The sequence below is a fragment of the Ctenopharyngodon idella genome, chromosome 10 (genome assembly GCF_019924925.1).
Source record: "Ctenopharyngodon idella isolate HZGC_01 chromosome 10, HZGC01, whole genome shotgun sequence".
In the NCBI taxonomy this organism is placed as follows: domain Eukaryota; kingdom Metazoa; phylum Chordata; class Actinopteri; order Cypriniformes; family Xenocyprididae; genus Ctenopharyngodon; species Ctenopharyngodon idella.
The window spans coordinates 10,877,292-10,944,851 of record NC_067229.1 but is presented as its reverse complement, the minus strand read 5'-3'; the positions used below and the strand labels follow the sequence as shown (position 1 = coordinate 10,944,851).

The 67,560-nt window shown below is 38.9% G+C and overlaps 4 protein-coding genes across 9 annotated transcripts; 1 reads left to right on the top strand and 3 right to left on the bottom strand.

Annotated features, from left to right (window-relative positions):
• Positions 1–11,280: 11,280 nt before the first annotated feature.
• On the bottom strand, positions 11,281–30,508 carry zbtb7a (zinc finger and BTB domain containing 7a). 6 transcript variants are annotated; one of them, XM_051907672.1, is made up of 4 exons: positions 30,353–30,508; positions 21,192–21,728; positions 20,258–21,111; positions 11,281–18,121 (listed from the first exon to the last, which is right to left on the bottom strand). In XM_051907672.1, exons 1-4 carry the CDS (start codon positions 30,359–30,361, stop codon positions 17,674–17,676), a joined length of 1,848 nt encoding a protein of 615 aa, XP_051763632.1. In that variant the 5' UTR covers positions 30,362–30,508; the 3' UTR covers positions 11,281–17,673. The 6 variants fall into 6 exon arrangements, with proteins under 6 accessions (XP_051763632.1, XP_051763633.1, XP_051763635.1 ...); XM_051907673.1 differs by lacking the exon at positions 30,353–30,508 and adding an exon at positions 29,565–29,728; XM_051907675.1 differs by lacking the exon at positions 30,353–30,508 and adding an exon at positions 28,204–29,482.
• Positions 30,509–30,735: 227 nt separating this feature from the next.
• map2k2a (mitogen-activated protein kinase kinase 2a) lies at positions 30,736–40,451 on the bottom strand. The gene is made up of 11 exons (XM_051907678.1): positions 39,877–40,451; positions 39,573–39,783; positions 39,328–39,474; positions 39,166–39,243; positions 37,621–37,672; positions 36,534–36,658; positions 36,125–36,338; positions 34,766–34,830; positions 34,574–34,635; positions 33,637–33,682; positions 30,736–32,398 (listed from the first exon to the last, which is right to left on the bottom strand). The coding sequence occupies exons 1-11, from the start codon at positions 39,957–39,959 to the stop codon at positions 32,288–32,290; spliced, it is 1,194 nt and encodes a 397-aa protein (XP_051763638.1). The 5' UTR covers positions 39,960–40,451; the 3' UTR covers positions 30,736–32,287.
• A 497-nt stretch (positions 40,452–40,948) lies between these two features.
• Positions 40,949–53,104, bottom strand: pias4a (protein inhibitor of activated STAT, 4a). The gene is made up of 11 exons (XM_051907677.1): positions 52,980–53,104; positions 51,059–51,440; positions 50,861–50,945; positions 49,956–49,997; positions 49,779–49,869; positions 49,496–49,624; positions 49,272–49,377; positions 46,244–46,317; positions 45,975–46,135; positions 45,749–45,900; positions 40,949–44,087 (listed from the first exon to the last, which is right to left on the bottom strand). Exons 1-11 carry the CDS (start codon positions 53,004–53,006, stop codon positions 43,819–43,821), a joined length of 1,518 nt encoding a protein of 505 aa, XP_051763637.1. The 5' UTR covers positions 53,007–53,104; the 3' UTR covers positions 40,949–43,818.
• A 4,303-nt stretch (positions 53,105–57,407) lies between these two features.
• Positions 57,408–58,858, top strand: foxq2 (forkhead box Q2). Its single transcript, XM_051907669.1, has 2 exons — positions 57,408–57,810; positions 58,502–58,858. Exons 1-2 carry the CDS (start codon positions 57,415–57,417, stop codon positions 58,856–58,858), a joined length of 753 nt encoding a protein of 250 aa, XP_051763629.1. The 5' UTR covers positions 57,408–57,414.
• Positions 58,859–67,560: the final 8,702 nt, after the last annotated feature.

Here is a 67,560-nt window from a genome sequence, read left to right as displayed (position 1 = left end):
ACGTTATAACATTACTTTCAACACACTCAATTGTATTTTTAGTATGATTGATTTGAACAAGTAAAACAGCGCTGTGTTACCCCACAATTTTAATTTGTCAAATAAAATGACATGTTCGAGTAGTAATTCAGCACTTGAGGCTACTTCATTAGAATGAAATAAAATAATGTGAATTTAAGTGATCAAACATAATTGTAACAAAGTTCAAGTTCAGAGAAGGAGGTGGACGTTAAACGTAATTTTAATCGTAAAGTAAACACACACAACAAAACGAAAGGAGTGGCCGACTGCGGCATATAAGCATAATAAAAACAGCAATGTAAAATGTACCAGGTTTTCGTCCCCGCCTGCTTCACACCACAGTAACTTTAATACATTAGCTCATCCATGAACACGATTTCTGCCTGAGTCCCGTCAGATTGCTTCCCATCGGCTGTGGAGGTGAAGACGACAACTCCCATGATTCCAAGCTCATTCATGGTGTTATCAAGCTACGCCATTGTTATTGTTTTGAACAAGCAACCTCTAGAGGCAAAATTTACATACTGTGCCTTTAAGTCAAGCATTATATGTCATCTACCTTTATTGATCCAATAAGAAGCCTTCAAACATGAGTTGACAAGCTTTGCATTTCAGAAAATGGCTGATATTTGAATGTTTTTTTTTTTTTTTTTTGCCTCCCGTAACTGTCAACAGTAATAAAATTACATTTCTGTTCACTATAGAATACAAAATAACCATTAAATACATTAATCATTCTTGAAATACCTACAATTATTCAGAGTCAATAAATAAATATTAATATACAAATAATATAATTTACACTACAACTTGGCAAAGTTGCTTATATTCTTAACCATTACTCTACAACCACCCCATGCAAAGTGTAATTCCACAAAAAGCATTTTATTTTAAATTGCATATTTTACAGAACTACGCTGGCATGTGGAACCAAAGAAACAAAACCAACATCTACATTGACCATCACACCAAATACTTTGCCCTACTGAGCATGTACTTCTAGCCACACATCTTACCACAACCACAGAATCGTTTCCGTCTCTCCCTGTGGCTGATTCATAGAGCTGGTCTAGTGAGGGGGGGGGGAGAGGAGCATGGGATCACAGAATACAGGGATCATAACAGTGTATAGTGGGGGGATGGGACGAGAGGCCATGCAGCATGGCCAGAAGAAGAGAGAGGGATGATGGCAGGAATGAACAGATAAAGGGGTACAAGTCAAAGATCCACTTAAAGTCTCAGTTCGTTGTAGATTTCACACCACTCCAATATATTAGCTACATAAACGAACAACCAAAAAGAAAACAAAATCTTAGAAATTAGGTCAACCAAAGCAAAGACTAAAGTCTAAAAATTGATGAAAATCATGAAAAAAAAAAAAAAAGCAATGAAGGGGTTTAAACTCCAGTAGTCAATAGTATACGTAAAGCCAATTATTTAGCTAAATGTTACAGAAATTGAAAAACTGAGAAGGGTGTGGTTTGAGAAATATTATTATTAATAATAACAATGACTATAAATACATACAAAGTTTTATATTTTCTTTTTTGGAAGAAACTATATTATTGAGTGAAGATAAAAACAGCACAATTAGGGCAGAAAAATGAACCATTTCAGATCTCCACAGCAGGGAGGGAGTAAAATTAGTAAATAATATCATGGATCTCCCTTGAATAACAAAAGGCACAGTAAATTGTAATAATTAGCCCCAAGGGTCCTATATGGTGGACAATGGAGCTGTAAGGCAAAGGAATACAGCTGGGTTACACATACCTTTACTATCACAGATAGAGCACCACATACAATAACTACTGTTATGCTTGATCATGCATGCATTTATATACATATATAGACCATATATCATATAGTTTATAAGTTATTTAAGCAAAGACAAATGAGCCGATTGCTATGGGTCAGAGTGTGGTTCACAGCGAACAGTGGGATTTCAAGAGAAAAATTAGCGAGCTTGTAAGATCTCCAAGTAGTTTGTAGTAACAGCTGGGCCTGACATGGAGAGCATGCAGTGGGTCATGTAGAAAGGAGGGTTAAAACAGACAAAAGAAAAAAAAAAAACTCAAGGAAAGAAGCATTGTGGCTTTGAAAGACGTCCAGGGATTTTAAGACAAAAAGATATGTACATTTTTTGATTGAGATTTCACTTTTGATGGACAATGGATTCGTCATCACAAGGCAGTCGTAATATAGCAAACAGGAAATTGGCGAGGACAAATCAGAGAGTGGCCGTGAAATGTGACAGATTTACACAAAAAAATCCATGATGGTTTAGTATAATATCTTGTTTCCATGCATGGTAGGATTCATTATCTAAGAGACTCTGTTGAATCCTCCTTCCAGCCATCCTCCGCCCTCTGTCTGTAATTAACGCCAGATGTAGACGTAAAATTAGCATATGTTTCACACGTTTCTGCTAATCATTCATACATTTGTGTGAGCGTATAAAATATTTATCTATGTAAAAAGTCTGAATAAAGACTATTGTTTTGCTATTGTAACGTTTCCTTGGCATAATATTATAGTACTCAATTTGAAGCATACAATGAAATTACCATGCAATTAACATTAAATTGGTATATGGAAATTATTCATGACAGCGTGTATTTATTTGGTTTAACAGAGCGTAAGTATTATTTTCGTGTGTTTTCCATATGCATTCATGAATCACTTTTCCAATGGTTCAAAAACACTTGTTTGGGGGAGTTTATTTGTGGCTTAGATATTATGTGCAGTTTTCTCAAAAAACTCACCATCTAAATATTTAAGCAACTCTCCCATGTTTGTCAAGAGTTAGCATAAACATAGGGCGAATCTCACAAAACCTGGCTGGGTCACCAGTTTCACTCTAAAAAATCAAAAGAACAAGACAAGAAATTATGTAAAAATGAAACAAACAATTGTTTAAAAAAAAAAAAAAAAGGAAAAAAAAAAATGTTTTAAAAATTAAGAGAGTAAAAATTCATATTAATTATAATATTTTTCCAGTTGTGACATTATTTGCAAATTCCTACCCAATTCTCATTACCGTAATGCAAAAAAAAAAAAAAATAAATCTCATAACCGTAAAATTAATGAGAAAGAAAATTCTATTATTATTTGAATAGTAAAGTATTTATACATTACGCTATTTATTTTTGTGCTGTTCTACTGTTAATTTATTAATTTATTTTCAAAATACGAACAGAATGAATGTATTGCGGTAATGAAGATCTAATGAGAATCATTATGAGAATAATGACAAAAGCTCAGAAGTAAAACATCCGGGTTAATTATGCTGATGAGAATGGCGGAACGTGTTTCTCATTATGTTTTCACCCAATAACATAAAAATACTGAAAATGTTATCAAAATGAAATAAGTGCAAAAGAAAACTGTTCTATGGAACGGAGCACCTGCAGTCAGTTGGTTTGAACCCAAAGCTTCTCGTCATGTGCATCTCCAGAGTTTTCCATTTCCAGGTCATCTGTGCACAGAACCCACCTTTTATCTCTGTTTGCTCTACAGCACTGCACAGTGTGAACCCCTAACCTTTTCATGCATTCATCCTCTGCACCGAACTCTCTAATCTCTGATTTACTTCTCTCTTTTCACATCACTAAAAGCCATCTGAGCTCTTCAAAGAAACTCCTCCATGGCTTCTGTATCACACAGATGTTTGGGGTGCACTGTGCTGCACTCGTTGACTACCTGCAGCGGAGGGCGAGATCTTTGGTGCATACGGTAGTGATCAGACATGAAACTAGGCCAAGCTCCGCAACCCCAAAGCCTCATCCACCCCCAATGCTTTCCTATCAATTGAAACAGTGACATATCTATGACAATCACAAGCTGAATTCTTTTATTCTCAAACAGGAATCTTAATTTATTTTTAAGTCTTTGAAATACGGCAGCGTTTATGCTGATTCCAAAAATGATTCTGTAGATTTACAAGCGTAATGGAAACATTTTTCTGAAACTCTACTTCACAGATTGATGACTTTGGCCCTTTGCCCATGTTCTAAGTCTATCTGAGTAGAAGGGGAGGAGAGAGGCAAAGCACAAAGTATCTATCCGTTTTGCTTGCCCTGCACATGGTAAACTGACCCCAGCTGACTTCACCAGCTTGGAGGCCAGTCAACGGACACTAAAACGAAGGCACCCACCTTACCAGCACCCTGGGAAAAGGACCATCAACCCACCATGTTGATTAGCAGCGATACAAGTGCTTACCAAATGCCTTGGGTAGATAAGACAAGACCAGACACCTGAGCATGCCTGAGACTGTTTCATTGCACAAAAACTTGCTGGTTACATTTCACCCCAAAAAAAAAAAAAAAAAAAAAAAATGTATACAGATTTTATAAAATTATTTTATATAGTAATTAATTTAGCCTATTTTTCAGTATTTCTTTTTGTGACATCATTTTTATGACATTGAAGGTTTAGTTCACCCAAAAATGAAAATTATGTCATTAATTACTCACCAAAAACCTGTTCCAAACCCGTAAGACCTTCATTCATCTTCAGAACACAAATTAAGATATTTTTGATGAAATCCGATGGCTCAGTGAGGCCTGCATTGCCAGCAAGATAATTAACACTTTCAATGCCCAGAAAGCTACTAAAGACATATTTAAAACAGTTCATGTGACTACAGTGGTTCAACCTTAATGTTACGAAGCGACGAGAATACTTTTTGTGTGCCAAAAAAACAAAATAACGACTTTATTCAACAATATCTAGTAATGGGCAATTTCAAAACACTGCTTCATGAAGCTTCGAAGCTTTACAAATCTTTTGTTTCGAATGGCTCGGAGTGTGTATCAAACTGCCAAAGTCAAATAATTTCAGTAAACGAGGCTTCGTTACATAAGCATTTCGAAATTTAAATACACGCTCTGAACCACTGATTCGAAACAAAAGATTCGTAAAGCTTCGAAGCTTCATGAAGCAGTGTTTAGAAATCGCCCATCAATTGTTGAATAAAGTCGTTATTTTTTTTTTTTTTGGCACATAAAAAGTATTCTCGTCGCTTCATAACATTAAGGTTGAACCACTGTAGTCACATGAACTGTTTTAAATATGTCTTTAGTAGCTTTCTGGGCATTTGAAAGTGTTAATTAACTTGCTGTCAATGGAGGCCTCACTGAGCCATCGGATTTCATCAAAAATATCTTAATTTGTCTTCCGAAGATGAAACAAGGTCTTACAGGTGTGGAATGACATTTAATGACAGAATTTTCATTTTTGGGTGAACTAAACATTTAATGCGTAGGCTAAGTTTTACTGTTGAGGGGTTTTTTTTTTTTTTTTTTTTTAATTATTTCCATTATTGTCAATAATAATTACATTTTCATTATTGTAATATAGTAAGTTTTGCATTATAATGAATGCAATGCGGGTGGAGATAATTAAAAAAAATGTCACAATGATATTACAAAATCTTAATAGTCCTAAAATATGTAAATTTGTATGCAAAATAATTGATTTTATTTATTGTCATTTTATATTATTAATTTATTCATGTTAAATATGACCCAGGTATGTGCTTGACAGGTTTTCACGAGATTCATTCACACATCAAAATCCTTTTGAGAACTCAAAAATGGGGCAATGCGGTTGCCTTGGTATTTGTACGTTTTTCCAACCATTTCACACTCAACCTCTCAAGAGTCTCGTAAGATTATATCATGTGTTCCCCTACCTCTGACACACCTGCCATTTTTGGATCCCAACGTTGCACATTTTGCTCGGGCAGCCCCTGCTCTATCACCCACGCATCAGGTACAGTGAGTGTAGCGTAGACTTCCTGTTTACAAACCCCAAGACCTCCAGCTTCCCGCCACACAGACCTGCGGTCGCTCAAGCGCTAACTTAACGTGACACAGAGCGAGATGCTGTATAAGTTCATTAACCCTTTCACAAAGCATTGTAAGTGCCCGTCTACATTTGTTAAACGCTCTTTCGGAATTTCTAAATAGAAATCAACTGTAAGTAAAAGAATAGCTACGCATTTGTGTGTATGTGGGTGATACAATTACGTTAAAGGGGTAGTTCAGGCTAAAATGACATTTCTGTAAATATTTACTCACTTCCATGTCGTTCTGAAACCGCATGAACGTCTTCTTACGTGGCACATAAAATGAGAAATTCTAAATAACTCTGCAAGTCGTTGTTTACCATAAAATTACAATGGAGAGTTTTTAAAGTCACCATAAAACCAAAATGGACAATTCCTGTTTTTTTATGCAATTGCAGTATTTATTACAAATTAATTGTCCGTGCACATCATATAGCCTAATTCATGTGCCCTCATAATCTTTAAGCAAAATAACTTCCTGTCCCACTTGAAATGACATCTCTTGACGTCTGATGACGTGTTTTTCGGCTTGAAGGTGGGACAACCTGTCACTCACATGAGATCACAGCTATAGACCTTATGTAGCCCCGCCCCTTTTCGGCGCTGTCTTTTGACTTCCGGTTTGTATTTCCACAGCGATATTACGTATTTATGAATGAACTGTTCGTTTTAAAATCTTCCTGGTCTACTGACTTTTGTTAAGACATCTGCTTTAAACATTACAATTCTCATGATAACTTTTGTTAACTCTACAGTAAGTAAATCCATTTCACCAACTAATTATTCTTTGACAGCGATGCCATAGAAATATACAGAGCTACCGCAAAAACCAAAGTTCAAAGACAAAATTCTAAAGATGGCGGTGTGCACGTTTCTCTGGCACATAACCACAATGAGCCAATCAGTCCTCGAAGGACAAAATCATCAAAAGTCTCATTCGAGAAATCATTTTACTCTGCATAGGGAAGAAAAGACAATCACAACTTTCACCATAAAAGTAGTTCACAAGAATTGTGCTCTATATTCAAAGTCTTCCGAAATCATATGATAGATTTGTGTGCGAAACAGACCAAAATTTCAGCGATCATTCACTGATAATCTTCCCTTCCAGTGAGCTGTTAACTGCTGCGAATGGATCATAGAGTGGTGCAAGGATGGTTTTTCAATTTATGAGTAAAATAAGGTCTGTGGTAAACATAACTTGACGATACTTGGGCGTTTTGCTCTACAACATACATTACACACACCCATATCGAAAACACACATTTTGAAGCTCTTATGTTTATTTATTTATTTAAAAAAAAAAAAAAAAAAGTTTCTAATAAGTTACTAATTAAGAATGTTTGGGGTGTGAGTAGAGTTTACGTAGAACAAAACGTCCAATCATCTTCAAGTTATGTTTTCCACAGACTTTATTTTACTCATAAATTGAAAATCCCCATTAAAAAACCCCATAGGAACATCTTGAGGGAACCAGTGGCGAATTAGTCTTCCGGGTTTTGGCGTTATACCTGCATCACTCTATTGAGTCGTGAGAACCGAATCAGCCTGATTCATTGACGAATCATTCAGACAGGTTTTGTGAACTGAATCATCTCAAAAGAATAGACTCAAAAGAACGATTTCTTTAAAATTCTCTTTCCTTTTATGTTCATTGTCACGCGTATTTGAGGGTAAGTAAATAATGAGAGAATATTCTCTATTCCTTTAAACAAAAAAAAAAAAAATTATAAAGGTGCAGAATGCAAAGAGCGAAAGAAAGAAGGAGAGATGGATGAGGAGGGTGGAGGGGTGAAGTGAGAGATTGTGGGTATCGTGGGACTACTTCAGTAACAATAACAGCATGTTTGTGTGTGCCTGTGTGCGAGAGAGAGAGAGAGTGAGCGAGGGAGTGTGAGTGGGGGGTGTTTTCGCTTGCAAAAGTGATGAAATAACATCTCCTCTCTACAACACAGCTGGTGCTGCCATGCAGACAGTCATGCTACCTGACCTCTCCGACATTCTCTCTGTCACTGTCTTTCTCAGGAACTCACCTTCACCACGATTTACTGTAAAACAAGATATATGTTACGAGGATGTACAGCAGCACAGCTTTGCAGTATCCTGTTTATTGTTTAGAAAGTCTTTCAAAGGGCCTTTGGAATGTCAGGGTTTTGGATACGCTCCTATCACTTCACCCGGGGCCAATTGTTAGCATTTCTAGCGAATGTTTCTCTCTGGTCATCGGACGACCCGTACACATTAAAGTGTTTTGTACATGGCTGCAGATAGTAAATGAGATCTTTGTAGCTTCCATAAGGGATTATATGATTACATATAGGAGTGACTTTTTAATATTTTCCTCGTTTTGTCTGATTCTTTCATCCTTTTCTCCTCGTTCCCCTCCCCCCTTTTTTGCAGATTAGAATTCATTAGCAATCAAAGAGCCTCCAGAGAGCTCCAGCTCTTAATTACCCACTCATTTGCATTTTTGCATATTAATGACTGCAGAGTTTTGGTGGGGATTTTTGCCGCAGTGGTTTAAAGGTACCTCGCTTCTCAGTCTCCAGGGACCGAGAGATGTCCAGAGGCGAGGCTTCGGGGCTACGGTGCGCCCCTGAAAGCATTTTGTGTGTGGAACAGGGTTGGGGGGCACTGGCGTTACGGGGATGTGAGGTTCAGGGGTTAAAGGTCAAGGTCCCTAATCAACATATGAAAGGGGGGGTTGTCTTGAGTGGCACCAAATTATTGACATATGGAATAGTTACCGACAAATCCGTACTTGAAAAGAGACTAGTGTGATACAATTACCTTTTTTCATCATTTAAATAAGCAGTGTGGTGGAGTTATTTAAGTGTACCTGACAATTGATTTCAACCAATCCAAGTGTGATTTTAATGTCATTTGACTCTCAGTAATAATAGACTGTCAATGAGACCGATTAAGACATATTTTTCTCTTTGAAATATACCTCCTGGAGTTCATTGTTGGGAAATCTGCAGGGGTTTTATCTAGTCCTGTCATAGCGTGAAATCTCTCTCTCACTGACTTGCTCACACACACACTGCAAGAAAAAAGAGAGAGAATACAGAGAGTGGGCCTGCAGATATCTAAAAAAAAGAAAAACTCAACTGGCTGCTTCAGGGTTTTCTTTGATCCCTGTGACCCTGTTTCCAACTCAATCTGTTCGGACAGAAAAAACACCCCTGAGTGAGAAAAACAATGTAACCCCTTCGCCTGCTCTGTTCTGCTTAATTATTAATCACCCCTCAATTCTCTGTTTTCATCCAGTTTCTGTTGTGTCTGGGACATTCAGAGGAGGAGGACACTGGTACCCATAGGCTCAAATAAGCGCTTTACCTGAAAAGGCAAAAATGTATTCACATATTTTACATACAAAAGCCCTAATAATGTCTGGGACAAATATTTTAAAACTCGTGATTCATTCCCCCAATACTGGTCTTCAGTCATATTTGTCATCCTGAAGTCAGTTTTTATTAACTGTTTTTAAGCCTCTTTTGAAATTGTTACCTCACATTGGTTTCTCTCATTTTATCGAAGAGGACGTTTTAAAGTGAGACAAACCAAGTAATACCACAAAACATCACATAAATTACTGCTAATACTTACTGATGTTTGTGTTGTTTTCCTGCCACAAATTCACATTTCCACTCTTTGTTGAAGATGAAGTCTTTATGGAACTGGCTTTTGTTAAATGTGATATTACAAAGGACAGAATGATAGTGAATCTGAAATTGTAAGTGACAAAAGAAAAACATAAATTGATTACCATTTTAAAAGTAATGTTTGAATCATTTTAGTTAGGCAAAAGAAATTATAGGAAACACCTGAAATATTTCTTAATAAATATTTATTAAGGGAGTTTAATAAGGGGGGGGGGGGAGTTTAGATTGAAAATGTAACTAATTTTTAATTGTGAATATTGTAATAAAATAAAATTAATATCATTTCAAAATATTAAGACATATGATGGGACATGGAAATGTGCTGTATAACAGGAATCACCCTTAGCCCGTGAGAAAAGCTACAGTTCATAATTAGGTTAATTTATGGTTAATTATTTATAATAACTAAATAATTAACTATAGATTAAAATAAATAATTATTTGAGACATATTGTAAAGGACACTCACTATAGGCTACACAAAGACCAATGCAGATCGTTTGGATATAAACCCATCACATGTGAAATCTTAAGAGTTATAGAGTTTGTAGCGGAAGAACAGTTAAGGTATAGCGACATCTTGTGGTGATAAAATGAACTACATTAACATGCTTTTTTTTTTTTTTTTTTAGCGCCTTCACTGTGTGCGCCGCCCGTTGACCTGAATGTAAACAAGAAATAAATGTAATGGCGAAAATGTATGTTTTGTTGGATATAAGCTACTTGATGTCACATGTAAGTGTTTATTTTCAAATGAAATCCCACATTACAAGTATTACTTATAATCTAAAAGTCTCAGCACCAAATGATCGATCTTTTCACGAATTTATGTAGTCATAACTATGCCTATTTTCATAATTGGCGCGAACTGACCGTTAATTAGCCTACAGTAGGTATACCTACTGTAGGTATTATAGTTGGTCTGAGCTGATAAATAAGTGGGTATTAGCTGGTTGACCAGCTACCATCTTCTAAAAACTAGCCTGACATCTTAAGCTAGTTGGATTAGCTTGTACATTACTGGACCAAGATGGTCTATCAGATAATTCCAACTTTAAACCAGCTACCAGTTTACATGGCTATCATTTGGCCGTAACCACACTGTATTCAGTACAACATGTTTGCAAGTGTGATAGATTTCTAGTTTCATACAAGAGTTTCATAAACAAGTTACCCTGTACCTTGTGCATCACATAGCCTATATTCTGGTTAGAAACACTGCTGTGTGGAAAAATATATCTGGAAAATATATTTCAAATGATGGAGGCTCATGTGAGAAGAAAGCTTTTTACTCTGCATAAACGGAAATCTTCAGTTTTTGTGTAATGTTGCATCCACGCTGATAGGTGTCAACATTAATGTCAGGACTGTTGCATCTGTAAACAAATTCTATATAAAAGTAAAAAGTTAAGTACAATTTTGTTTACACTGAAAGTGCAAACATCTTACATTCCCTGGTGGGGAAAAACACACATCTTCACATCTTCCTAAACTGGTCTTCCAGCCTGGTACGGCTTGTCTTTTGGCTGGTTTTAGAGGGGTTTTGGACACTTTTCAGCTGGCCTCCTTGCTAAACTCCAGCTTAGCCAGGCTGGGAGACCATCTTAAACCAGCTAAGTTTTTTTTTTTTTTTTTTTCATAGCAGGATTAAAACAGCTTCCTTTCATTCATATACATATAGATATAGGCATAACTGTATTACACACTTGTCATTTTTGAAATTATAGCATACAAAAGGAGGTCGTAAACATTCTGTTTTTAATAGAAATGTCTTATTTCTTAAACGTCAGACATTTTTGGATATATTTTGTAAAAACAAAACAAAAGAAAAAAATAGAATAAAATGAAAAAGGAAAACAACATGGAATTGTTTGATTTAGACGATGTAGATTTAGTGGTCTCATATACAATACAAATTCTTTTCATCGCCAAAAGTGCAAATTCTCCCAAAATTCTCCTGTACATCTCAATAGCTTCAACACACACTGACAGACAATGGAAAGGAACAGGACTTGAATTAACAAAACAAAAAAAAGGGTTTCTGCTGTCCAAGCCTGAGACACTGGGAATTTTCTGCCGCCCCAAAGTCAACAAGTGTTAAAAAGTGCCCCCAAAGCCTGAAAATGAATTATTGTTTTCTGTGCAGAGCTTGCGTCCGTTCAGCTGATTACCAATATGATGAATTGCGTGTACAGATTTGATACAAGAAATGTGAAACGTACAAGAGATGTTAGCATGGAATATAGTATATGAGTCCCTTATAAACTCTATGCAAAAACATTGTGGAAAATATATTTTACCATCTAACAACATAGAAGGAATGTAATTAGAAATATCACATATCCATATGAAGGAAGGTTTATGTATAATGTATAAGTATAATGGTCCAAACCTGTCTGCCTTGGACAGGGTGGATTGCAAGTAGAGTATTTGCAGCCTTTTAGTGGACATTGTCGGGGATAGTTACGCCCCAACAATACCAATAATCTACATCTATTATCTTATAAATTCTGTAATTGTCTATGAAGCATCTTGCAGAACAATGGAAACCCAGGAAGAAATGTCTTTTAAGCAAATGTAAAGTCCTTTGTGATGAGAATTGAGTTTATAGGTGCAAAACTGTTAAAAGAAAACATGTACAACAACTTGAACATATGCCATTTTTTGTTTTGTGTGTTTCTCCAGAGATGTGTGTGGTACGGGGCGGCAGTTCAAATGGACTTCAACCCAAATATATCGCATGTTCAAGTTTCTTTTCTTTTCATGTAGTTTTTGCATTTAAATAAATCATTACATCCACAATGAGATTAAAAAAAAAAAAAAAAAAACGCATCAACAAGATGGAAAAAAAACAACAATAATAACAACAGTAATAATCAAAGGAGACAGCACACAATATTCTGGATGGCCTTTCGCAAAGTGCTTTTTTGTTACAATCACAGAACTGCTATCAGCTTGATGGCTTTGTGAAGCCCAACTCTCTCCTTTCCCTGCACATTCTGGGTAGAGGAACAGAGAAACTCTTAAGAAAGTCATTTAAGACTTAAGAAACCACCTCTTTTTCATCTACCTGCATCTGTTCATTCTAACAACTATTAAGAGAAAGTTATGGAATGCATCCTTGACTTGTTGAAGACCTCAGATTTGATGTCTCCATCCCATAATTCACTGCTGTCTTTGCCTCATTCTGAGACAATACACCGTTCTAGAATGTTTAGACGTGTCAAAAAATAATTTTGCCATTGGTTTTTCTACAATAGAAAAAAAAAAGTACAGTTATTAGGCAAAACAAATATGGTGTTGTGGTCACACGGGTAGTTGGCTTTTCGATATCATCTCAAAACTCAATATATATTCGGTTGGTGTACTCTCAGTACAATAAAGCTTTGATTACACAGAAGGCAAATTTTGAACTTAAACCAAACAAAAATGGACATGGACTGCCGTATTTATTTAACCTGAGAAGCATAGACAATGGCCCATAATCCCAAATCCCCCCGCCTCCCAACACAATCTCTGACATCTGCTCTCCAGAACATCTCCTTGATCAGTGAAACATAACCAGCTGAGGCAGTCAAAGACGTAGATGGCTATAAATTCCTTAGGTACACAGAATGGCACAGCAATACCTGACAAGGCTCTCCAAAGCCCCCTTATAAGACACAGTTCCCCTGCCCAACCTGCACAAAAATGCTACCCACCCTCCCCAATCTGTGCAAACTAGTACCCCCCACCCATGAGCCGCTCCTTGTGCAACGCGCCCTCTGGGCATCAAACAGCAGTGGATCAGGTGAGAACAACTGTGCAAACCTAGCCATACATTATGTCATCCTCAGCTAGTTGTGCTTTGACCCAGTCAGAACATCTAAAATTGTAATAAGATTATCCTCCATGATTATTACGGTTATCACTGTCATTGTAATCTTTAATGCTTTTCTGACATCCTGTCCAATAAATTAAACCAATAAAGACACAAAATAGATAAAAGTTTTGGATATTATATATACGGTGCTTCTGAAGTCATGGAAAAGGTTTTTTTTGAGACACTTTCTTACTGTAGTGTCTGTCAGTGGAGTCACGATTGGGGCAGAAGCAATAAACAGCGCTAAATGGAAGTAAAGGTGACAGAATCTGTGATCAACTTTTTTTTTTCCAGGATACCATTTTAACTAGATGAAGTGTATTAGACAATCTCTGGACAAACAACCTTTTGGTTCTCAGAAATGTCCACAATAAAACATTGATGTCAACTGACAAGTATTCAAGAATAATTTAGGAAGCTGGAATGGAAGCCATCTTTTGAAGAATTCTCCCAATCTCCTTTTAAGTTAAGGCACATTCTCTCCGCAATCATCTTCTCTCAGCTTCAAGACTCTGCCCCTGACTCCTTTTGGACCCTCTGAACAAGGCTTACGCCCCCCCTCCAGATCAAGCCAATGAGTCTGTGTGAACTCGCAAAGACCTCTAATAACTCCACCAAACTGCTACGTAGACACAGATGCTTAGGGTTTGATCCTGTTAACCATTGGAAATAAGCCATTCTATGAATACTGTGTCTTTTCTCAAGCTGCTTATTTCTGTTGGAGTTGCTTTGGACTCTTGACCTACACTTGTCTAGGAAATGGTTTTGTTTACGCATGTTTATGTAAGATTCACCTCTTTTAATGGCCAAGAATCGCCTTAAGAATTGTCATCCTAGTCTTTCCCTACTTTGGTTTTCAAAGAGTTAATTGCAGATGCAAGCATAGGGAAGTGGAGATTAAACAGACTCCGTGTTCACAGAAACTCAAAGGCCATGCCTTTTGCCGGTTCCCCAGTCCTACTCCTCCAAGGACATGGACATGAGTGACTTTTAGTGCAAAAACTCTCTCAGCTAAAGCACCATTTCCAGTGCTATCAGGCTTTGTACCTCCCTTTCCCTCCCACCCACTTAACCATCCATTTAACCCTAAACCCCACAAACACAGCTAATATTATCTTCGCTAGAAAAACAAACAAGCCGCAACACATTTTACAATAAAACAAAACAAACAAAAAAAAGCATAGCAAGTTTTAAACTTTCTCACACTCAATAATCACAGAAACAAAAAACAATAGACAGAACGGGAACTCAAGTAGGCCTTTTCCACAACAATTCCACTCCAACTTCTGCAACGAGGGAGGATAAATTTGGGTGGTGGCATAGGTACAAAAAAAAAATATATAAAAAATATAAAAGCTACTGTGAACTTCATATTGGATGATCACAAGCAATGAGTGAAACAGTTGATAAGAGATGGTCTAGGTCAATGTGTTACCACACAAACCCTTACAGGCATGTGATGTATTATTAACTGAGTGTTTTGGGGTGTGAAAAGCTCACACACTGGAATTTCCAGAAGGATTAATTCTGCCGTGGCCAGTCACACAAAAACTTACTTCGTAACTTACAGTAGTGTGATGCTTAGGGTGGGGCCTTCAACAAATTTAAAGTGAACATGACACTTGACCAGCGTAATTCAGCATATTGCAATGCACTGACAGAAACAAGACGGTATAAATGGACTATGTAGTTATAGACTATTGTCATAAATCCCTGCAGATGCTGTCACATCTTTACGCTCCTCTGTATTAAGACAAAATAGAGAACTTTTCAATTAACTTCAAGTGCAATTAATATAGGTATATATATATATATATATATATCTCCTTTGTTTTCCTTTGTTACTCTTTTCTATTAACGTCATATCAATCAAAAATTTGAACACGAAATCTTCACCCTGTCCTTTCTCTCGAGTGACTGTGCACTTTTTTGGCAGCTCGGTGTCAAGACCTAAACAAAAGCAACACATACGTACAAGCCAAAATAATAATAATTACTATTATAATAAAAAAAGCTAAGTATCCCCACTTGGATGGGCCTTATTTTTTTTTTTTTAGCACATTTGCTCTTTTGTTTGAAAGTACCCGTTTCTTTTGACTAAAAAGTGCCCTTCTCAGTAACAAAGTGCATTCAAATCTTGCTTCTTTCTTATTAAGGTGCAAAAGGCCAACAGGGTACAGCACTGCAGAAGGAATGATGCCACAAAATTATATCCTCTAATTCACACGAGAACAAAACTGTGCATCCATGGCTGTAACCACAGCCATTGTATACAATGAGATCCACTTGAAAGATTTAGCAAGGATCACAAACTGCTTTTAGGATGCATGTGCATGGAAAGTTTCTTTCAAACCTGCCACTTCATCAGCTATAAAAGGCTCAGCCTTAGCGAAGTCTTGCCCTCATACATGCCTTATTTAAACGAGTGGCCTAACTCAACCAAAGCACCCACTCTGATTTTAGAGTCATCCTGCTCTGATGTGGCCATAGGATGGTGCTGCACCCGCTCTCAACAATGCAAGCTGCACAATATTACTTTAAAATAAAGGTCTGTTTTAGGACACTTTCTTTAAAAAAAAAAAAAAAAAAAAAACTTCAGCCAATAATTTATGTGGTGAAATAGGCTTAACTGATCCCATTTTGTAACTATATACATTGCATTAATTGATAATGTTCACGATTCAAATAGTAAAAACTGGACCCTCCCTCTTACTCAGCTACAGCTGTGTGCTTATTTGGACTTGGACATTAATTTATTGCTCACCTTATCGCTCAGGTTGTTTTCGATTTTTTTTTCTCTGTGGTCCCTTGGGCAAAGAAATTGAATAAGCACTTTGTATCTCCCTAACCCAAACTGCCTCCTTAAATAGATATTTCTCTATCTCTGTTGGATATCTTTAGTAAAGCTGTGCAAATGCATAAAAAAAGGTGCTCGACTCTTTATCTCTCCTTCTGTCGCTGAAACAAGCAAACAAATAAAAGATTCCCTGCTTAAGTTGTCCACTAGCAATCTGTATAACAGTGGTGCCCTCACTCATCTGTTGCGTACAGTTTCACTCTCCTGCAGAAAGACTCGAAATGAAGCACATTTATCACAATTCATACTTTGGGCGGAAACTTCTGGGTTCCATTAAGTGCAGTTTAGGAAAAAATGGGTTTCTCAATTATAATGATCTAAAACATCAAACAGCGTATTTCCCCCTGCAAACTTAACGCAGCGAGAAACCTGGAGTGAAGCTTAAGAAAGATGTAACCCTATCTATCTGCAATATATCTCTTGTAAAGGGTCTCATAAGATTACAACCTAATATATACACACGTATACAAATGTAAAGTGTCAAGTACCCAAAATAGTCAACTCAAAGGTCAAAAAGAAAAATCAGATGACAAAATATTAAGACAATCCCAAAAATAAGAAAGAATATAATGCAAGTAAGACTGCCAATAAGGAAAAGCAGGCCTGTGAGAGGTAAGATTTAACATGATTGTGCCCAGTGGCGATCAGATGAAGGTAGTGCTTTAGAAACACAGGTCCTCATCCCTTGTCTTACCCTCTCCCTGCCAGAAACAAATTAATGAGATCTCCCCATGTGTATTCGACTCAAAACGGTAACCTGTTAAACCATGAAAAGATAAGCTATCAAAAAACATCTTTTATAGAGAAAGTAACACTTTAAATCAAACCCCTGTCCGATTCTTTCTGGAACATTTAGAAAAAAGGTGCTGCATCAGAATATTGCATATATTGCAATCTGAGACAATATAATTTTTTATAGTGTATGTACATGTTGCTCATTGCATTAGAAAAAGAGATCTATTGGTTGCCTTGATCACATCTTAGACCATTCATAGCTAACCTGTTGAAGCAGCAGTCAGCCCGGTGTTTGACACCTTACTTTTTAAGACAAGGCCCTGTAGATGCAACCCAGAGATGAGGATCTTGTTTAAACTGCATAGTAGCTTTTTTTCGTACACACATGGCTATGCCATTATGTTACAAAAAACACCAACAAAAAGACCCAGAAAGATGGTGACAGCACGGGTGAGTGATTTGAAGTGCTCTTCGCTCTTCCAACAGACCAGTAACTTGGTGGTTAAGTCTATGCGGAAGCTAAAAAAGGAGGAAAAAGAAACCAGAAGATTAGATTTGCGTGACACCCTGATTTGTTTTTTTTTTTTTTTAAGAGGACCATATAGTTTGAAGTGTTTCTTATTTTTTCATTTCATTCTTCCTCTCATTTATGAGTAAAGCCCTCTCTGACGAAGTCTGATTCATGTAGTCGCAGAGTCCCTTTGGCCCGAGGTCAAATCTTCACTACCTTCCCCATCGGCAGCCGGGCTGTGCGTGTGACTACCGTGATTTTCCTCCATGACTGATGTTCCTGTGCCCCTGTCTAGATGCCGTCGACCTCTCTCGATGTCTGCTTCTGGGCCGTGAAGTTCCAAAGGACCTTCCAGGAGCTCAGAATCTCTTATGCGTGGCTTGCGGCCACGACGGGAAGGGATGCCATTGCAGCCATCTTTCTTGAGATGACGGTGGAGGTGGTCTGAGCGCACAAAGGTTTTAAAACAGCTGGAGCACTGGTAGGGGCGCAAGCCTGTATGCACACGCATATGATTTTTCAGGTCGTAGTTGTGGGCAAAGGCGGCGCCACACTGAGTACACAGGTAAGGCTTCTCTCCCGTATGCTTGCGCATGTGAACCTTTAGCTTGTCCTGCCTGTAAAAGACCATACAAAAACTTCATATGAGCCACTTCCCATGGGTTTGTGTGAATTAAGCAAATTAACAAAACAATACCATGATATACAATAAATCATAACTTAATACACTTTTAATTCCTTAAAACGCCCACTTCCACATTACTTGATGTCCCAGAAAGACCATTGATGATAGTGGGTGAGTCACTAACTACAACCTGATGTTACAAGACACACCGGTAAGGTTAGCCACATAGATCATTAGAAAAGGCAAACAGGCACACGTTACAAACTACACATTATATATATATATATATATATACACACATACACATATATATACACATATATATATATATATATATTTATAAAAAAAAAACCATCTAAGGAGGTAAATACATAAATCTGTCTGATCTTGCAAATCAAAGACAACATATATCCTCAAAAGGAGTCTGACCTCCTTATCTTCACTTTCAAGAGTAAAGTCAAGTTTATTTATCATTCTTTTGTGCTGAAGGCACCCAAGGCCATATGAGGAAAAGAGCCATAAAGCTCACAGCTTTATCGCCATAATTTCTTTTTAGGCCAGTGAGGGGCTCAGTGTTCAGTTCAGAGTCATAGTGGGCCCTGAGTTTCCCCAAAAGAGCCATTTCAAAATGGTGAATGTGTTATAAGAGCACAACTGCTTGTTTTACAAGCAAAATCTGAAATGTTCAAAGGCAGCTGAGTTCAACTGAGGAGAGCTGTTCGTTAATGGGAAAAAAAACCCCAATGTAAGATCGAAAAGGTGTGCTGGGTTGAGGAACAGGTTTGGAAGAATGTGGTTTAACCTTTAATGTCTTACCTCAATTGTCCTCCAACCACTTCAAAGCACCATAAAAACTATATAAAATACATCATGTTGGATATTTTTATATTTTCATGTTGGTCATCTCTTCTGTCTTTTGACACACCACCTGAGTCCGAATGGCTAAAGAGTAGGCTCTTTTCAACAAGAGACAGCATACTGTCAAAATGTTTTGTTTTGCACCAATAAGGAAGCTATAGTGTGGTGTCAAATGTAAAGCCTTCTGTTGCAAGACTCTGCTCTCAGCTTACCCCTCTCTGTCCCTTCCCCTAAGCTTGTGACCAGGGCAGAGTACAGCTAAACAAACTAGGGTGGTTGACCTGTCCAGAACACTGGAGGCTTACCGAACACACAAACGTGCTCACGCACTTCCATGGACAGACACACACCCGAGTATGTAAACAGAGACATGTGCACAGAGGTTGACGCCTGCTTGTAAACATGTTTGAATGCATCTGGAGATTCTCTCACTCATAATTTCTCACCTTTCCTTCACTTTCACGCATACATTCACTAAAATACGGGCAATATATACATACATGCCTGTGAGAAAACATGCGTTCACACATATACACGAGTGTGGCACAGACAGATGAATTATTTAGAAGATAAGATTGATTTATTGCAGTGTGAATGAACCGCACGCTTAACCCTGATCAAACAGGATTAAGATTACAGTACCCCTTCCCAATAGGTGGTGTATTTAGGTGGCAAACTTAGATCCATCCCTACGCAAATAGGGTACTGGATATTTTTGGTGCAGTGTCTATTTCCAATGCGTGTCTCCTGATTAATTCATTAAGGTGATGGTTTCATGGAAGAGGTGATGCCCTTAAGTGCAGGGTAAGCCATGCTAGCAGCTTGCTAAATGAGATTCAGTCTTGTAGCACACAGTATTTTTCATCAGCCGCTTGTCTGAAAGAGGGGGTGTATATGCCAGGGGCAATAATCAACGTAACACCCAGGGTCACAAGTTCAGCTGACTCACGGGCGTAGATAGTCCACCGTGCTGTAATCCCTTTCAATATCGGCATGGAGAGTTTTATAACGGCCTCATGCCTGATAACAGAAGACCAGGTTGTGCTACCACAACCCACTTTTATTGGACCCCCTTGTTAAAATTCCAGGACTTTGTCATGCAACCTTTCTGTCAACATAAAACTCAACTTTATGGCTGACTGTGTATTGAATACCTGACATTTTAAATTTGATAGCACACAAGTTGCTAAAGTGTATGTAAAAATACAAACTAAACTCAATTTTCCATAAGATAAAAACAAAACTGACAAAAATAGCAAAAATGGCTTACCTGGTAAATCGCACTTTGCAGATGGCGCATTCATAGGGCTTTTCTCCTGTGTGTGTACGGATGTGGCGTGGAAGCTTGCCTGCACCTTGGATGACCTTGGAACAGATGGGGCACTTCTGGAAGGCCTTAGAGCGCATCTTCCTCTCACCGCTGTTACCCCCTCCAGTCGCTTGGTTTCCACCTCCGTTGCCCCTCACTGACCACAGTGGTAGCAGACTTGGAGACATGGAAGGAGTGGTGGCCTCCTCGTGCGTCGCACTATTAAAGTACTTCAAGTAAAATTCCACGTCTTGCTCTTCGCCCTCCGGCCCATCCTCCTCACCCCCAACACCTGTCGTGGCTTGTTCCCTTTTCTGCTCCAAGGAGTCCATCATCTGTTGTAGCAAAGCACTGGCAGGGCCTTGTTCGTGCTCCCGCTCACCTGTCACCTCCAACTCTCTCTCTGATTTAAGCTCTGCCTGATGGAGGTAGTAATGTCCATTCTGAGTGGGAGCATAAAAGGGTATCAGAGCCTCTGCACCTTTCCCTCGAGCTATAGCTGAAGCTCCATCCTGGCACTCCTCATCCACATTCTCATCTTCGGGGTCACGAGGTGGCTGTGATAGGGCCTGGGTCAGTGGGGAGTAGTAGTCAGCAAGGCCGATGGGCGTGCCATTGCTGTCAGCGCCATTGCGTTGGCTAAAGTGCAGCTGTGCGGGCAGGTCCCTGAGCTCTGGCGTGCTGCAGCTGCTACCCCAATGCGCCCCCCTCTGGAAGAACTCCAAGTACTCACGGGCACGCAGCCGGATGCCCTGCTCTTTTCCATTCTTTCCTCGCTCCTCTTCTTCCTCATCTTCTTCTTGCTCACTGCCCGCCTGCAAAAAAAAATGGAACTACATCATCATCTGCTCCAAAACATTCATCAGTTGAGTTGTAAAAAGCACAGGTCACCCACCGGCGGGGAGAGCACTTTGGTGTCCAGCAGGTGTGTGCAGACATCTTGGACGGGTGAGATCTCCAGCACACGGGCAGCGCTTAGGATGTCAACCACACTGTTGCGGCTGACTGTGAGTGTGGCTGTGTAGGCAAAGTCCAAGAGGGCGGCCAGCGCCTCAGGCCGCACAAAGTCCAGCGCATAGACTTTCTGGCGGTCAGCAGCCAGGCCAGAGGTGAAAAGCTTGTGGAAGTAGGTGCTGCAGGAGGCCAACACGGAGCGGTGGGCAGGGAATTCTCTCTCTTGCGCAACTAGCAGTACATCACACAGCAGCCCACTTAGCCGCTGCCGGTTGAGACTGCCCAGCAGGTCAGCACTGTGCTCGGGGAAGGGGATGCCCACTGGTCCTTCCTCTACCTCGCCTGCACCCCCACAGGCCCTCCCCTCACGTCTTCCCCGCCCACCTGCTCCCGACGACATTTTCCACCAGCCTGCCGCCGAGCCGCCAATCGCAGCCGCCACCCGTCCGTCCGTCCTGCCGTCTGTCCGTCTGCCTGTCTGAGAATATTGAGGAACAATAACAGTTATTAATCATAAACTAACAAAGTGGCTAGCAGATATTAAAACAATTGTTATTATTACTAAATTGAAGCAAAGTATTTTACATAAAAACATTTTACAAGTATTTTAAAACTCAACACTCCAAAACATTTTCACCAATGACCTGAAGAGATTACTGAAAACTAAATAGTTTTAGAAGTTCAAGCTGAACAACTCATGCTGCAGCTTAAGACACTAACACTTTGTGTTTGGACCATATTTATACTGTTCCTTCTCTCTGCGCTCTATTACCATCCAGGGTAGGATTTCCAAGCCCTGTATGCAAATGAAGCAAAAAGGCTAATAGATAGTGGCCAAATGGTTACTACTATACAAAAGATCACTAGTCAAGAATATCCAAACCACAAATGGAAGCCTCAAAATATTAAAAGGAAATTCTGACAATAAACCATGACTGTAAATACACAATGTGCTGGTTGTAAGACTTATTTTAAAAGTCCAGGGTGTAGTTTTTTTTTTTTTAAATGATGAGAAGGTATCAGTTTTGCTTATGATAATGAATATATATAGATCTTATAGGTCAGTTCCCCTTCTTGGTTTCTTTTTCCACTATTAAAAACGTTTGCCTAACCTTATTTATATGCTGTGTAATTATGGTGCGAAAATGTTGCTTTAAAGTGGTCTTTATAAGCATCAAACCGGTTATGTCTACCGGTTATGTACAACATCTCTTGTTATGCTGTCAAAGAGCAGCTGTTTGATTTCAACTTGTAGCAGTTGAGAATTTAACATGTCTTGAAAAAGCATTCTAAAGAGCCTTCTAGTTTACAGAAATCAGTTTGGGGTGTTAACTGAATTCAAATGTAGCAGCATGTCAGAGGGTGGCAAGCCTGCTGTCATGATGGCAGTGGGAAAGGAGAATCTGTACTGTGCCGCTTTGCTGGGGTGGGGGAGTGCATGGCACATCGTATTGGCCTGGGCACCATGTGCACTGAATTGCGTGTCAGTTGGCTTCTGGGGAAGGGGGTGGAGGCAGGGGGTTGCCGGCTAAAGGCCTGAGCGGAAAAAAAAAAAAAAAAAAACCACTAGAGGAGGAAGAGTAGGACACACGCAGGGCTGCAAGGGAACAGTATTAAATAGGGAGGTTGTCAATCCGGTCTGAGCCGGTTACCCCACCCTGCACTGTGTGCCAAGTTTCAGGAAAGGCCTGTCCCCTAGATCACGTGTGGGGGGAGATTAAAATGATCGACCGCAGTACAGGCGAGGGTAGAGGGAGGGGAGGGGAGGGGGGGGCTCTGAAAGGCAGCCCTCCTTGATTTGTCCATTGGAAAACACACACTCACATGTGAAAGCCAAACAGCCTAACTACCCCCCGCCCCTCCATCTGCCAAAGTGACCCAGCAGGGGGTGAGGCCACGGGGGGATTATACTCAATAAGAGCAATGCATTCAAATGACATTCCTTCAGATCATGCCCCTTGGTATGTATGCAAGACCTGCTCAACCTGGCTGCTTGCTCTCTCTCACTCTCACAAAGCTGCCTTCCTCCACACCTAGAGATCTGGCACTAAGTCAGGTCACTATTGGTGTAGCACTAGAGAGGTAGTGGGAAGGTAAAACTCAGCAGCAAATCCAACCCCCGCTACCTGCCTTGCGTGCGCTAATACTGTGGATGACATTCAGGCCCACCTTGTGTGCACTGTTTTTACACGCCGTCTGACTTTAGCGCATACAGTAAAGAAGTTTAATGTCAGAATATGATAAAATGGCGTAATCTAGGGCACATATGCACTACACATTTCTATATAGCACACTTTAGTGAAGCCATTCCAATAATAGTTCCCCACTGGACCATGTCTTGACTTGTTAAAGTTAGATGGTAATGCCTATAAGCCAATGGTTTAAGCCCTTTTCTCCATTTCTCCCTTTACTTTTTAGCAAAAGGATAGGCATCTGTAGGGGAAGCTTCGATACCACCCCTCCCCCACACCCACTTGACTAACAGGTGCATTCTATCTCATTGTTTTATTGCAGAGAATTTGAATAAGACGAGATAGAGGACATGCTGGAGGTTGGGTTAGACAATAGGCGTTTCCAAGTATGGCACGTTCCTCGTGAATCGAGGTAAATTGTCTAATTTGAAAATAGTGCTTATTTTAAAGGGGGTAGTTCACCCATGAGAATGACTTCTGTCATTATTTACCCACACCTCATGTTGCTTCAAACCAAGTATGACTTTCTTCTGTTGAACACACACAGAAAAAAATATTTGAAGTTTTTCAACTGTTTTTTTGCCCACACCATGAATGTCAATAGGGTTTGATGTTGTTTTGGATCCCACTGATGCTCATTTTAAGGACGAAAAAAAAGGTGTTTTGTGTTTATGGTATTGTGTCCTACAGATGAAAATCCTACAGGTTTGGAACAATTTGAGGTGAGTAATTGACAGAATGTTTCAATTCTGGTCCCCTTAAACACTCAAACAATTTCAAATCGGACAATTTAACTCTATTCACAAGGAACCTGTGCCATACCAGGAAAACCCTTCAAATAATAAAAATAATAATAATAATAATAATAATAATAATAATATGAACTTCAGAGAAATAGGGCTTTGCTGACATATGGGAATTCTAAGAAGAGGCTTACAAAACCAAAAGTCATCTCTCTGTACAACTTGTGGGTGATACAATAAACTAGTTAAGCAGCATCCCTGTCCCTGAATAAACCCAGGGCAAAGCTGAAAGAAAGAGGAAACAGTGCAAACAAACCTGATCCTGACACCTTCTCAGGGCTCCCAACATTCTTCATCATTTATTCATTGATATGGGTGACAGGGGCCATGCAACGGCCCCAACGTCTCATTTCCAGACCTCTTCTGCCGGCCGCACGCACAGGCCTCAACTACTTTGCAAGTCAAACCACAAGTTACTGCGAATACTCATCCCACCTCAGCCCCCACCCTCCCCTAACAGCCCCTCCCAGCCAATGTGAAGAGAAGCTTTCGAAAATAGATTTCAGAGACTGTCAAACTGTCTTAACGAGTATCTGGATCATTTTTATACTGGGCAAGTGTAAACAAAACCAGTTTAGAAGTTCTTAGTTACCTTTAGATAGGCATGAAAGGTACATCATAGTTGCACTTTTTGCACCATATTCCAATATAACTGTTAAACAGAAATAGTTCAGCATTATGCAACCAGTTGGAAATAACACCACCAACACAGTAAAATCTTTTTACAAGAATCATGTGGTAACTACTGTCAATCAAATTGTGTCATGGTTATTTAATGTGCTTGGTGATTAAGTTCTTAGAATGCAGCTGCTGCTCTCCTCAACTAACTCTAAAACAAAGCTAATCCAGCGAAGGACACCAAACGTCAAATCTACGTGCTCATTATATGAACCGAAAACTGACACCTCAGAATGAAACATCACATGCCATGTATTCCAAGAAAACACACTGACTTATGACATAAACCAAAACAAGCAGCAGAGTTTCACAAAACACTTTAGTGTCTTTCTATTAACTTTCTTTGTCAATATAGCCTTAAACCTCTTAATGTGTATTTCACGTGAGATTGGGAATCCTTTGAAAGAATCTGTTGAGAGGATTAATGACAAACATGGAAGTTATGTACACAGGGCATCCCTGCGACATGCATGTATGCTCAGTATGTATGTGGAAGCTAGTTATTGTGCGTGTGTTTGTGTGTGTGTGTGTGAGATTAGCTCCTCCTGCCTCATGAGGGAGGGAAGGGGTGTCACTAGACTAGGTTGACAGGGTTCAAGGTCAAGGCAGAGAGGATATTACCGGATAATCGTAAACAGTATGGAGAGGGGCCGACTTGTTCCAAGAAGAACAGGATTTTGAGCAAGGCCCTGCAAATGAGTCACTCTTGCCAGCGTTGGTTAGGGAAGCATGATTGGTCGCAAGAAGAGCAAGGAGGAAGTGGGCGAACAACTGATAAAACTGGAGTTGTAGTGCTGGGTCGTTTCAATGGAGATATGTCAGTAGGCTGCCAAAAATCCAGGCTTGTATGCACAATGCCCCCCAAAAGATATTGGGTGAGACTGCTTGAATCATGTGCACACAGACGTTTGAGTTAGCGCAACTCTTGATTTTATTTCTTTAGTTGCTGGTAACTTCTATACATTTCTATAGACACTAATATACCTCTATCTTTTCAAAACCTGTCATGGGATCAATAAAAGTTTTGGTACAAGCAAACTGTGTTCTCTTTATAGTGTAAAATTAAAGGTCTTAGTTAACAGACAACAAAAGGTAGAGCAGATATGGCAAGAGACCCAACTTTGAATGCAACAACATGCTTACGATCTTTCTAGACCAGCAGCAGCTTTGTTAGAAGATGAAGCCCACGTGTGAAAATGCCACGACGCCCCCTCATAGTTTGACCAAACTTTTCCAGGCCTAACTCCCTGCATCTGTCTTTGAGCTGCCCACAACTTCTGAGTCTTTTGGACAATATGCGGCTGGGCCAGGAAACAAGGAAAGAGCATGCAAACCAACACGTGAAACAGAAACAAAATAGACTAATGGCGGCAACACTACTCGAGCCCTTCCAGTGCCCTTGCGCTAAGGCCATAGCCTGTGTCTCGAGCTCTCTGCTGCTGCGGCAGCCTGGCCGGTTGGGCGGAAGAAGACTTCCTGCGTGACTCTGGTGATGGTGTAACAGAACCCGCTCTGTTATCAGATGACCAGCTCTCCCAGACACTGCACTGCACACTCCACCACCAGTCTACCACAGCTTCCACTTCCCTCTTCTGTCTCTGCTGAGAAGGCAAAAAGACACGACAACCCACCCAGGATTTCTTTTTCAGCTCTACCTCACAGCATATCTCTGAACAATAACACTAAGGTAAGTATGTCAAGGACTCCTCCATCTGCTGGAGGTCGAGCTCCACAATAGAGAACGGGGGCGAGAGCATAAACTTACAGCAATTGGATTCCACATTACTGTCAAGGAAACCAAGAAGAAGGCCTCACTCATTGTGTCGACAGACTCTCAGCCGATAAGGACAAGTGGAAGAAGACCCTTTAAAGAGCGCAATGAGAGAATAATGAGATGAGCTCTCTGATTACTGATAGTGATGCTAGCTTGCATCAGCCCATCTCCCAGCATCAGTCTTTAATGTGATCACTTCAAAAATGCTTAACATACACTGTCCCCCGAATGTACTAAAACTAAACCTTATCCAAAAAGTTCATTCAAAGTGTCTTCAAAATGCTAAAGAATTACTTCAGCATGAACTATACTTTTAGGTCAAACAATACTTGCTGATAACTTCTACGGCCTTTTATCCCTCAATTCTGCACTGCTCAAGGACACAAAAACAGACGCTTCATGTCCTCACAACAGACCATGATTTTACTTAACTTTTCTAGAGGATTGTGTAAGTTCAAATAAAATTTGTATTTCATAAGCATTCAAAAGTTAACCAATTCACATTGGATGAGAGTCTAGCAATTGAAACTTTCAATGCACACAAAAGCAAACAAAACTAATATTTAGTCAGTTTGTAAAAAACTGAACTTCCACAGATAAATCAAAAGACATACTCAGTGAAATAAACACAGCAACACATTAAGCTAAATCAAAAAAGAAAATACTGCTTGGTGTGCATCGGCATGAAGTTCACACATGCCTTACCTGTCATAAATGCTGACCTGAAACGACCCTGTCAGGTAATTTAACTATGCAGTGCTAACTGGTTTATGGTGGGTAAGAATCTCTTTGCCACTTAAACAAGCAAAAGACAATAAAGAACGGCCTCACCCCAGTGAGACAAGGAGCCTTTTCTGTGCATTATTCAGGCACTGGGCGTCATCTGTGAATAAAAATACCCCTTGCGTCCTCCCTGTACCCGCACAAGTGAAAACGAGTTGAGCAAGTATGGGATGGAAATGATCTGCATACATCTTTGAATAAAAAAAATTTAAAAAAAAGAGAGAGGGCAAGAGAGACTGCAGCTTCCTGCAACGCCTATGAGTCCAGGACAAACATCCAGTCTACTGAATGGACAAGTCATGAGACCCTGCTAAAGACCCTTACCAAGAGAGTAGATGTTAATGTATATTATGGCACAGCTATAAAAAGAATGAGGGGGCAGAGAAGCCTACAAGGGATCTGCCAAGAGAAGAGGAAAAACTTTCCAAGGTTCTTAGAGATCTCAGTGAGCAGGATGTCTTTGATGTGAATTTAAGTTTATTTAAAATAGTTTCACAATCCACCAGAGATGGCAAAGTGTCAAACCCACAGTCATCAACCATTTGTGTGACCAAAACTTAAATAAAACCATTTTGAATCTGCTAGAAAATATTTTCTTTAGAAAATTATAATTTGTAACGGTCAGATCGGATAAAAAAAATTGTAAAAAAAAAGAATCGAAACAAAGACAGAGTTCAGTTAAGAAAGTACTTGGAAAGTGAAACTCGCTGCACAGAAGCTTACCAAGTCATACCTTAACACAGCAGGCCTCCGTTTTCCATCTCTATGCCATCTGCAAGTGGGTCAAGCGCTCTGAACTTAATCAAGCCAAGTCCCTCTCTTTCCCCATTTAAGATTCCATTATTTCTCTTCTAGCTTGCCTTTCCCGTCTCAGACACCAGAGAGAGTGAGAGTGCATTTGGAGCTCTTACCGGCCGGCAAGAATTGTTTCCTTTTGGGTCAGCTCAGTCTCCCTCTGCCTGCCTGCCTGCCTGCCTCTGTGCCTGGGCAGGGCTCTGCTCTGGAGCAACTGCAGACAGGAAACTTCCGAGTGGCCCTAGTTACACAGGCAAGCCCTTGCCTGATCCCACACAGTCAGACACCTACTAACTCCCCCACTCTATTTTCAGCCCACTGCTCTAGCTTCACTTCCCCTTTGATGATTGGCTTGCCTGCTTCTCAATCACCACACCTCCCCACTAGGATAGGCTACTGGCTGTTCCCTTTCCTGTATGGCCAAGGGCAAGGCACTCTGGGAAGCGCAGTCCTTAAGTATGACTTCACCTGCTTCTAGGCCACTGCTACGAACTACAAGTCCCAAACAGTCTGCTCTTGCCACCCCCACATCTCAGAGCTTGCTTCAACGTAAGCATTCAGAGCTGAATTATACACTACCGTGTGTTGCTAGCAGGATGCCAGGTATTAAAAGTACAGACCAGCCAACAAGCGATGCCAAGCTCTGTACGTATGAAAAAAAGACAAAGGGATCCGGACACAACTCGGTGGAACTTCAACACAATAAACTGATATTGTCACACTACAGCATCCAAAATATTCAGCCTTCTTAACCAAATGGAGACTTTTTAAACCTAAATTATTATATCATAGCTATAACCAGTGCAAATGTAATTCAAGGCTGAAAGATAAATTCCAAAGGCATGTGCACAAGTTATCAGAGTTTGTTTCTGAATGAATGGCAAGAAGAATAAAAAATTGGACCCTAGTGCATAACACTGTACCTTGTCCTGTGGAATTATTTTTGGTTCCTTCCTACAACCTTCTCCGCTTGTCTAACCTCCGACAAACACACCCCTTAAGGGCTGTCTCCAAAACAACAACAAAAAAAAGTTAACGACTGTGAGAATATAAAAGTTTATTAAAGCAACGCCAGTGAACTGAAGGTGTACTAAAGCGGTTATTTTGAAGCGCAAAGGAAAAAGAGAAATAATTCCTCACTGGCACAGGAGCCCCCTCCTACCCCCCACACACATACTCTCTCTCCTCTCGGTCCCCCTCCCTCATTCTTTCCTCCTCAGCTTTGCTCCCTTCGGTCGATAGGCCCTGGGCAGACGACACGGGGGACAAGCAGGGGGAAACAAGCTCACCTGCGATGGCCGTGGCGGTGCTTGTTATGGGTTAGCTCTTCCCTCCTCTGTGGCGCTCTCTCTCTCTTAGCTGTCCCTGCTGTTTAAAGCTCTGTATGCGCTAACCAAGCACCAGCAGATCAACTCAATTCCCTTCCTGGTTTCTGGAGGGCAAAAAGGTCCCTCCCTTTCTCTCTCTCTCTCTCGCTCTACCTCTCTCTTAAAGAAACAGCATTCCCCCATGCTGCTCTCCTCTGCTACTCTCTGGGGAATACAGTAAAAGGTTGTTATCATGCCATAGTGGCCACAATCACTTATGACATTAATGCAACGGTAGAGTTCACAAGGATGTCACTGGTAAAACCGGCCTGTATTTGTACAAAGTTGTTTGCTGGGGTGTTGTACATGTACATTGGATGAGTGTATGTGCCAAAATAATGAGAGTTAACCGTCCTTCTTTCTCCCCTGCGTGCGCGAATGCAGTCGCACCCACCCATCCCGTTGCCTGAGGTCATGGAGTCCCACCCCAGAACAAGCCATGGCACATTCCAGGACACTCAGGGTCTGCCAGCAGTCCCCCCCGCAACACATATACACACACCCTCCACTGTCTCAAACTAATACAGCTCACAGAGTGTACCTACTCTCAAGGGGTCGTCGGATAGAAGTGACACTATTCTCTTATTGCTACACCTTTTCGACACCTCATCTTCCATTATATTTAACAACCGAACCTTCCAAAACAATATAAACAGCAATTATAAATAAGCAATCAAACTCCTAAACACGTACTGTGATTCCATACTTACCAAAATCATGCTGAGAGAGGCGATGCGTGCAGTCGACCAGCGGGACAGACATGGATTATCCTCCGCCACTTAGAAACTTGTTCGCTGGTATACCTGCTGCTAGACCTGCTGCTAGACCGAGTTTCTCAAATACAGGAGGAGTAGTATGACCTCTCTGAGATTGACTGTACAATTGAGGACTCTCCCGTGAAACAGGGAGTGGACGCAAAGGAACGTAATTGTGTATGACACTGAGTTGCTTAAGTGCTGAAGTATTAAGTAGGAGACAAGCATGATGAACTAACAAACACCAGCCACAGAGGGCAGTATAATAGGGACACTTAAAACTTGATTCATTGTAAAAAAAGAAACAGCAAAGAAGACTGACAACAACTACAGGAAAATAATCATTCACAAATAAGTTTTATTTTTATATTAGAACTGTATTCAACACATTCCATATGGTAATAAAATGACTTATATCCTCTTCTTTAAACTAGTCAAAAGAACAAAATAAAATGTTATTTTTAAGACTGAAATCAGTACCGTTTGTACTGTACAAATATTTTTATACACACAAGTGTGGCGAGGCATTCACTTGGTCTGAGCTGAATGCCAGTGTGTAAATAATACAGTTACTGAAAATTAATAGAGAGAAAAACAGAAACAAAGCTATTTAGAGCAAGTGGGCTTTAGCCACACTTCACAATGCCCATCTGTAACACCCGTGTATTTATAAGACCTACTAATACGGCAATATCTGCTGAGGTTCATTTGATCTGCATAGCACTGTACATGGTGGCCTGAGACTTTACTTTGCACTTTATATATACCACTGAAGAACAGACTATGAGTGTACCTGTTGTGGTCTTGGTTGGAGTAGGGCTAATGGAAAAGCACTGTAAAGTTAGGTGCAACCCTAATTGTACTTAAACTTGAAATCAAAAGAAACATTTTAGGTTTTATAAAAAAAAAAAAAAAAAATAAAAAAAATGAAGCATAAGTTATAGACAATCATTCTTCCCAAATATACCCTTCTGAAGATCATTTTAAGTAAAATAAATCATGATTTGAGAAAACCGTTCAAGCACTGGTGACAAATGAGTTAAACAAGCCTTGCTGTAGAAAGAAATAATGAAACCATTTTGAGGGCCAGTGTTAAGCAGATTAAAAGGTGTCGCAGGTGTATACATATTTTCAAGTATGTTTTAAGTTTTTGCACATCCTCCCAAAGGGGTGTCTGATATAGGATCTCTAATTAACCTTATGTTTCTTTTATCTGTTAATGTGTGCAAACTTACGGCAAGGCCACTGGTTGGCGTGATGGATTACTTGGCCATGCACTAGCACTGCGACCTGCAATGCACAAGATAAACACCTGTACATATGCACTTGGGCGCTTTGGCCATCTTGCATTTTTAATAATCACCTTTTTAATAAACCAACCGGTATGATCCATAGTAGCCCTCTTTTCTTTCTTTCATTAGAAGAAAATGGCAGTTGATTTATAATTAAATTTGCTATTGAACCATGCTATCCATTTTAACAGTGTAACGCTAACTGCCAATGAATATAACTTTAGCAACAAAAATTAACAATGAATTAATAAACCATGAAAAGAAAACAAAAACATAAAACTAATGAAATTGCTGTTGATTTTTACCATTTTGGACACATTCCTGAATAATCTGGTGGTTAAAAAAAATACAGCCACTCTACTTCAGTGACTACTACTTCCATATTCATTCAAATGACTAACTGTTCCAACACCAGTGGCTCTTAAAAAACAATGCCCCCAGAACGCACTGCAGCGGAAGGGAAGAGCAAGCAGAGAACGGCAAAAAGAGTGCACAGCGGTGTGTTGGAGGCTTACAAGCATACAGGCCTGTGAGAGCAGAGGAAAGAAGTAAAGCGGAGGATGAGGATGGCATGGGTGCCTACGCTGTGAGCAAGCGTTCATTCAGCGCTATGAGTGGGTGTGCTGGGCTGGTGAAGGCCCATGGTTTTACACAACCATCCAGCAAAATCCACCTCCTCAACCTCGGCCCGCTTGATGAACGTGTGGCCCTGCAAATGAACATCACATGATCAATTACGCCATGAGAAAGTTCCGGTACCAAGCTTTTTATTTTCAGTATATCCTGCCTCAGTATACTTCTACAAATACTGTTTTCTCTAATGCATTCTTCGGCAAAACATCATGATATTGATGTTATGAGTACCAACAGGCAATACGGTAATGAGTGGGAGGGGGGACATTTCAAATTCAAGTCTTAACTAGAGCTAATCACTGTACCAACATGGCCAAAATTTGACAAACACACATTACTGGATAAGTGTGCGGTCATTCCAAAGAGCTCTAAGGTCCTTCTCAAACCATGTTATTGCACTTTACAGATGTTGTAAAAACTTTAATTTCTACTTGATATACTTCTAAATCTCTGTCTTAAAGGGTTAGTTCACCCAAAAATGAAATTTCTGTCTTTAAGTACTCACCCTCAATTTCTTCCAAACCCGTAAGACCTTTGTTCATTTTCACAAATCAAGATATTTTTAATGAAATCCGAGGGTTTCTGAACCACACATAGGCAGCAACGTCATTGTCCCTTTCAAGGCCCAGAAAGGGCGGTAAAGACACCGTTAAAATAGTCCACGTGACTACAGTGGTTCAACCTTAATGTTATGAAGTGACAAGAATACATTTTGTGCGCAAAAACAAAACAAAAATAAAGACTCTTTTCAACAATTTCTTATCTTCCCTGCCAGTCGCCTATGCTGTTTACATTGTGCAGAGCTTCCATGTTGTACGTCAGAATGCCAACTCAGTATTAGCCAAAGCTGTACACGTGAGCAGCATGACGCATGCGTGTGCTGCTGAGGCAGGAGCCGGCCAATAATGAGTCGGCATTCTGACGTAGAACACGGAAGCACTGCACTGCGTCTACAACATAAACAGCGTAGGAGACTGACAGGGAAGATAAGAAATTGTTGAATAAAGTCATTATTTTTGTTTTGTTTTTGCGCACAAAAAGTATTCTTGTCACTTCATAACATCCACTGTAGTCACATGGACTATTTTAACTATGTCTTTACTACCTTTCTGGGCCTTGAAAGGGACAATGACGTTGCTGCCTATGTGTGGTTCAGAAACCCTAGGATTTCATCAAAAATATCTTAATTTGTGTTTTGAAAATGAACAAAGGTCTTACGGGTTTGGGTTTGCAGGTTTGCTTAATGACAGAAATTTCATTTTTGGGTGAACTAACCCTTTAATTTTATGTTACCATACAGGCAAATGTACGTACCATTAGCATCTTGAGGTCAGCTCTGTCAGCAGGGTTCTTAATGAGGCTGTGAAACACACACACAAAAAGAAAAAACTAAAAATCCCAAATCAACAAAACATTAGACCAGAAATCTGTAGGGAGGTGTTTTTAAGTGAACAGTTTCCTCTTGTTTGTCTTTTTTGCCTGTATGTGATTAGGACACAATCACTATTTCTAATCAAGCTACAGAAATTTTTTGCATAGTCAATCTACCATCTTAACCTGCCAGTGTGAGTAATCACATTTTTGAAGGACTAAACAGACGCTCCACGCCACCTTTCTTTTGGAACAAGTGCACAACAACAGGGCCAACTGCAGTCAGATAAATGTGTGCACATGCTGGACAAAGCTAAGCTAAATTAAATTAACATTATCTAGATTTTTTTGGATTTCTAACATTATCTAGAGTTTGTCTGACTTTGCAAAAATGAAAAATCAGTTGGACAAGTGTTTGCATGACATTTTATAAGAAAAGTTATTGCTTTAGTCCAACTGAAGTTTTAAAGTAAATGCTGTCAGTGAAGATTGACAAGAAATTAGTGGAGGAAGTAGGTGTGGGATTGGGAACAATGCAGTCCAGTTTCAAACTTGCATTCCCCATTCCCTGCATTGTATTGCGGCAGGGGTTCCCGATCCTGCACCTGGAGGTCCACTATCCTACTTTGGAGTTCCAATCCTAATCAAACACCTGAACCAGGTAATAAATGTCTTCAGAATTACTAAAAGCTTCCAGGCAAGTGTGTTGAGGAAGCTTGGAGCTAAACTCAGCAGAAAATTGGATACCTCTGTACTACAGCCCTTTTAATGTTTTGCAACTGTGCCATAGTTTAGATGCCACTTTGTTCAACACTGATGACAAATTAGTCTTTGTGGGTTTGTACAATAAAACCACCAGAGATAACACACAGGAGCTCACCATTTTGTCACAAATTCCTCAAAGTCCATGGTGAAGACGCCATGGGGCAGCTTGGGTGGTGGCTGCAGATGTAGAGACAGGTGGGGAGCAGAGAAAGGAGTGATATTACAGTGAAACTGCTACATAAAAATACTATAAAAGGCAAAAATAAGCACAAAGGAAGTAAGTTGCATGCTAAGCAAATCCTCTGACCTCATTGACAATGTAGTCCAGTAGCTCAAATATAGCCATGGCTGGCCTGCTGTCCAATCCGTGTCCTGGGGGAAAACAATTTGCAAGGCTTGACTAAAACACGTACATTACGCAGACTATGGCAATCCTCTACAATGTGAGTAAATTACTCGGATAAGCAACCAAATTTTATGCTATGCGAAAAAAAAAAAAAAAAAAAAAGCAGTGAAAAAAAAAAAAGTGTCTTTAATTAGCCAATGGCTATTAAATTGTACGATTTCACTCGCCTGTAAATGAGTTTAAAAAAATAATAATAATGTTTTGCGCAGATATAATTTCATTGCCTGCTGAGCTTTACGCACCGTCGCTTGGCTGAGAGCGCCCTCTGTTGCTTTCTCTCACATACGCGCAATCAACGTGAGAGAAAGAGAACGGTGCGCGTCTACTGGCACAAAGCGCGCAGAGAAAGCATTTTTAATCCATTCCTATGGAAGTTGAGCTTCATGTTGGGTGAATTGTGTGATTGACAGTGGAACTGAGAAAGGAATGAGAGTGGCCGAGTGGGTCAAAAGGTTGGGCAGTTCTCGATTGTGTGCAAACATTAAAAAAAAAAAAAAAAAAAAAAAAACACAGGTTCAGGTAGCGACATCTGTCTGTTTAAAAATATGCAGGTTGTGCCAGAGGATTTTGCTGGATTTTGGGCATAAATCATATTGTTTACACAAGGGGCACTTTGCAGTTGTTATAGGCTACATATGTTGAATACTGCAGTTTTGATGCTTTCATTGTGATTATACTGGCTGGGTTTACAAAAGTTTAACTTTACTTAGGGCATTTGGAAAAAAAAGCTTGCCTCTTTCCAAATGTAATCGTGCTTATCTGTATAACTTTTGTAACTTTAATAAGGATTCATCTATATTTATGTAGTGAAGACTATGCAGTGTTATTTTATATTTGATTTGATTGCCTTTATTCAATTTCTGTACCTAATCTACATAATCTGAATCTAACTACTGTTAGATCTACCTGAAAAGCACCATTTATTTTATGTGTATCTTTATTATATTGTGTTTATATATGCTATTGCTTGTAGTTTGATTATTTATTCTTTCTTTACTACTGAATACTTGTCTTTAATAATGTTTGAACTTTAAATTTTATATTGTATTTATATAGAATTTTCTCATTTGCATTGTTCTTGCTTTCCATGTAAAAAGTCAAGGGAGTAAAATAAAAAAAATTTACTAGCCAATGGCGACTCAAGCTTCAGTGTGTCAGAGGGTTGTATGAAGAATATTGAATGTGAAAACCAATGCCAATATTGGATCTACATCACTTTACTTGAACAAAAGTGTTCTGAGAAATTAAAAAAGGTCTTACCGCTGACCGGTCGTCCTGGAGGCCTGGGTCTCGGAGACATGCTGTGGCCTTCTGCCCCTCCTGCGTCCAGCACTGGCCGGCCAAATATGGCCTCCAGTTCCTTGGCATCGGGAGGGGGGATGGGGTAGCGTCCAATAGCCAGCTCAACCAGCGATAGGCCCATGCTCCACACGTCTGACTGAACCGAATAGTGCGTGCCCTGGAGTCTCTCCGGCTGTCAAGGCAGAGAGCAGAGAGCAAGTCAAGGCTCTACTAGGGTGGGGCGCCACACCCTGCAGGTGGCTAGGAGGAGTGGGCTAAAACCTGGCAGCGACTTTCTCCTCTCCACATGGAAGAATCCTGGGCACTGGCTCAGGGCTTGGAACGAGAAGGGCTGGGGGTTGGGGAGGGAAGTGGGAGGGTGACTCACCGACATGTACGACCGTGTTCCAACGAAGGAGTTGGCCATGGAGTCGATGAGCTGGCCACTCACGCCAAAGTCGCACAGTTTGATCTCACCACGCGAGTTCACCAGGATGTTGGAGGGCTTTACGTCTGTAGGGACCAGAAAGAGAGACCAAGTAAAATGGAGGGCCAGGGTCCAAATCCCAGCGGCACCACCTGCCTATTCATCCCCGATCAAACACCCTTTCTCCAGCACGCCCAGCAAAAACATTTCGAAAGATGCTCTGCATACTGCAAAGCTAGCTTTGACAACAGCATCACAGCAGAAAGGACAGACATGCAAGCCACTTTCCACCTCCCTCCTCTTAAACACAGGGCAAGAGGAGCAAATAACAGTGTGGACATACAACGATTCCACACGTGATGGGCCCTCCTTCAGCCCTAACACCCACTGGGAGTGGACAGAGGGGTGAGAGTGGGAGAGGAAAAAGAAGGGAGGGGGGGTGCAGGGTGCGGCTGCCATGTAATCACATCCGAGAGGCTGTAATTACCGGCTGGGCTCCTCGACAGCTCCTTGCAAGCAGGCAAGTGCTCTTTGCCACAACAGCACAACTATAGGCCTGACCCTCCCTGTCTAACCCTTCAAACCCAGCGTGGCTCCTCCAGACCCTCATGCAACCTGACAGAGAAACTGATACTTTGCATCTTCAGACATAGTATTATTGTTCAAATGTTGGTTGCGCCACACTTGGAGACAGAATATATTTCTACGCTAACTGGTGATCTACTTGGAATAAAAAGTAACTATGTATTGTTTAAAAAACATTTAATTGCAGAAGATTGACATTTAGCAAATAAACGGGAATATTAAAAACTTTAGCAATAACTTTGCTTTGTTCAATCTCAGGTTAGCAGCTGGATGAAGGTCTCTGGTTAGAGTTTTAGTAAATACCTTTGAAAAAGTGAGGCCTAATCTCTTTCTCTCTAGAATAATCATTTTTAAGCTTCTTATGCAATTTCAATAGCTGCATTAGGGGGCTACTTCCTGCCGCCATCCAGCGCGTGTACGCACATGTACGCTTTTCTAAGATATTAGTAAGGAATGTGTGTACCTCTGTGCATTATTTGGTGCTTCTCCCGAAGATATGCCAGACCTCTGAGTACCTGTGGAGTGAGAGTTAAAGATAACATCAATGACGTTTATATCTATCAACGGTCAATGTGGTATCTGGCTTCCTGAATTTACAGAACATGTTACATAGTCTAGTCTTTACAAAACAACTTCTGCTTTGTGATTACTGAAAATTGAGATGCATTCGCTCACACGTGAAATAAACAGTATGGACACACACATAAACAGATCTCTGCACCTTTGTTTGGTCTTCATGCTAAAGTGTTTGTGCTTCGTCGTGATCAAATGTGAAACAGAAGTTTAACCCTATTCATTTGGAAGAAAAAGGTTAAATGTGTGTTGAAAAATGTGCATGCTTTGGTGACTCTGACTTGAAAGGGAGTTTGCACATCTGTGGGTGTGGTCACAGCTTTATTATATTGCGGTCTGCGTGTAATAGTCCCAGACATGTTACGATGGAGGTTGTGTACTATTTTTTGGATTCTGCTTTTAGACAAGAACAAGAAGAGCAGGTTGCCCTCTGCGGTTCTCATTTCAGGGATTCCTACAGCTATTTCGCAACAACCTGACCATTTTACATGTCCATTGCCTATGTACATATTGCAATTACTTTACATATGCAAATATTAAAAATACAGTTACCATGAGTTGATAGTTAAATTTTTTTCTAGGGATGAGCCAATATTAAAATTATCCCTGATACCGATAAGACGGTAATTATTTTCACATTATGGCAGATAACCAAGAAACGGCAGATATTAAAATACAATACTATGTCTCTAAAGATAAAAACCCTAAAAAAAAAAAAAAATCAATCAATTTAAATGCAACACATACTACAATGCATCACATTATACTTTACAGTAGACAATAAGTATCATATATCAGGAAATATTTCTAACTATTTTTATATTTCTAACTTCTGACTGATAATGATATATTACATGGCAACTATATTATTTTTATTTCCCAAAAAATTTAATTCTAACAATTATAGCCAAAGAGGCTAATTCAAAATGACTGGATAATAATATTAGGGATTTTTTTCAAACTGACTAGTCTGAATGTCTAGTATTACAAAATTCCTTTATAGCAAGACTGGTGTAGGGACATACAGGGTAACTGACAGATATCAGATATACAAATAAATCTGCTAACTATAACATTTATCAGCACAAAGCTATTCAAACAAAACCTGTATGCTATATATAATAACATTGCTCACAGAAGATTTGAAAAATTGGGTGAAAAATGTGGGGAACATATCCAATGATAAAACATACCTAAAAATACAAAAAAGCTGGCTGAAAGAGTTTTCCAACATGTTACAACCCTCAACAAGAAGTTGGGTTCCTAAATTCATCACCTCTAAAGAACCATTAAAGTAGGCTTTTAAAAAAAAATCTAGATAAACTAGTCAACTTCACTAACTAATTAGTCGTTGTGTCAGTAGTGTTGATTTGTAAGCAATCTCAAAACAGCATTATCTGAAACAGATACAACAAAGGGGGATGGTAATACTTACAGCTATGCTAACTTTGCCCAAAATTTCTTCAGGGATTCTTCTGGCTTCCTTCAGTACTTGATCCAAAGAGCCACCATCCTGCGGACAAAGACATGTCACTGTGCTGTAACACTTTTGCTATAAACTCTTCCCATAAACCATGAACAACAACACTGGCCTCACCATGTGCTCCATGCAGATGCTGATTTCTCCATCACTGTAGAAGGCGCCGTAAAACCCTACAATGTACGGCGAGTTACACTCGTGTAGGACTTGCAGCTCTCGTATAATCTGGTTCCTGATGGCTGGTTTGATTTCCAAATGAATAAGCTAGGGAAAACACATAAAGTTCAGCCTTTGAACACATTGCATTAAATGCCGTGAGCAAACTAGCAGCAGCAGGTGCATAAAGTCCGTGGATCGCTTACCTTCCTGGCCATGACCAGTCTTGAGGGTTTGTGACGGACTTTGTGGACCACCCCACCGTTACCTGCGCCAAGTTCACATATGGGTTCAAAATCTTCATCTTTGAGCTCGCCCACCTGGGCTTTCTGGGTGAGGAAAGCTTCGAGACGCTTCCTCTGCTGTTCATCCAAGTCCAGCTCCCCTAACTTCCTCTGCAAGGCTTCCAGGTTGGCCCTAAAGACAGAAAAACAGGACCAGGTGAGACATACTGAAGTATACAGGAAGGTAAACCAAACAAGTGTCAGACGTAGCCAATTGTACACTTACTCTGCTGCTGCATCTATGTTGGTTGACTGTCCTTCTCCTGTGGGGGTTATAATCAAGGGAACCGGTCTTCTTTTTGGTGCCATAGTTATCTATCTATTTCAAAGAGAACAACCAGGTTGTCTCTGCTGACATCCAAACCTTCAAATTGCTACACAAACCCTCGCAGTGGCTATAGAAGTTTCTGAGATTCGTAAGACCCTAATTTCAACACCCTGTCATGCCTCCAGAAGCTGTACCAAGTAATATGAAGGTGTCAAATAAAAAGGGCGAATGCCATAGGCGCAAAAGTACACGAAATGCAGTTTATTTTAGCGCGTGCATCGCTGGAATGTCTCTTCGATACGGCCTCTGACTCGCGAGCGCTCCCACAGACAAAAGGCGGCAAAAGACAAGTCAGGCCTGTCGTTCACAACCACAGGACCAACCGCGAAATGCTGTCCGAAATTGTTTTGCCCGGAGGACCAGCGAAAACAGAAGTTGAAAATTCCCCCAAGAAAAAAAAGGAGGGGGGAAAAAGTCCGGCCAGGAAGCCGCTATCCAACCAAGAGGAAGCGTTCACAAGCTCTCGCGAGAACTGTCGTCAGAACACTCGTCTTATGGCGAGCTTTGACAAAAAAAAAAAAAAGTGATTATACGAGTAAGAACGACATCTAGTGGTGAACTGAAGAACAGTCACGTTCTAAGTGTTACTATAATTCGTTATTATACATATTTACGGTCAAAAAAGTAAGAAAATAAGTTTATAAATATTTTAGCCCTTAATGTATTATTTCAATATTATATTTATTAATTTTCTGCAGTCTGAGGCTGAGCTCGGTCTGTAAACCCCGGCATACATACAACATACCTATGGAAAAAGCAGAGTAAAATAATTCTTTACGATCTTTCAGTATTTGGTCTTGCAAATACCTCTGAAAAACTAATGCGGTGTCAAAGTCATCAAACAAACTGTAGTGACTGGTATTCTGGAAGAAACTATTATTGTACTTCCAATGAATAGTTAAGTATATTCTTTAAGTAATCAATGGAGTAAAATACAAGATTTAAAATCACTGGAAAGACAAAATCTAGATTTATTTTAAATCAGTTTAATTAATTGCACACATAATTGACAGGTGTTAGAGCTTTTACAGTTTGATTTCAGTTCAGACAGGGACAACTGATTCGCTCGTCAAATCCCACGTTGAGAACATCGTAGAGAAGATCACTGATTTACATTTTCCTCACGAAGGGTTTAGAGTAGCCAATAACAATGTACTTGTGCCCGACCACTGGAGCAACTGGAGGCAATTCAAAACTTGATAAAATATTATTATTTTTTATTGGCTTTTAATATGAACATATAAAAAGACACAAACAAAACAGTTACATCAAGAACTGCAAGCTGCTGCCCATGCTGTCTTAAGCACTGTAACAAGAGGGGATGCCTCCATTCCCAAAAAACAAAAAAAAAAACAAAAAAAAAACATTTCAACCTCACCTGACTACACAGAGGCTGTACTCACCTCTGAGCTGGAAATATATTTTGTTGTCAATCACCATCCATTTATCTCTTAAATATAAGAAAATGTACATTTTATCCACATTTTTCTAATAGATCGATCTAGGCATCTAAAAATGGAAGTCTATTCAAGAGGTTCCTTACCTTAAAAGTGTGGTCAAATTTAGGGGAACATATTACATTAAGGTCTTTAATATGTGAAACTGTCAAATGCAGCACTGACTATTTTTTTTTTTTTTTTTTAAATCTAAAGAAAAGTGGAAAAAAAAAGTTGGGAGTATCATAAAGAAGATGGAAGACCATGCTGACTCAGAGGAACCTAAAATTAAAAGTAATTTGACCCTTCATGGCGATATTTTTCTGCTGAGACATTCCCAAGCACAGACAGGATACAGTACTGAGTATTCAAGTCAGAATTCAGGATTAGTTGGAAACAAAAACCTTTAAAATTACCACTAGTGAGCTTAGTGCACTGATTTTCTCTGGAATCTTGGAGGACAAGGGAAAAAAAGTCCTAGTGCTATTTTTCAATATTCGTATTTTGTATGCAATGAAAGTACATCTGAATTTCCAGATCAGAGATCTGACTACTTTACATGACCTGATGGTGAAGGCAATGTACGCGATGCCGGAACCTGGTTCGAGAGTCAAGTTTGACTGAGAAGAAAATGTAAAGACAAGTAGAACTAACACGTCATCCCTGAGTCCTCCTCAACAGATCAGCCGCCTGGATGTGCCATGTGTGTTTGGTCGTTTAGCACAGATTTTATTTCTTTCGAGGTTTAGGTCAAGTCTGCATAGTCCAGACCAAGCGCCCCTAGGTTGGGACTGTCGCAAATGGCTGATATTGCGCATACACCAGCAGGCCGTGAGAGGACACAGCGTTATCTACCATCACAAAGCAACATGCTGGAAACTCATGAAATTGCTGCGAAATGCCTCAAATGCACAAAGAGAACAAACGCAATTCAAATAAGAGGCAAAAACTGTTAAATCAATAAATACTCATTCTGACAACAAATTAAGGAACATATTTAAGAAACGCGCCTGTCGCTAAGTCCACAAAATGTTATGCAAATGTTAACACCTCCTCAGCCGGTTGAAATAAACACAAACAACCTCCATACAATGGGCTCAAACAAATCAGCCATTAGTCTAAAATGAAAAGAGAAAAAAAAAAAAAAAGAAAAAAAAAAAAAAGTGAAAACTGTAAAGTGGAGCGAACTGAAAAGATCAGGTTTTAAAATAAATTTAAGGTATTATGCCAATAACATCAGCTCCCCTGCTAAATAAACCTAGTATTTACTACAGTCATGTCTAGAAGAAAATAAAAACAACTCATTGTCCTCTCCTCAACCTGATTTATCAGTCTGCCTTTCCCATGTAGAATTTCTCAAGTCGTAACTTTAGCAGCCTTGTACGGACCAAAACAACTGAAAGCAATAAAATGACATTGAGACCTGCAATTTTCTATTAAATGATCAGAAATAATACATTGTCATTATTACATTAGATATCATACAATATTTACTAGCTGACTGGCATCTCAAAAGGACCGCTGATGTCAAAGCATCATTCCCTCTGAATGAAGTGTCGATTTGCGCACCACATCCAGTTAGTTCACACTAGTTGACCGACAGACTTGACCGGAAACTCGTTGCTAGAGTCAGAATCATTTTTAATATGATGCCTAAATGGGCAAGCACAAAATAATGATTAATGCTTGATGCCTCTCCAGTGTTGCTGTACAAGAAAAACAAAAGGGATTCAAAACACAACTACCAAAAAAAAAAAAAAAAAAAAAAAAAAAAAAAAAACACCCTTTCAATAACCCTCTGGTCAAGCCCGCTGTTAGACTGAGGTAGGTTGTCAACTTCTGTGGACAAATTAAAAACAAAAATGAGAGAGATGGAAATTCTTCAGTAATGTCTCCAAATCACACTGAAATGAACAGCTAATATAAACATCTTGTGTGGAGGACTAACAGAAAAAGCCTCTGAATAGATTGTAAATGGTTGTATGATCTCGATCAAAGGAATGAACTTTTTTGAGATACGGTGGCTTTTCTCATAATATTTTAAAGGCTTAAAACTGGCAAGATCTTAAATTCCCAAGATGGATAAACCTGTCAGAACACAAAGTGGAGAGGAAATCGAGGACAACAGAAGAACTGAAGGTGGTGTTACTCTTCCATGGTCTTTAAAGGGAGAATACAGTATTGAGATGCAGTGAATGACTGGGAATGGCTTTACGGGGCATCTACGAGTTTGTCAATGCGACGCCCGATTGCTCCAGAAGTCAGCAGCGCATGAGTTTGCGTGTCTGTGTGCGTGCATGAGTGTGTATGCATTCGGGAGAAGATACGGGGACACGTTTCTTGAATTTCCAAGGCTCAGATCCCATCTACACCCCCCCCAACAAGTCTAAGTGTCCTGCTAGTCTCAGTATGCGGTGACCAGGTCTTTGTCATAATCGTATCTGCCTCGTTTGGGGGCGGGGCTGTCCTGGCTGTCATCCGTGTCCTCGCTGTCCTCGGCCCCACCCCCTCCTTCTTCCTCTGACGAGTCGTCCAGAGTCAGGTCCACCACGGCTCCGCCTCCTGACCCGCCACCGGTGCCACCGGTTCCTGCCGACGTGCCACCCGATCCAGACTTCCCAGTCTGGCTTGTGGCGCTATGTGCTGGGGAGTGGCCGTTCGCCTCAGGAACACCTTAGACAAGAGTTAAGTCCCGTTAGATATTTTGTTTTGCTCAAAAATGCACCATATTATGCAAGTTAAATGTATGGACCCTTTTCACAGACTGTAATGACATGCATCCACAGTTATAAACATCATAAATCTAGCAAAGTTTTTTATATTTTATTTTTAATTTAAATACATTTACAACACTATACTTTGATATATTCTCTTGGCATAAAATTACAGAAAACTAGTTAAGGCTGTTCATGGGTGCACGGGACTATTGTAGTACTATATACAACTATTGTACGGTATAATGCATGTCTTTATGTGATACTACTGATACTACTACTACTACTACTAATTATTATTATTATTATTATTATAATAATTAAGACTTTATTTTTGAATGAATAAATCACACAATTTTTCATCCATGTTTTAATTTTAACTGCAAACCTGTTGTGCAACACTTTGTTTGCCAAAAATTAAAGGGTTTATTTAAATTTAATTTGATTAAAAATAAATGAATGTTTTATCCCTTCATTTGATTACCAGAAAAGACAAATCGTACACAGCACAGAATTTCTAGGAGAAAAAAATTCATAGGGCCCTATTATTGTAAACAAATTAATGAAGTTGCTTTTTATTAATTCAATTAATAACATGTTTTTGATTAAACCATTAAAATGGAATCCAGAAAAATTAAAACAAACAGAATTTGGTTTAAAAATAAATAAATAAATAAATAGAATTTGAGAAAAAATAAAAAGTATTTCATAGAACCCTACATATTGAATTGCATAGCATATTTTTTCCAGTGCATCGTATTGTATTGAATCGCATTGTGTTGAATCGAATCGAAATCAGAACGCACTGCATCGTAAAATTAAAATTCTATTAGGGCTGCACGATAAATCACAATTAACATGAAATCACGCTTAAACCGATTTGGCTAGTGCGATTATGAAATCGCAAAGGCTGCAATTATTTTTTTTATGCGCAGCTTGTCAATGAAGCACGGCTCTGATCAGTAGTAAATGCTGCTCCATCTGAAAGCACAAAATAAGGCACACAACATATTTCATAGTATTCTATACAGTGATAAAGGCCATGTCGATTAGCATCGCATTATAAATATACTTTATTATCATGAAAATACCCAAGAAGGCTTTAAGAACTCAGATAAACCATATATTGTCGTAGTCGTGCATTTTTTCGTCATGTTTAATCAAAGCGTTTCAATCTTCTGTTTATTCAGCTACAGTGATAGATAATGCCCTTTGGGATTTCCTGGAATGATGTGCGTTATATCATACTTCTGTGGGGCATATTTGGAGTTTCTGCATGAGAGCGCCCTCTGGCTTTCAGATGGAGCAGCATTAACTACTGATCACAGAGCCTTGCTTCACTGAGAAGTTGCTCATAAAAAATTTTTAATTCGCAGCCTTTGCCAAATCATGCGTCTTCTGACCAAAGTAATCAATCTCTCTGTATTTTCTTCCTTTTTTGTAAAGTCATAGAAATGCTATCATGTATTTTTAATTTTGCTATTGGAGCAAATGGGAATACAAAAACTGTATTTGTTGTATTTTCCATTGACCACTATAGTAGTGTACCTAACTATGACTTAATTTCTGAGAAAACCGTCCAATGTAAATGCCATTTCAGAAGACAGAAAACCTTCTTACATATATCTACCACTGGATAGTCGGGCGAGCGACTGTTTTCCCGGTCTCTTTCCTTCTCTTTGTCGTCTCTGATTGGCCTCCATGAGCCGTCAGTCAAATACTCAATCTCCTCCACATCCTCTGGCGTCTCTTTAAGGATCTCGGACAGCAACCTGAAATGGGTCACATTAGGTAAGTTTTACCGCCAGAACAGCGAGAAGCGAGGAGTTTGAGTAAGTGTGCTTACCCGTCAATAGTAAGAAGCTCAAATGGAGCAGGTTTGTCGCATACAGGGCAGGTCCACGTGGGTTTCTTTTCATTCATTTGCAGGAAGAAGACAGCATCGAAACACTGCAGGTGGGCGCAGGTGAGCACTCGACATGGCACTCCAAGTCTCATCTTCACCAGCTGTGTTAAAAAGACACTTATTAGATCTACTAACATTGCTACGTTGGTTCCACAGCTTAAAGTGCACATAAAATTTTTTTTTTAAAAAAAGACAAACAGGACACTTACAGGGCATATGAGGGACACTCGCAGTCCTGTAGTGGCGATCTCACTCTCAGGATCAAAGCGCAGCTTGTCTTGAACTGTGTACAAACCAAAATGTTTCAATAAAATATTGATGCCAAGTATGTATGTGTGTGTGTGTGTGTATATATATATATATTGTTTTTATTTTTTTTTTTTTATTTGATTAATAGAAAGTTCAAAAGAACAGCATTTATTTGAAATAGAAATCTTTTGTAACATTATAAAAGTCTTTACTGTCACTTTAATGCACTCGCTGAATAAAAGTTAATTTTTTTTTTTTTTTTTAATTATCCCAAACTTTTGAACAGTAGTGTATATATTAGGGGTGTGCGATATTGACAAATATATCTTGATATTTTCTGAGATTTTATCAATAGCAATAATTAGACGATATTTTGCCGAGTGTGTTATTGCGCTAGTACCTTGGCAGGTTTAGGACTGTCGTGGACAGCTGACTTCTAAAGTTTTTGATGTTCTTCATATTTTGTGTGGTGGTCAGTTCACAGCAGTGACTTGGCTTTGTTTTGAACTAGTTTCGTTGGCGAAATAGAGCAAAAACAGGCAATATGGGGTCTAAAATATGTTTATTAAACTTGTATAAAATCAATATCACATTTGATATGCTGGTATCTGGAGAAAAACTGCACTCTTCATGTAATATTTATTAACATTATATTAATATATATCATTAAAACAACAATTACAATATTATCGCAGATATATAAATCACATACCCCTGACTCCCATAAAAATAAGTCCACAACCACTAGGTGGTGTTGGTATAAAACTTCTCACTCCTTCAGGGCATCTTTCTGATAACCCATACTGAGTTTTGTAATGATACGCTGATGCATTTATAAAACACAGCATTTTACTAAAAAATTCAAAATGGCGACACCCAAAATGACCGGTATGGGAAAATTGGATATTATTTGACACGGCATGCCGCCCCAAATCTAACAAGACCAATATTACTTTTGGGCAAACCATTCAGAAGTTATAAGCAAAAAATAGCCATTTTCGTATCTGCAGACCAGTAGGTGGCGCTGCACCGAAACGCAGCATGTCAGTCTCATGATGACATGTATCAAGTTTGGTCTGAATACGATAAAGCGTTGCGGAGATACTGACTTACGTCTGTTTTCACAAACGCTGCATAAAATTTGTTTGCGTGTTATTCGAGAATTGTTTGACGAAATTACTCTGATCTGGTTAAATTTTTTTTGAAAATTGGAGCAACAGCTTAGGAAGAGTTCGAAAAAATAGGTTTTTCGGAAAATTCAAAATGGCGGAAAAATTTTCATGATGGAAAATGACGTCATAGGGCGCAATCGAATCATCTTGAGCCAAGGAATCAGAGGAAAAAAATATTTTTTTAGCTTCAAAATTTATTAGCATAGGTTCAAAAGTTATTAGCATAAACATAAGTGACACTTTAGACAGATGGTGGCACTATAGAGATTGAGTTTGAGATGGAGTTGAGACTCCAAATTTGCTATGGTAATAGCTCAGACTGTCCACTATCTGTGCGCCAAATTTCATAACTTTCCCGCAAGCGGTTCTATGGGCTGCCATAGACTTCCAGAGTGGAAGAAACAGGAAAAAGAATAATAAGAAGAAGAATGCCAACGATTACAATAGGTGCCTTTGCACTTTCGGTGCTTGGCTCCTAATAAAGGTTATTCACCTTATTCCTGACGAGCCTATTGTGTTTTGAATTATGGGTGGCACTTCCGGTTTGGGGAATTTCCATTCAAAAAGACTGAAATGAATCATTTCAAATCATAAGTTTGCCCTACAAATAAAGCTTATCCGTCAGTTTGACTGAATGAGCTGTCAATTTTCCTTCATGTTTTATTTTCAGACATCATGAGAATAACGTAACGCTTGGTATTTTAAAGGGGACGTATCAATGCCCCTTTTCACAAGATGTAATATAAGTCTCTGGTGTCCCCAGAATGTGTCTGTAAAGTTTCAGCTCAAAATACCCCACAAATCATTTATTATAGATTGTCAAATTTGCCCCTATTTGGGTGAGTAAAAACATGCCGTTTTTGTGTGTGTTCCTTTAAATGCAAATGAGCTGCTGCTCTCTGCTCGCTTTCCAAAAGAGGACAGAGCTTTAAACAGCTCGTGCTTCGGTTGCTCAACAACAACAAAGCTGTAGAATCTCACGCAGCCAAAATGACGATTGTCAGTAACGGTATTCAGCCTTACACTGTTCAAACCGGAGGCTGTGCAGCCCACGACAGAACCGTTAGCATGCTTTGCTCAAACATTTGCCATGGCCTTAGAACTGGTACACCGTTTTCGCAAGCGAAAACAAAATGACGGCGCCGTGGGTGGAAATGTATATGTATATATATATATATAAAATAAGATCTCCTTTCTATGTCACAAGGGGAGAAAAATCTGAGCAGCTCTGAGCATTTTTTGTTTTTTTTTTGTTTTTTCCCCACATGCTTGCAGAGAAAGGCTTGCCAAAACAAAATTACTGGGTTGTCTTTTTTCACTTTCACTTTTCTTGTACGGGAGACCCGATTATAGCACTTAAACACAGAAAAAGTCAGGATTTCATTATACGTCCCTTTTAACGTGACATGATATAACAAGAAAATCTATGGCAAAAGCTCTTTTCAGTTGCTGCATAAGCCTCATGATTATTTATTTTTTCCCTATGCGTTCCACTGTAATATTATGGAAAAGGACAACATATACTGCACGTGTGGTCTGTTCTCCCGATTTAATTAATGATTATTTATCCCATTAATAATTCACTGGAATGTACGAAGAATCTGTCGTTTTTCTCAAGTCTCTTTCCAGGTTTGTTTTCAAAGGTAAATACCAGGTTTGTTTTCAAAGGTAAATACAATTTAAAAAAAAAAAAAAAAAAAAAAAAAAAAAAACTGCGTTCATACGAGTATCTGTTTTTTTAAAACTATTATTTCATGTCAGGCTTTCAAGTGTAACCTCTGATCATGATGCAATATGTTTGGTCAAGGAAACTTACTGCGTTCGCGACAACGATCGGGACTCTCAACTGAGCAATGCTTGAGCTGGTTGAAGAGCTCTCCAGATGTGAACACCCTCACCAGATACACTGCCACAGAGTACCGCTGCATCCAAAACATAGCGGTTATCAACAACACATTCAGCTGTGCCTAAACCAAGTATCCTTCATCTAATATGTTCATTTACAAATATGGAGCAGCTCTTTCTATGAAGTCTCCGTACCTTTCCAAAGTTGCCCCATGTGATGGTGACTCTGTTGGTGACTGTGGAGAGGTGTAACCAGGGCGTGATGTTGACGGGTCGACAGGGCCGACGCGGCTCAACACCCGGTTTATTGGAGGGATAGTAACCCTAAACAAAAAGAAATAAAATGAAGTTTACAGCAACACAAGATATACAATGTTCTAAGAAACAACAACACACAAAAAAGTTATTTATATAAAGTGGTTTAGATTTACGATCATCCTTCCTGTTCTTTCAGCCTAGTGAAATTCACAACACTTACCGGTACATGACAGTAGGACTGATTCACTTTCACAGCAATATTGGGAGGATACTGATCCTCCTGAACACCAATAGAGTCTGTGTAGCAGATTCTAGGAGAAGAAAAGGGCAAGTGAGCATGCAGAAAATGCCTCTCTGACAACCAAATCTACCAACAGGATTTAGCTGAATGACGTACCTGAGAACCACCTGAACCGATTTCATCCCTGGGCGAAGTTCACTGTGCATGTGCAGGCACAAAAAAAATGTTATGAGTAAATACAATTAAAAATATTTAATATTCTTTTGTATTTGGATTAAACAAAAAAAAAAATACATCAGACATACAGACTCATTGGCTGATGTCTGGTCATTTTGAGATTATCAACATTAAAAAATGATAATGTTATTGCTTGAGCAAGGCATGGTTTGCAGTGTGTGTGTCTGTGTGTGTTCACTACTCCTAATGTGTGTGCACTAACTTGGATGGATGTATGTAAAATGTAAATGTTGTAAATGTAAATGTAAATGTTGTAAATGTTCAGAGGACAATTTGTGGGTGGCCTTCACGTGTCACTAATGTATGATAGTAATGGCTACTGAATAATATGAATGTATAATATTATATAGTAAATCATTTTATTTCCACAGTTTAGCTCATCGCTTTTTTATCATTTTTGGGGGGGAAAATCAGTGGAATTATATCTAGTGTGTTTAAACATTGTAATAAAAAAAAAAAAAAAAAAACTCTTATGAGTACCAGAAAGTATTGTGTTTGTATCTGATGAATTTATGATGACTAGATGAATTTTTATCTATTAATCCTTATTGTTGAATAATGAATAATTGTAAATAAACATGTGGGAGGATATCTTGTGAACGTTAGGCATCTGTGAAAATCTGCTCTGCACACTCATAATCCACACAGGCCTGCTCATTTTCTATCAGTAGATTCCATTAAGAATATACCCTAATTTCCTAAATATCAGAATTGTTATTGGTCATCGCCTGATTGCTAAATAAAGCCACCAGTTGTTTTTTTTTTTGTTTTTTTTGTTTTTTTAAATAAATAAATAAAGCCACCAGTTTGACTGCACTTCTTACCTGGAGTTCCGGATCTGTTCCACTTGGCTTGGTGTTAATTCAAAAACACATTGACTCTCTTGCAGCTTCTCACTGTTCTGAGCGACTGCAAAGAGTGATAATGGCAAAAACAGAATTATCTTGCTGGCTGACTTCATCATCAGCTTAGGCACACCTCTTATAATTGGCCTATTATTTATTAATGATAATGGGACTCACTTAGTTCTGTAGGTGGCAGCAGCGTTTCTAGGTTGTGGTAGAACGGCAGGGGCACCAGTTTAACTTCAGCCGCAGGAGGCGGCACTGGTTTGGGAATGCCGTTGAGGTAGTCTGTTCCCTGCGCCGTGCCTCTGGGCGAGGAGTTGAGGGCAGGGTAGGTTACGGGTACAGTCTCCGGGCGCCGGGCAGCCAGCCAGGCCGAGGCTTTGGGGAAGCGCGTCTCGTAGAGCTGTCGGACGTTCTTTAGCAGCTCTGGACTGTACTCGGTCTGCACGAGCCGAAGAGCTCTTCCCACTAAATCCTGCTTCAACCCGCTTTTACTGCGGCCCATGGAGGCCAGCAGTGTCTGCAGATCAGACACCCGGAAACTCTTCACCATGTTCTGGTGAGAATGAGAAATGCGTTAATGAAAAAGGATCAAAAACACTGTTGTTAGTGAGGTGGTGCGACAGAGATCAATATCTGGGTTGTTAACCTAAAAGTTATGGGTTTGATTCCCAAAAGGGAACAATTCAAGAACCATGTCCATGAATAAAGGCTTGTCTCACACCAAGCTTGAATGTTCAGAATCAGTATGAATATTCAGTCTGATTTTTGCATGTGATTTGTCTGTGCAAACCAATGCGCAAAAAATACGGCAGACGGGCTGAATGAGCATGCACATTCACTCTCTGACACTAGGTGGCTTTAGAAAAGCAGAAATACAGCGGTCACCCCGGCACACTAAGGAGCGCTGAGCAAATTAATTTGTTGGCCAGTTTTCTTCACAGTGTGACAGAAAAGAGTTTAGAACACCTCTCTGTAAAAAAAAAAATAATAAAAATTTGTTTTTAAAAAAACAATGCGTTGCATTGATGGCATGTGAATGGCGGTCTGAACAGGCGCGTTAACAACCGTTCATCACACTGGATTTCCACACCAAATATTACTTTTTGTTGTGAACAGTCCTAAGGTCATTCCAGGGATATTTTCCCTATAGTGTGTGCATGTAAAGTTGCTTTAGATTAAAGCATCTACTAAAATTCCATATTTGCTAAAACTTTATATTACTTTTTATAAAGTTGTTTATAGAACATTAACATTATTTTGACTTCAATTCATTGTGAAGACATTCCTTAAGCTTCTAAAAGGCCTTGTTTACCATGATTGAACCCATGCAGGCCGATGACACTCTCCATGTAAACATTACACAGAACTCAGGTCTGCAAAACAGGTAAAACAACGAGGTTCCCCAAAGAAATCAAAGCATATTTGTATTCATCCTATAGTAATGAATATCAGCACGGATGCGAATATCTGCTGATATTCAGTAGTAAAGTGATGCTGCACAAATGAAAATGATACATCTTGTCAAGCAACCCACATGCATCAATTGTGCATGTGACTATTTACCTATACGTTAACATTCACTACTGCAAAGTAGTTGCAAACTAATGTCCAATTTTGTTGTATTTTACAACTACATGGAGAAATGCCCGTATTATTTGATCTATGAAAAGGTAGAGACTGTTTTGTTGTTTTGCATTGTGCAGACTAATCATTCATTTCCACAGGCAGCGCGCACGCGCACCCGTGCCTGCGCGCGCACAGGAACCCTAGCTGTGTCTCAAAGCCTGGTAAACTGTCTGCCCAGATTGCTTTTTGGATATAAAGTGAACATTCATAACGTTCAAAAACTCGAATCGAACGTTAGAACGCGCCAAATATGCCGGCTACATAGACAGCGTACTGGGTTTTGAGACACAACCATTCACATACACACATATACAAATTGCCAACGCACTTTACAGACTGCCACTTGTCCTGTTTAAGCACAAAATACCATGGTATGGAATTAAACTCAAGTTGTTTAAATAGGCACCGCCTCTGACTCGCATGGCTCCTTTTACTTTCACTATTTTTAAAAATCTCATCTACTCACCATCGCTTCTACCAGTTCGGCCGCCATCTTCGCACAGCAGCCCCGCGAGAGCCTGAAGCGAAAGGCAGCGGCTAGCCAATGAGAAGCTGAGAAGGCGTTCGATGACCGCCGCCGGTGTCCAATCAGCACGGCGGACTGTCCATAAGTAGGCGGGGTCGTTTGCGAAGAGGCGTGACGGTGAGCTTTAAAAGGGACAGTGCAGTCAAAAAAAGAAAACTTGAAGCAAGGTCTACCCTTTCTGATAGGCCTCTGGTGCTTGTAAACCTACCCACCGTCGCATGAACTTCACTGTCTGATTTGCCCACTTTAATAGTCTGGTGTGAGAGCGAAAGCACATTGCATTTTGCATTCAGATGTGATGTGAGAGGTGGGTTTCCCGCGACAAGTGGAAGAGGAGCGCATGGCTCCATCCGATCCATTCCGCATGGAAAAATCCATTTCATGAGTTGTAAAAAGCCATGACATTGAGGACTAAATGCTTTGTGTAATTTCAGCCCTAAAATGACCATAGAAGCACACCAAAACTACTCATAAATATATCCAGACGCGCATCGCGTTTACAGTGCATTGTTAAATATAATACAACAAGCATACGTGCTCAGTGAGGACAATTGGGTAGATTTGTCTGGAAAATCCACACGAGACTGAATCCACAATCCTCAGCAAACTCCATCCCGTGTTTCTCTTTATTGTATGTGGTGGGGGAGGGGACGCAGAGAATGTTTGAGAACAATTTGCTGAGGTAAAAAAAATCATGTGTGAAAGGCAGAACTAGAAAAAACAGGTATGCCTACATTGTTTTTTACACACGTTAAAAAAATTATTAGATTATTATTAGAACAAGAATACCTGTCCTCAAGTCATACAAGAATATCATACTATTTTGAAAAAAGGGGGAAAGTTCAGCCTTACTTATTCACCTTAATGATACTTCAAACCCACATTATTTGGAACACAAATAAAGATATTAGGCAGAATTACAGCCTCGTTAACCTTTCACTTTCATTGTACTGAAAACATATCATGAAAATGAATGGTGACTGAGGCTGTCTTTAACTCCTTTTGTGTTTCACAGAAGATAAAAGTCGGGTTTTAAACAACATAAAGATGTGTAAAAGATGACGGAAGTTTAATTATTTTTGTTTGAAATGAATTCTATCTTTAAGGAAACCGTATGGTAATCCTCTGTCCTAACGGAGGATGGCGCTGCTGTCTAACAATGATTTGCCTCTATTTGAGATGCAAGAACTTATGTGAAATAATATAAATAAATAAATCCAAACAACAAGCAAAGTAAATTTACAGATTTACTAATTTAGGATGACAATCACAGTCAATTTGTTCAACCACAAACCAGCAATACAGATGAAATAAAATCAGGTTTGGCTCAATTAATGAACCAGTTGCAAAAGTCACCCCAGGGTTATTTAAGACATTGATCTGCAAAGCTGACAGTGATTCTATTCCACCTGTTCTCCCACAAAATCCATGTTAACTCACTTCCCATGAGAACAACTTCAGAATGTTCTTTCGGGGAATATTAAAGGGTGAAGATCTGTTAAAGCTACAGTGCAGTGTTTCTTTTTGTGGTACAAGGTAGCAATCGGTAATTATATTATTTTCAATATAACTAATTTTAATATAATTATGATAACTGTTCTGTTATATAGTTGCATGTGAATAGAAAATTTCAACTTATTTTCTAGAAGAACCTTGACATTCAACAGAATTGTCTTTGTGGGTTGGAATTGTTACATATTAAAGGCATAGAAAAGACTAATCATTTAGAGCAGCTCTTTGAATCCTTTATCTGTATGTGTATTATAAAAGAGAGAGCGAGAGAGAGAGAGACAGAGAGAGAGAGAGAGAGAGAGAGAGAGAGAGAGAGAGAGTGCGCGCACGTTTTTGTGATTTATGAGGACACAAATTTGTATAATGACGGGTATTACACTGGTATTATGACAAACATGAAATATGAGGACATTTCGTGAGTCATTATATTTAAAATAGCTTTAAAAACATATTAACAATGTTTTATTAAAAATGTAAAAATGCAGAATGTTTTCTGCGATGGGTAGGTTTAGGGGTAGGGGTAGTGTAGGGGGATAGAATGTACAGTTTGTACAGTATAAAAACCATTACGCCTATGGAATGTCCTCACTTTGGTAGCAAAACAAACCTGTGTGTGTGTGTGTGTGTGTGTGTGTGTGTGTGCATGCGTGCGCTGCGCAGTTATTTTAAGTCAAATATGCACATGAGTCAGTGATCTGCTGTAGCCCACATGTCCAAATGCTCCAACTCTCCTACCTTTTGAGTGAAGACACTCACGTTCCAGTAATATCATTGGCCACTCCAGTGTCAGGTCAACAACAGACAAACAACCACACTAACAGTGGCTTTAACAGGAACACAGTTTCACATGTAATCCAATCACTACCGTCATAACACCTATAATGAACTAATTGACAAAGTCTTTTAGGGCACTCATTTGGATAATCTGAAACCAATACAACATGTTTGTTCACATAAGACCTCTGATAAAATGACCAGGCAAAATTACAACAGGAGTTTTTATTGGACAAGTTTTATTATGCAAAATAAAAATCTTGACGCAGATGTTGACACTTAATAAATAAAATAAAATAAAAGAAATAAAAATAAATGCCAGAGCAAAAGGGAAAAAATAAAGATAGTATTTTATTTATTTGTAAACTGAAACCAATAATGAGATACTTCACAATCCCATCTCACTTCTCTTATGTGCTACACTGTTATGCAATGTCTTGTGTGGACTGTGAGTCTTAAATCTCAAAATAGTTTGTCAAATTAGCACCAGGGCCTATAAGAGCCACACTTGGTTGAATGACAATAAAAGCTGACTTAACCTGACACAATGTATTTTATTTTAAACATAATATTTACATTTATTCATTCAGTAGGTACTTTATAATATACTTTAATATGTTTAATTTATTATATTATATTTATTTAGTAGACACTTGTTTACATTATATTATATTTTTAATTTATTTTATGCTGACACCAGACTTATTTTAAAGGATTTTTTTTTTTATCCATTTTAAAATCAATTTTAATTTAATTTTCTGAATTAATTTTTTTAAGAAAAGTATTAGTATTAGTATTAATCTTTTTTTTTTCTTTTTTTTCAACAGTCCTAAATAAAATACCAATGACAAATGGGGGGTGGAGGTGGGGATCAATTATGACACAATGTCATTTTAAGCATTCCAATAACTCATACAGTATAAAACAGTGTGCAATCCTACTCCTGGAAGGCCTCTGTCCTGCAAAGTTTAGCTCCAACCCCAATTAAACAGCTGAACCAGCTAATCAAGGTCTTACTAGGCATACTAGAAATTTCCAGGCAGGTGTGTTGAGCGAAGTTGGAGTTAAACTCTGCAGGACAGTGACTCTCCAGGACCGTGTTTGGACACCCCTTGAGCCAGCAACCGCAAGGCCATGGGCTCGATTCCCAGGGTAAGCATGCACTGATAAGAAAAAAAAGGAAAAAATGTATTTTAGTGCATTGTAAGTCACTTTAGATAAAAGTGTCTGCAAGCATAAATGTGAATGTGAAATTTAATTAGAAATACTCTCTAAAAATGGGACTTTAATGTTTGGAATTAAATTGAAAGGTTGCATCAAATGTTTCTTACTCCACAGTATCTACACCCTTAAACTGCATATATATTACTTCAAAGATTGTACACAACAACAACAACAAAACATAAAACATAAATAAGGATACTACAATTTTTAACGTTCATTTTGACATTAGTGCATGAAAGCTAATTTTTAAAACTGTATTTTTAAAAATTCTAAGTTACAGTAATCTAAAATACAGAATGCTTTTGTTTTAGTCCCAAAGACTTGACCCAAACAGGATAAGTACACCCAGAGGTCACGTTGTATCACTGCAGCCACCACCCGAGACAACTTGTGTACATTAATCTGTGTAATCTCTCGTAATTACAAAGATTTGCTTGGGTTAATAAAAATAATCCCCCTCAATTAGACCCCCTGCCTCTAACTCTCTTGTACCCCACTTTGCTTCTAATTGCGTGGTTAAATATGCGTAGCATTTAAATTAAGTGGCGTTGACTCTCTGGTCATTGTGAGAGAAGTCTATCTAGAAGGAGGATTTCTTGGAAGACTCGTAACTGGTGTTGTTGTTCGGTCTGAACAGGTGGCTAAACGAACAAACACACAACTTAACGAACGCATTTACCTGTTTACTCGATTTACGCATGCCTCAGAGACTGACGTCACATCTGTTGCCGAATTAATTGTTTGTTGGACTAATCTTTAACAGCACTTCTTGAAAAGACAGAACGCACAAGGAAAACCAGGAACCAGGATAAAATGTTAGTGGGATCCAAAAATTGAATTTTCAACAGATCCTAACAATACAGAAATGGAGGACAACACATGCCGCAGCAATCGAGAACAACTGGGACTTCAGTTCACCATTGACTACCTATTGTACAATAAGGGACGCAACACTGAGAGAGCAGAACTAGAGCACAATGTCCCTCCATCTGAATGTCTTCAAACCACAGTCAACGAAACCGAGCAAAAAACTCTCTCAGAACAGGATAGTGAAAAATCTGAGGACCAGGAAAACGAAGATAACGAATGTGAAGAGGAACATGAGAAGACGAATCTGAAGAGTGAAGGAACGGATGAGAAGCCAGCGCAGTCTTACATTGCCCTCATTTCCATGGCCATCTTGGATTCAGAAGAAAAGAAACTCCTGCTATGTGATATTTACCAGTGGATCATGGATCACTATCCTTACTTCAAAAGCAAGGTATTGTACCTTCATGAAACTTCCTCAAAGAGTTTGTCTGCAAATGTGGTTAGACAATCTGATTTTACAAATCTCTTGAAAAGTCAAAGATGATACATCTTATTAACATACTGCATCCTTGAGACTTCTTACAGCACTTCACATTTGTAATCGTTACCAAACAATTGTTCTAATCATTGTTTGAAGTGCTCAGGAAGTCTACAAACCGCAATCATGTTGATCACAAACTGCGTCTGCTTCAAAAGACCTACTGCACAAAGAAAGAAAAGGAAACACAAACCAGAACAAAATATTATGAACTGGGATCTGAATTGACAATCTAACAAGTCATATTTGGATCTTTATCTGTAAAACCAAAGGATTTTACAGTTACATTTTGAATCCTATGATCTGACAAAGTCTTGCATTCAGATTTTTATCAGTAAGACCAAAGGATTCGACTCCAAGTGAATTTTCATGACATGCAATTTTGGTCAAATTTGCATGATATTGTTCTCAGTGATGGGCAATTATCAGAATATATATATATATATATTATATATATATTACTATTCCTCCGCAATTTCTTAATAATAATTTATACACTGACCATTCTGTTTATAGACCTTTCATATCTGACTCAGATTCATTATTAGAGGTCATCTTTGACTTTCATATGAGCCATAATTTACATTCTCTACTCTTTAAACAGGACAAGAACTGGAGAAACAGTGTCAGACACAATCTCTCTTTGAACGAGTGCTTCATCAAAGCCGGCCGCAGTGACAATGGCAAGGGCCATTTCTGGGCTATTCATCCAGCCAACTTTCAAGACTTCTCTAATGGGGACTACCACCGGCGACGAGCCCGGAGAAGGATCCGTAGAGTAACGGGGCAGCTGCCCTTCACGCTGCCTGCGCATTACCAAACCCTTGGCCGCCTAAAACGGACACCGTGTTGGTGTTGTCCACCAACCCATCCGTTAATGATGAGCTTCTCGCCCAGAGTCTATTGGAGCTGGGCTGCACTTCAGGCACATCACACACCATCCCTTCATGGACTGATTTAACTGGATCTACCCTGCTGAAATAATGTCTGCATGCAAAAGTGTTGAAAAGTACATTGTACATATTTTGTAAGCCATCTTGTATATGTACACATTTATTTGTAAAATGAAAACAAATAAAGTTAGATGAAAAACATTGCATTTTCTCATTCATTGCATTCTCATTATAGGAGTCTCTACAAGTTAAATTCAGTTGCCAGCATTTGTGGCATAATGTTGATTACCACAAAGATCTAAATGATGCGCCAAAGTCATGTGATTTCAGCAATTTGGCAGTTTGATACACGATCCGAACCACTGATTCAAAACAAAAGATTTGTAAAGCTTCAAAGCAGTGTTTTGAAATCGGCCATCACTAGATATTGTTGATCTTTAATCGTTAAGAGGTTTTTTTTTTTTTTTTGGCACACAAAAAGTATTCTTGTCGCTTTATAATATTAAGGTAGAACCACTGTACTCACATGAACTGTTTTAAATATGTTTTGAGTACCTTTGGATGTTGAGAGGTTCGGTGACATTGCTGGCAATGCAGGCAATGCAGGCCTCACTGAGCCATCGGATTTCGTCAAAAATATCTTAATTTGTGTTCTGAAGATGAATGAAGGTCTTACGGGTGTGGAACGACATAAGGGTGAGTAATAAATGACATAATTTTCATTTTTGGGTGAACTAACCCTTTAAAAACAGAAATGTGAATCTTATAATAAAAAAGCACTTAAAATGAATTGTTCTGTTTTAGGGTTTATGGTATTGTGTAGTAAAATTGGAAATAACTTTACACAGAAAAGGTTAGTAGGTGATTCTTTTCACACTAAAACATGCTGACGTTCATACTGATTACGTTGTGTAGCTAAACTATTGAAACAGTGAGTATTTTAAAGTTTACAAAATGGGCCCATTCATTTCCATTATAAGTGCCTTACTGTAACCCCCCCTTTTTTTTTTTTTTTTACAAAAAGTGGAAATACATGTTTGTGGTAACCAACATTACTGAACCCAGAATATATAAACCAAATATTCAGGAAAATAAAATAAATATAACTGCATTGTGCAATTAAAGATAGAACTAATAAGGTCTATAAGAATAGTACAAAATCCTTTGCGCTTAAACAGATATAGGCAAACTGTGAAATTAGGTTAAAAACCTTAGAGTGCAACATAACAAATGATTAAGACCAGTAATACAATAATACCATTTAATTTCTCACCATGTGTGTTAGTGTGCGAGCATCACTTTGGGAGCACATTACGCATGGTGTAAAAAAGTGAACACATTCCTCATGGCCGTGGCCACTCCAGATAATAATTAGACAGAAGAGCTCAGAAGCCAAATCTTTAGTCCTAAGAGATTTCGGCAGGCTGCCCAAAGCCGACTCCGGGATAAGTACCCAGATAATCCCATAAATCGCCATGCAGTTTCGAAAAATAGGAAGCTTATCACACAGCATAATCTGGTAAGCGTTCCTCGGGTGAGGACCTACACTGCTGCTGGAGAATAGGGAGGGAGGGAGGGAGGGATGAGTTAGTCGAGTGTGGGGAGAGATGAAGCCTCAAAACTGTATTACCGTGAGCAGAACAAGAGGGTCATGAGCTAATGTGGGACATCTGGACAGAATAATTAGTGGCTAAATTATGATTTCGGCTTACATCCTCTCTGACGCCTTTAATAGCTCTGATTCCTACCAGCTTCAGAAAGACAGGAGTCCTGAGCCACTTCACTTTCGAAAGGATAAACTAAAGACACCATGTACACAGTCATCCATGTAACCCTGACCCACCTGAAATTACCTTAAATTAGTGACCCTATTTATACATTTTTTGAAGTCAAAATGCACATTTATTGCTGTAAAGACGTCGCTATGCTGTGAAATAAAACTGTGCTAACATACTTTTTGACACTTTTTGTATTCAGAGAGGTCTTAATGATAGTCACATACTATATAGACTCCTAATTATATATTTAATTGGGATATCACTAATAAATTAAAAAGTCAAAACCATTGCATATATATATATATATATATATATATATATATATATATGCTTTTGATTGCTTATAAAAATGTATTTAAATGTTTTATTTTATTTATCATATATTATTAATGTTATTTAAATATTTATTTATTTAAATGTTATATGTGAAAAGTTAATTATACATACATTTAAATAATTGATCAATTAAATGTGTATTTTTGTCAGCCTACAAAAATACAACATGCATAATTTTTTTGAAGAAAAAAATATTTATAATTAACTAAATATTCTCATTTTTCATAGAAAGATAACTGAGACATCCACAATTATGGGAGAGAGGAGTGGGAACTAGAAACAAGGTTTTTAAGCAATTAACACTGTTACAAAGCCATCTAATTAAATTTTCTTAACCAAATCTTTCTTTTCTTTGCATTAATTTGCTTAATTCCCATGAATGGTCCTCGGCATTAAATCCTCTTGCCTTTGACAGCTTTAGGACGTTAATTCTCTTGCATATGCGTGCCTTATGTTTATAAGATACAAGCTGTTGAACAGGTTGCAATTTGCACTCTCTCTCTCTCTCTCTCTCTCTCTCTTTTATACACAAACTTACACAAAGTTTTGAGTGAATCTGTTTTCATTGCTGTTGGCTATTTTTCATATAATTTTTGTTAAATTAAATGACTTCATTGCTATCATGATGCGATTTCACCAGAATGGCAATAAAGTTCACAGTGCAAATGCTCAAGCATTTTGACTCCCATCTCAACACACCATCTCTGGTGAAGGCCAGCATGCGTGCCTTACTGACTTCTATTCATTTTCTCATTCTAATCAAAGGCCTGTCCCCTCAACCCCATTAAGCTGTGGAGCAGTGCTTGGTGTGTTGATCCCCTTAATCTAATTAGGTACATGGGAGGGGGCGGAGATTAACGCCGGAGACGTGGGCCTGATTAACGGACAGTGGGGTAAGAAGAGATGAGTCGTGGGGCAAAGGCCGATCAAAACATTCTGGCCCCGATTTTAGTCCTATTCAGCATTCCAAAGCTGATTTGATCAAACGCCTTCACGGTGCCAAAGCTTTCTGCTACCTGGTGATTAACTAAGCAGCGACGCAGGATCAGCACAGTTTGGTTAAGACAGACTTACCCCAGATCATCAGACATTTGAGGCTGCCTAACAGTACAGATTTGGATTCTAAGGCACAAAGGCTGATATAGACAACAATTTTATTTATTTATTTAGAATACCATACTTATTACAATAGAACTTACACGAGATTCTTCACAAATCTAGCTTGACTAATTACAATCAAAATGACCGTTAGGGTGAAAGTATCATTATCTTTGGATGACCTTTCAGCTTGTTTAGGTAAAGAAAGACGAAAAAATAGCAATCTATACACAATCTAACCACTAGGTGTCACAATACGCTCATCACTCACAGGATTTATTTCTCCACCTTATTTTTAAAGAAAGAGCGGGAGCGGCTATTTTTAACTGAATGTGCGAGACTTCCGGTATCAGCCGCTTCTATTTATTTTAGCCGTTGCCTACTAAAACAGTCCGTTATGCAGCTTGATGTTGCAAACTGGTATTTGTTAACATATTATATTATTATCATAATCATAAACACACTGGTTTGCAGCGCAAAATATTTTTTACAGTTTACTGCACTTTGTTAATATTTCTTATGAATCGAAATTCTCGCACATTCACAGGAAATAGCGTACATCCTAAGTTGAAAAATAAAGTGAATAGACCTTATTCACAGCAGTGCCATGACAGGTATGAAAGCGAGGCTGTGAGGGATAGACTTACCGTTTTCAATGGCATCAGCTGTAAAAAGCTGTATAAGGCTCTTAGATCATTTATAATTTTCCACGGCACATGTTTTCTGGAGTTTTTTGTCTACTGAAATTTCTTTGAAAGATATTTTTGCAGGGTTTTGTCAGCAGAACAATCCAAAAACACATTAAATAACAGTATAAAACCAATTCTCTTTGTATTTAAGTGTCTTAACTGAGGGAAAATGTACTTTTGACTAGTGTATTTGATGTGCTCTCTAAACCTGCAAAAAATAAATAACTGAATGATAAACAAAAAATCACAGAATGAATATATATATATATATATATGATAGAATATGCTAATTATTGTAGTCTAATAATGCCAACCAATGACCTTCTGATTCAGTTTTCAACCTTAAACTGGCTGTTTTTGTCCAGCAGGGGGATCCTAAACCCACAAAACTACTGGACGATGAAACAAAGAGGACCTTGGCAAGCATCATGATCTCCCCTCTACCTCCCTATCTTCATCTATCTCCAGTGGTTTCCATGGTGACAACTCTTGGACCTGCCTGCCAGTGATCCTTTCTGACCCTTGAGGGTAACCTTTGGCCTGAGGGGTCATGGCCAGGGTCAAGAGGTCAGAAGTGGCCAGAGGGCAATGAAAGCACTTCTGTGATTGGCTCTCTTACCAGCCCACATATTTTAATTTTGAGGCTTAAGCACAGGCCTCGTCCCTCAGTTCTGCAGATAAACCAACTAGAAGGCTGTAGCTTCATACACAAACACCTTGCAATATGCTCAATCTGACATAGTAAGCATTTGATTACTCACTATGTGTTGTGTGTAAATGCATCGGGACACTCCTGTGAAAACATAAACGTAGCATCGATTATATTCCCTCAACATGAATGTGTGGGTGTGTGTTTGTATGAAACTTCTTGTTAAGAGCTACAGTATCTGCTTTGCATCACCAAGCGGCCTATTCATTTCTTTCACACCTCGTTCTTTATCAGTTGAAGAGAAACGGCAATGAAGTGCTTTTAAAGACGGTAATGCATCTCCTTCCTCTGCCTTGCATTGAAAGGACTTCATTTCAAGTAACCGTGCATAATGGCGTCAACTAAATAGCCGAAACATAATGTAAAATCTGGCGGTCACATGACTATAGCTATCCACAGTCCCGTAATTCATCCTTTGGATGATGGGTCGTCAATATTGATTTATGAGCGTAATGGTCATGGACTGATAGAAGGGTAGGATGGGGGGAAGATGAGTTAAGAGAAGATGGAGAGAAAGAGATAGAGGAGGATAAAGGGGGTGCAAAGGTGAAGGTGGATGCAGAGTGCTTGTAGAACTGGAGAAGGAGGAAAAGGATGGCGTCTCCCTAACAAAGACATCAGGTTCCTGTGAGATGGTTATGCTGTTGTATTAAAGAAGGTATTAAAGAATATTCTGTAATACTTTGCATTACAGTGTCCATCGTTGTTGCATCTATTACAGGTGTAAAAGCAATGACAAAGTGCAAGGCAGCAGAGCAAATTACATGTTGTCCATCGGTATGGCTTAGTATTACTTACTACTCTTCATTATTTACTCTTAAATAATGTTAAAAATGATATAAATACACCATTTGAGGCACACAAATAATGCTATATCATTTCACATTTACTGTGCTGCTTCATTTCATATCTACATACATATTCATTAACGCACACATCAGTTGTGGTAAACCGAAGCTCAAGCATGTTTGCTTGGCCTGCGAGAACCAATGAGTTCATTCTCATATGTTACGCAGCACTTTTGAGTTTCTGCAAGAGGTTTGTTCTCTCGCATCAAGCAGGTTAAAGGGTTAGTTCACGCCAAAAATGAAAATTCTGTCATTAATTACTCACCATCATTTCGTTCCACACCCGTAAGACCTTTGTTCATCTTCGGAACACAAATTAAGATATTTTTGATAAAATTCGATTGCTCAGTGAGGCCTGCATCGCCAGCAAGACAATTAACACATTCAGATGCCCAGAAAGCTACGAAAGACGTATTTAAAACAGTTCATGTGACTACAGTGGTTCAACTTTAGTATTATAAAGCGACGAGAATACTTTTTGTGCGTCAAAAAAAACAAAATAACGACTTTATTCAACAATATGGGTGATCTCAAAACACTGCTTTTCAATGAAATTTCAATGGTTCACGTGACTTTGGCAGTTTGATACACGCTCCGAACCACTGATTCGAAACAAAAGATTTGTGAAGCTTCATGAAGCCGTGTTTGAAATCGCCCATCACTAGATATTGTTGAATAAAGTCGTTTTTTTTTTTTTTTTGGCGCACAAAAAGTATTCTCGTCGCTTTATAATATTAAGGTTGAACCACTGTACTCACATGAACTGTTTTAAATACGTCTTTCGTAGCTTTCTGGCCAATGTAAGTGTTAATTGTCTTGCTGGCCATCGGATTTTATCAATAATATCTTAATTTGTGTTCCGAAGATGAACGAAGGTCTTGCGGGTGTGGAACGACATGAGGGTGAGTAATTAATGACAGTAATTTTTGGGTGAACTAACCCTTTAGGTTAAGCTTCTGTTTATGTTCGCTGATCAATGTTTATATGTGAATAAATTAAATCTGTTCATCATATAAAGCAATTGTTTCTCTTCAGAAAATTTGGACTAAACTGCTCGATTCATTTGGATTAGTTTTTCATAATCTCTTTATGAACTTTTTGAAGCGTCAAAGTATCAGTTGCGTAGCTGTCTATGGAGGGACAGAAAGCTCTCAGATTTCATCAAAAAGATCTTCATTTGTGTTTCGAAGATGAATGAAAGTCTTACGGGTTTGGTACAACATGAGTGTGAGTAATTAATGACAGAATTTTCATTTTTTGGGTGAACTATCCCTTTAATATGAAAGGTAATAAACAGCTTAAAATAAAAATCTAAAAAAATAATATATTTACTTGAATTAAAACAGTTTATTTAGATTTTAATCACATTGTGTGTATAGGAAAACATTTTTACTGTTTAATAACTGATAACCTTTTGCACAGTAATGCAATTATTTATACTTTTTAAAGAACTTTACATTTATATCATGTTTTATGAAAATAGTTGAAATAAGGTGCTATTTTTTTTTATTACACACAAATGACCTTGATCATAAAGAAAAGAGCTTTAACTTGACTAACATTTCCACATTTACATTAACCTACCACAGGTCAAAATATATTCAAAGGAAGCATCCCTGCTATACAGGTTAACAACCTCTGGTCAAGCTATTACATAAGATCTCTGAAGGACTCTTAAAAGGTATTTTAATAGGAGCAGTGACCTTTCACCTTCCAGCACTGACCCTAAGATCCTGACCCCACTTACAGACACCAGTGACACTATCATCCCTTTAGTTCATTCTTCCTGTCCATCGTTCTCTCCATCTCATTAAAACGGCTGTGTTTAATGCTCCTCTAATCTAGCAAATGTTATTATTAGGTGGTTGTCGATTATCATAATTTCTGTTAGTCCATTTTTAATATTTTTTTTACATGTGAATACACATATTTTCTTTTTACATAAAAGTACACAACTAGCTTTCCCAAACAACATTTTAATCACCACAAAATTTAAATTACAAGTTAGAAGTGCTTTAACAACAGTCATACATGAATAGACGTTGTCCGAAGAGGTAACCACAGCAACTGTTCGCTGTTATAGTTGTTTTCATGAAAGGAACCTTCTCGATCGCAAAATTCGACAGAAAATGCCTGACAGAAATTCCTTCGATTACCCTGAACGTCTTTGTGTATTTCACACATGAACTCTCCTTTCATTTGTCTTTGCTAAAGAGTAAATCTGTGAAGATGCTGCCTTCAAGAGCACCTCCGAAGATTCTGCTTCCTAATTGGGTAGGGTATTACGACGTGGCACGTCACGTCGTAAAACAAGTTTTCAGTCATTAGACCTATATTATATTTTACTTTTATTTTTCAGATCATTGTGATTTCTATCTACATGATATAGCCTACTAAACAGTTTGCCACATGTTTCACATCGCAACTCAAGGGTTTCTCACATGTAAATTGCTTGATCGTTAATGTGCTCAGAAGTCGGAAATAGTAAATAAAATATTTCAAACTCTCTCTCTCTTAAAGGGTTAGTTCACCCAAAAATGATAATAATGTAATTTATTACTCACCCTCATGTCGTTCTACACCCAAGACCTTCGTTCATCTTCGGAACACAAATAAAGATATTTTTTATGAAATCCGATGGCTCAGTGCGGCCTCTATTGCCAGCAATTTACACTTTCAGTACCCAGAAAGGTAGGCTACTAAAAACATATTTAAAACAGTTCATGTGAGTACAGTGGTTCTACCTTAATATTGTAAAGCGACAAGAATACTTTTTGTGTACCAAATAAATAAATAAATAACGACTTTTCAACAATATCTAGTGATGGGCGATTTCAAAACACTGCTTCGAATCTTTTGTTTCAAATCAGTGGTTCAGATCGCGTGTCAAACTTTGGCGCTCCGAACCACTGAACTGAAACAAAAGATTCGAAGCAGTGTTTTGAAATCGCCCATCACTAGATATTGTTGAAAAGTCATTTTTGGGTTTTTTTTTGCCACACAAAAAGTATTCTCGTCACTTTACAATATTAAGGTAGAACCACTGAACTCACATGAACTGTTTTAAATATGTTTTTAGTACCTTTCTGAGCACTGAAAGTGTGAATTAACTTGCTAGCAATAGAGGCCTCACTGAGCCATCGGATTTTATCAAAAATGTCTTAATTTGTGTTCCAAAGATGAACAAAGGTCTTACAGGGGGTGTAGAACGACATGAGGGTGAGTAATTAATGACATCATTTTCATTTTTGGGTGAACTAACCCTTTAAGGCCACATGGTATTGCGTTCCTTTGTGTATGCTCATTAGATTG

Excerpts from the sequence above, each read along its gene's own strand:
- zbtb7a (XM_051907671.1), bottom strand. The coding sequence starts at position 24,534 with ATGTTGGGAGCCCTGAGAAGGTGTCAGGATCAG. Across the intron at positions 21,729-24,501 it reads TGAGAAGGTGTCAGGATCAG|ACAGGCAGACGGACAGACGG; the intron begins GTTTGTTTGCAC and ends CAATATTCTCAG. Across the intron at positions 18,122-20,257 it reads TGCAAAGTGCGATTTACCAG|GCAGGACAAGCTAAAGGTTC; the intron begins GTAAGCCATTTT and ends GGTCTTTTACAG.
- map2k2a (XM_051907678.1), bottom strand. The coding sequence starts at position 39,959 with ATGGCACCAAAAAGAAGACCGGTTCCCTTGATTATAACCCCCACAGGA. Across the intron at positions 39,475-39,572 it reads GACTGGTCATGGCCAGGAAG|CTTATTCATTTGGAAATCAA; the intron begins GTAAGCGATCCA and ends TGTTTTCCCTAG. Across the intron at positions 33,683-34,573 it reads GAGGAATTTGTGACAAAATG|CCTCATTAAGAACCCTGCTG; the intron begins GTGAGCTCCTGT and ends TGTGTTTCACAG.
- pias4a (XM_051907677.1), bottom strand. The coding sequence starts at position 53,006 with ATGGCGGCCGAACTGGTAGAAGCGATG. Across the intron at positions 50,946-51,058 it reads GCTGCCACCTACAGAACTAA|TCGCTCAGAACAGTGAGAAG; the intron begins GTGAGTCCCATT and ends CACTCTTTGCAG. Across the intron at positions 49,998-50,860 it reads GAACAGATCCGGAACTCCAG|TGAACTTCGCCCAGGGATGA; the intron begins GTAAGAAGTGCA and ends GCACATGCACAG.
- foxq2 (XM_051907669.1), top strand. The coding sequence starts at position 57,415 with ATGGAGGACAACACATGCCGCAGCAATCGAGAACAACTGGGACTTCAG. Across the intron at positions 57,811-58,501 it reads ATCCTTACTTCAAAAGCAAG|GACAAGAACTGGAGAAACAG; the intron begins GTATTGTACCTT and ends CTCTTTAAACAG.